This window comes from Ursus americanus, chromosome 29, assembly GCF_024610735.1.
Source record: "Ursus americanus isolate L20-20 chromosome 29, mUrsAme1.1.p, whole genome shotgun sequence".
Taxonomy (NCBI): domain Eukaryota; kingdom Metazoa; phylum Chordata; class Mammalia; order Carnivora; family Ursidae; genus Ursus; species Ursus americanus.
In genome coordinates, this window is record NC_142155.1 from 26,499,910 (window position 1) to 26,571,998 (window position 72,089).

Here is a 72,089-nt window from a genome sequence, read left to right on the forward strand (position 1 = left end):
AAAGGCAAATGATGTAATATTCTTTGATGTCATTTTAACCAATTGAATCATTGTGTTTTAAATTAATTGTTAGAGTTGATTAAAAATTGGACTCCATGTGCTTTTTATATGATTTCAAAAATATGTTTTAAAGTAAAAGGTAAGGGTTGATGCTTGGATTTGATGTATTTCCTGTGAAGTTTGGGATCTATAAACAGACAGTTGTACAGTTCTAAGTATTAATGACCAAATACCAAGTTTCTGATGATGTAGATATACAAGTAGATAAAAACTAGGATGTTTGAAACAGTCAATAAAGTCTGCAACAGTTTCTGATCTATTTTTGTTGCAATTTATGCAGAGATACTAATCCTCCTTTGGTATTGTGTGACATCTTCAGTTAGAATTCATCATGATTACAGTACACTAGATTTGTCACTGTTTCTTTCTGGGAATGTTGTATTTGTCAAAAACTCTTTCAATGTTCATTCTGAGAAACTTTGCCCAGTGTAATGTGTGTGTACATACCTATACACATATGTAATATACATAATATTATATTCAGCACCTACTTAATATCCTTCAGATGTCAGTTACTGCAGGATTTTTGAGAGTAGGGCTAGGCTTTTCTCAACATCTCACCTCTGCACCACATGCAGTCCTTTGTACGTAGTGGTTATACAATTGTTTTTTGTATTACGGTTTCTATTCCCTATTTACTCCCTCATCTCTATTATCTATTGATGACATTTTGTGTGCATATATCTGTTTGCTAAATTCTATACCAAGACTTTGGATAATGAATATTGCCACAATATAATTGTTATATTATTATTTTAATTTTGGGAGGAAAAAAGGCAGCTCAATGATGTCACCTTTCTTTGCATTCAGACAAATCCTAATGATGCAGTTGGCTCAAAGTCCAAGAAGTTTTCACATTGTGTTGGAAAGCAAATGATCTATAGCTCTTAGCAATCATTTCAGAATAGCCATATCCTACCTGTCTAGTGAAGGGCACTTTGGTTTCTGAATAGATGGAATTGTTCTAGCTATGTGATTATAGGGCCCTACTATCTCGGTATCTCAGATCCTATGTTCTTTTTGCAGCATTGTACCTGGGCATTTCAGGGCAGGGTCCATTTTTTCGTGAGAGGAGATGTGTTGGGGTGGGATGATCTGCCAGACTGAAAGGTCTAGAGCAGTGGTTCTCAGAGTGTGCTCCCCTGACCAGCAGTGTTGGCATCACCAGGGAGGTCATCAAAATAAAAACTCTTTGGCTTATGGAATGAGAAGGTTTGGGGGTGGAACCAGCAGTATGTGTTTTAATCAGCCCCCCTAGGTGATTCTGATACACAGAAAAGTTAGAGAGTTGCTGGTCTAGAGAGCAGTTGAGCACTTAAAGAGGCCATTCAACTTGGACAATGTATGACTTAGAGGATGTGGTTCCTACTTTCCTTCCTGCACCAGTTGAGTTTGTAACTTTGAGCCATTGGTTTCCCAGTTATAAAATGAGGGGTTATAGTTACAAAGTTATAGTTACTTTATCTTACTAACTCTAAACTCTGATAGTGGGGCCGCCTTCCCAAGGAGGAAGTTGGCTGTAGTTAGTCATGTGGCTACAACGTGGTAAATAATTTCTGCTTCCCCTTTCAGTCACCTGACTTGGTATTCAGAGTAAGATTAAGCTAAATGAAACAAAGTAACTTTGTAACTGAATGCTTGATTGATTCTTACATTTCAATGGCCTTTTATAGTGAGATTCCTACTGTGAGTCTTAGCCCCGCAGTCAGCATACTCGGTGAGGCTATGGGACCGACTCCTGGTTTCAACCTGCCAATCCAAGATGTTCCAGCAGATAAGATGGTGGGGTATAAGTGTTCCTCATAAAATTTATCTCTTATTTTCCTTTCTCCTATATATTATCAGAGAACAAAGGATGGGAGTGTCTAGAACAAGCTAGGCATTTGCTGTCTTATAAAATTAGCATATTAAGTATTAAAGTTTGTAGTCTAGATGTGATTGCCTAAAATGAGTTTTAATGGATAAATTCAAACTTTTATAACAGCTCTAAAACAAATACAGCTATTCTTCTTGTCATTCGGCTATACAAACTCAAATAATTCATCCCTTTTTTTATACCAATGGTCATTATATACTGTCCTTGCAAATCATTTTTCATTTATGATATTATGAATTCATAATGTCCTCTAGATTTTCGCTACTGCTGCCATTGACCTCAGAGCCTCTGCGTGAGGTTTTGTAATCATGCCTCCACTACAACAACGGCTTCTTAGTTGGGTTTGGCTACATGGTCCTCAAACCTTAACATGAGACATAAACTTGACATTTCCAATAAACTATTTTCGACAAGTGAGATTTAAGTTTTAAAATAAATGTCATACATTTTCTTGAACAAACAGAAGGAAATGGTTTATTCTTCCTCAGATGCTGTCTATACAGGATGAATCTAATTCCAGGGGTCACTCTAGTGGAGATTTTAATTGACTCTTTCCATTTTGTGCTAATAGCATATATGAATACTTGACTTCAGTGTCTCAGACTGTCTGTCTGTCAGTCTGGCACTTTCTCTAAACAAAATATTATTTTCAGGAAAAGAAAGTCTGAGACCCAAAATAGAATAGGACTGATAAAATTGTGTTCCAGTTTGTGTAAACGATATAACCTCCTTTTAGTCACCTGGGTCTGGAATGGCTGTTTTAGCAAATTTCTTACTCCATCACCTTGTTAAAAATACAGACGGTTGTATAACTTTGTCTAAGCTCATGCATTATTGAGCTGATAAATCATAGTGGCTTTGAAAGAGCCAATATGCCCCAGCTGCCTCTCATGCAAATTAACTGCATGTGCTAAAACTCCTTATGGAAATTTCAATGGCTAAAAATATTACGCACAATCAAAACCCAATGTTATTTTTGCTTTTCCTCTACAATATTTTCTCAGTTAGTAGACATTTTAAGAGGTTTTCAATTGTGATAACTTCTGGATTTGGTTTTATTTTAAAGAAAGACCCCCCCCACCACACACACAAATATACATATATATGCATATATATGTGTGTATATATATATACACAACCAAGTCTCATTATTAGCAGTAATTATGTTCTACGAAGTCACCATAAATGCTGAATTAGCAAATACTGAACCGTTGCTCCTAGGGGCAATAACAGGGTTAGGTTCCTGTGAGCCTCTGCTCACATTTTGGTTAACTAGTCAATACACAACCTTGTTTTATGTGTTTCTGTTTAAAGACATTTTATATAATATCTATCATTGATTTGGTAGCACTGAATATGGCCCAGAGTACTACAGCTTATGTCTGAATGAAGCTTGGCTAATACACAGTTTTCTCTGTTAGGAATATCACAGGCTCCTTGTGCATAGGAACACTAGATAACTAGTTGAGGGCCATTTTAAGCAGTGAAATCCCCTTGGGCTTCTAGGTGGCTCAGGCCATTAAGCGTCTGCCTTTGGCTCAGGTCATGATCAGGGTCCTGGGATTGAGTCCTGCCTTGGGCTCCCTGCTTAGCAGAGAGTCTGCTGCTTCCTCCCCCTGCTTCTGTGGGCACTCTGTCTCTCTCAAATAAAGAAATAAAATCTTAAATAAGCAGTGAAATCCCCAACAAAAAGCACAGAAATGCAAAAAATATGGCAGTAAATATACTACTAACAGGACACTTGTTTATAGTCTGAATGCTAAAACAAAAAGGCAGGTTGGGTGTGAGTCAGAAGATTCAAAATTTTTGTCACTGCGCATATGTTTGCAAATGACCATGAAAACAGCTGTGAGTATTGACTGATTGGGGGTTACAAATAAATTTTAGCAAGTAGGCAGATTTGTAAACACAGGATCTGTGAAAAATGAGGATCAATTGTATGATAATTAGATGCGAATGGAATGTGTTAAAAACTTAGAACTCTAAACTCAAAATAACACAATAAATCTACAAGTACGTTCTTAAAAGTTTCAAGGTACCCATTCTGAGAGCTCCTATTCAACGAAATTGAATTTATCTACAAGTATAGTTTCTTCTCTCATATTCTGACCATATTTTGTCTCTGCTACTTTTCTTTCTGTATACATGGCTTATTATTTTGATGACCAGGATTGGTTACTTTTCCTTGGTTCTTTGTTTCTTAGCTAGTGATGTGATTGATTAGTTATATCTGGTTAGACTGGTATTGATTAGTTAATACCTAGTTAGAATGCTAACACTCAAAAGACATTGCATGATCTCATTGAGCCATAGTTTATGAGTTGCCCGTGAGTTTTTACATGAATTGAATATTTATGTTATGTAAGTAGACTGACTTGTTTTCCTCTTCAACGCATTCACCAGTCCAATGTCCTATTAAAACAAAGTTTCTTCTTGTCTGCTTTGAGTTTCCCTTCTTTGTCTCTAAATGCAGCCTTTAAAAGAATATAAACTGGAAAAATAAAGTAACTTTCTAATTCCTTTTATTCATAAGCTGTTTCCCTTTAGATGCGTATTACTTATTATAATTACTATTTTTAATTAAAAGTGTTATCCCTTATTTTGAAGTTCTCCAGGTTTGCTTTGGAAGGATGAAATCTTTGTTTCCTATATATTACTCTAATTTATGGTGATGAAAGTATACAAACATGCTATTTTTAATGTTAATTTCATATCTTCAAATAGGAATACAAGAATAGGAATATAAATGAATTCAACCAAAGTGAATTATATACATACTGAATATCATATACCTTTTTTCCCCACTTGATAGCTTCCAAGTGGATAAAATGTTCAGATATACTAAGAAATTACTAGCATTTCTATATCAGAATATATTTCAAGTTTGGTTGAAACTAGTTTTGTTGTTATGGAAGACTAATTTTGTTGTTTTCTTCAGAAGAAGCTGGATTTTGGTATAGATATACATTTTTCATCAGCAAATGCGGTATCTAGAATGGAACCTATTTAAGAATGTTCCATGTGAATTCGAGAAGAGCATTTTCTGAGCTCCATAGACCAAGCTGGGTATTAACAATGCAGTACTTATGGTGTCATGTTTATTAATGACTCAATAGGAGGGGCAGACGTGAAGCAAGTATAGATGTAATTCACTCCTCATACCATCTTGGTACTGTAACAAACCAACAGGATGAAAATATTTGTATAAAGGATGTGCCCTCTCTGATGTGTACTTTTAAAATTGTCTTGGAAACCTCCAGATTTTTAAAAAATATTTACTATTGTTATATTTTAGGCAAGGCAAACACCTTTTCTATGTTTATGTGATATACTTCCCCTATATTTGCCTAGACCTAGATTCACATGTCAGTATGAAAGCAAAGTCATGGTGTTTATGAATTAAATGAGTTCCTCAGGGATGAAAGAACCACAAGGAATTCATAATAATTATGTTACAAATGGAAGGACGTTCGGGGACATTTCGCCTAACCCGTGTATTTCTCAAAAGAAGAAACAGAGGTACATTTTAATGAGAAATCAGAAAGAACATGTACACCAGCAAAATATTTGCCTCCTCCTTTTCCAGTTTGTGTTTGGGTTGAAACCAAATCGTTCATATTCACATAAGCTAACATCATAAGGAAATCAGGCGACTCTCGATGGTGGTACATCTGTCTCTTCTGAGTATTCACAGTACTCCGGGGGTGGGAAAGAAAGAATAGTATTTCTGATGAGACAAGCCAGGAAGTGATCCTCCTGGGGTTGCTGACTCCCAACAGGAACAGATTAACATTCCAGAGAAGAAAGTGGCTCTGTGGCTCACACAGCAAGAGTGTTAGACTTGGCTCCGAGGCTACAGTCAGAGAGAGAGAGGGAGAAGAACAATACATTTTAGGATTAATGATACAGTTTTTATAAATATGCTCATTTAGTTTCAGCAAAATGATGTGGGTTTTTTGTTTGTTTGTTTGTTTGGGTCTGTTTTTTAGTTTTGACTCCATATCAGTTAAGTTAATGGTAAAACTGGATAAATTAAATTTTTCCCATGATTGACGATATTCATTTTAAGGATCTGAATGCAGAAAGACACAAAGAAACTTGCCCCCAGTCCTGTGAAATAAGATCATTTATCAGCTCTGCTTTATTTGCAAAAGAAGGTTCAGTTGCCCTTTATATTATTGTTAGAGCTCAAGACAATGTTTCTTTACTTATGAGCAGATGTTTGAAATCCTCCAGGAGGTTTCTGTAAGACTATGGAAATGAACTTGGCATGGGTACTGGGCTCCCAGGTGGAGCGGTGCACATGAGCCTCCTTAGAAGTGTTAGATCAAGGCTAGTCCGGGAGAGCAACAGAGCCTAGCCACCAAAAGCCGAGTGCTTTGGTGAGTGACAGGTACAGGCTCCTTCTGAGGCATGAAAAGGAATGCTAAATGATCTCCCTGACAGAATAAATCTTCTGTTTGTTTGGTCTGGACCAGATGTGCTACAGGCTGATGTGGAAATGTCTGCTCATGCCAATTTCACTTTAAATCACAATTTGGCAGGCCGGGTAGTTTTGAAAGTTGCAGCCCATTTAGCACTTTAAACAGAAATGTTTTCTAATGGTCTTTCCAGTTAATTTGCAAATCCACACCAGGGCCTAAATAGGGCTGTAAGAAGCTGTTCTCTAGAGATGTGGGTCACTTGATCAAAGAAGTCTTTCTTGAGATTGAATGGGAAATATGGCTTTATTTCCTGTGCTCAACGGAGTGATCTCTGTGGATGGATAGAGGAGCTCTGTGTGTCCAGCACTGTGCTGAGTGCAATCCCACAGATTTATTTCTTATTGCTGTTTCAAATGCAAGTTGCTTTACTATTTTAAAAACAGGAGTAAAATGCTGATTACCATCTTCCAACTGTTCTGAACAGTTTTCAAAATCTTGAGTTAGGAAAGGCCCCCAAAGAGTCATTCTTCTCAACGTAAATTACATACTTTGAACCTATGGATACTCTAAGATCCATCACAGATATGGCCTGTCAAGAAATCTATGAGGAATTTAGAATTTTAGGAAAATAAAAGATGCTCCTTTGAGAAGAGCATTCTTTCTTGAATTACTTGAAAATAGAATTATCTTACCTTCATTTTTCTTCGTCGGAGGGATCTTCATAGCTCTAGTTAATGAGCAGAAATTTTCATTAGTACTTTATTCCTGATAACACGAGGATAGGAATCGTGGTCTTTTTATTAATTTCTGTATCCAAATTCCTAGATAGAAGCCTGGTACATAGTAGCTGCTCAATAAAACTCTGTTGAATGAGTTAATTCAGATATGTGAATGTACCTTTATCATTCCATTGGTAATTAGAGAGAGTTTGGTATTAGAACTCCAGAAAGAACATTCATTTCTGTGGATTCAGATGTAAAACTTGATCTCTTACCTATAGTTCTTGATTAAAACATCTCCAAAGACTTCCCATCAATAATGGGAAATGAACATGACATTTGTCATTGGGGCTTGGAACAATGAATCTCTCATTCCATTGTAAAATTTAATTTGGACCCAGCCTTATGAAGAATTATATTAAAAAGTTATCATATGGGGTGCCTGGGTGGCTCAGTCAGTTGAATGTCGGTCTCTTGATTTGGCTCAGGTCGTGATCTCAGGGTTGTGGTATGGAGCCCTGCAGCGGGTTCCATGCTCAGCCGACAGTCTGCTGCTTTCCTTCTCCTTCTGCCCCTCCTCCCCCCTCTCGCTCGCTCTCTAAAAAATAAACAAATCATAAAAATAAAAATTATCATTGTTTTTATCAATCTCCACCATCTCTATGAAGAGTACTCACAGAATACTAATGACTAAAATAAATTAAACATTTTGCTATAGAGACACTTTACGTAGATATAAAGCCATTCTCATCTTTCAGAGATACAGGAGAGGTTTTTTATTTTTGGTTTGGTTTTAATATTCACCTCAAATGAAAATACCTTTCGAGGCAAGACCAAAAACCCAGAGACTTTATAAGAAAAGAGCTTAAATTTAAATATAGAAACAATGACTTCTTCCTGTTAAAAAATAAATAAACCAAGTCAAAATATGAATTGCAAAGTCGGGGAAAATTGTAACATATTTGAAAGCTATGGGCCAGTTTCTTTACTATAGAAAAGCTCCCCAAATCAACTAAAAATATACATATAAAGCAAAAGGTGTTCAAGCTCACATTTAACGAGAGGTAGTAAAATCTGTAAGATACCATTTTTTCACTTGCTATACTGATAGACAACAAAATGTTTGATAATACGCTGACTATAAGGAGTGAAGGAATAGGAACTCTCATGCATTGTTGCTGGGGGTATAAATTGCTGCATTCTCTCTCAAGGGCAATTTTGGAATAGACCTGAAAATTAAAATCACTTTGACCTAACAGTTCCACATCTGAGAATTTATCTTATGGGTATACTTGTACCTATGTCTGAAAGTACACGTTCAAAGATAACCAGGAAAATTTCCTGTAATATTGTTTGTATTAACCACATACTAAAAATATCTAGTGGTCTATCAGTAAGGGTAAACTAGTTAAATACGCTGTGCTACACCCCTATTATGGGATGCTTTGAAGCCATTAAAAAAATGACACTTTTCCATATGTTCTAAAATGAACTAGTTTCATTTCAAAATTAAATGAATGGTGTTTAAAATAGAATGCTGGTTCCTATTCTTTATTAGCTCTGTGCATTTAAAAATATACTTTTTAACATATTTGTAGCATTCAGAGATATTTGAGGATCTGTGTATGTGTCTTTGTATCATGTTAATGTATATCATGGGGGAGTTAGTGATGGCTAATTAAACTTCACTTAACTGTCTCATAAAGCAATCTGTAATAGAGCCCTAACTTTTAGTCACATTTACAGACACGAGAACTGATCTAGAGATTTTCATTGATATGGCGTTTTATTTTCCAGACCATAAGGAGAATATGTAAAAGTTTTTCCCATGTGCGAAACTTTTGGGGCCATTAAAGTGCCATTTTGTAAAATGACTGTTCCAGTGCAATAAATGTTGCCCTGGGAACTTGAGAAAGTTTATTATCCTCCTAAAAAAATGCATATTTTATTTTTTAGTCACTGCAGGAATGAACCTCATAAACTGGATGAGTTTAATGGGCTCACACTGAGCTTCAATGGCGGTACCCGCTTTCTCAGTGCCTTTTCTCTGCCACATTGGAGGGGCAGCCCCCACGTGATTCTCCGCAGTGCTGAGCTCCACTAACTGCTCGGCTGATACAATTACTGTCTGAAGAGAAAGGCTCCCTGCAAAGCTGAGGTGCCATTGAGTACCTTAACAGTTGCGTTGCTGATGTTAAAAAGGTCAATTACTTCAATCGCGAAGACACGAATATTGAAAATGAAATTGCAGATGGAAGAAAATACAATCCTGGAAGCCCTTTTTCTTCAGTTTGTCTATGCAATGAATAACCTCGTGCTGCATACAGGTGCTGGGGAAGGGTCATGTTGTGGGCTGTAATTCTAAGAGTGGTCTCTGTGATTAGTTAACACTATGTGACTGAGTCTTCTGGCAGTTGTGGTGGACGCCTTAGTAAATTACTGTAAATGGGTTGGCAAACTGGTGAAAAAGGTGGGAAGGAAGGAAATCAAAAGGAAGGGATGGGGAGAGAGTCTGAAGTTTTAACTGTGGAAATTGGCCAAGTGTTTTGTTTTGAGCGAGTGGGGAAAGATGATGTGGAAGGAGAAATAAAGGTCGCAGAGACCTGTGTATATGTATTTAAAACACGTGTCTGTGTTTAGTGTACCCTTTGGCATAGATAGGGTGTTGGATTTTACTCACTCATTTGCATGGTTTCTCATCCGGGTTTCAAGGATCCCTAGATTTGTAGATAGACTTCAGGATGACAGTGACCTTCTGGAATTGAACAGGAGCTTTTTCTTGTGAGTTCAATTTGTCCCCCATCACAGAACCAGTAGTGTTCATTAGATTCTCAAGGAGACAAATGTAGCTGATGTTCATAGGTCTAGTTGGTTGACTGGCACATAAATATTCCGGCTAGTATATATGGCGACAAACTCTTCAGAGAAGTCTAACGAATCTGTAGAGAGTGTATAGCTAAGGGGAGTGTGAGAAGAAATAGGCCCCGAAGACTTTAGGAAGTCCCAAAGCTGTGCTTACATCACTTCCTGGTTCTAGAAAGCAAAGGCGATACTCATCCCTGTAACAGGACATAAGTGAATGCACCCACCTTTCTAAGCTACAAATGCTGCCCTCTAACAGAGTACCCTAAATATATGTAACATATTTACACTTACGGACAGTTCACTGAGTGCTTCCTGGTCTGGAAACATTCTCCATGGGATCTCTTCTTTGAAGCCGCCTCCAAATTTGTGATCATAGAAGTTTCAACATTGTTGTCGTTCTAGTGTTAAAGCTCCCATTTTTGTTGCCTTTCTTTTTCAATAAAAATGAGGGATTGAATATTTGGTACCTCAAATTCACATCTCAATCATTGCCTTGAAAATGCTCAGAAGAATATATGGGAATTCAAAGCATGCAAGATTCATTATTTGTTCCACAAACATTTGCTGAATTCTTTAGCGTGTATCAGCAACTGGATTTGTTGCTGGGAGTACAAAGATGAACATAATTTCTGTCTCTGTGAAGCTCACAGATGAATGGGACTGGGGGCTGGAAGAGACAGAGAAATAAGCTTTTAGATTGAAAGAACTCACAAGTGTCTACTGTTTTATATCAAACTTTCCTATCAATCCCATATTTGCGATTGGAATGTAAATACTTCTGACAGCTCTGTGTTAAGTTAGTGGGTATTTCAGTGATTTGCAACCGTTGGTGCCCAGTGGATCACCTTGCTGCATTTGAAATACAGCTGCCTGGGGCTGCACTCAGACCTTAGGAATCAATAATCCTGGGGATGGGGTTCTGGTATACACATTTGGAAGAGCTCTACAGTGCTTCTGATGTGCCATAGATTGAGACCCTCTGAAGTTTTATTACATTTTTATTATTTGATCAGAAATACGGGTTTATTGGGGCGTCTGGATGGCTCAGTCGGTTAAGCATCTGCCTTCAGCTCCAGTCATGATCTCAGGGTCCTGGGATTGAGGCTCCCGCTGAGGAGGGAGCCTGCTTCTACCTCTCCCTCTGCACTCCCCGCCCCCCCCAACTTGTGTGCCCTCTGTCTCTCAAATAAATAAATAAAATCTTAAAAAAAGAAATGTGGGTATATTACAAGAGTATTTAGAAAGAAAGTCAGCCCAGTTACTAGGAATCACATGCCAGTTAGACCTTTGTCCTTTCCCAGTGCCCACAAGTCCTGTTGACATGTTAACCTTCGATATGGAGTCGGCTTGCATTTACGGTTGTTGCGTAGCTAAACTTTGTTTTTCTGAGCTGATTCTATTGCACTTGGTTACCAGAATCCCGTTTATTCCAAAGGGAAGATAAACTATGTCAACTGTTAGAAAGTCATTAAAATATACCTTGAGGAATAGTGCAGTCCTTATGGAAAACCGTGACACCTGTTGTCTTTTACAGCAATCCCAAGTCTACCTCATACATTTTCTTTATTTTTTTCGTTCATTCTTGGGGAGATGATTTCCATGAAAATGAGATCTTTATTTCTTGAGAGTTCATCTGTTCCTGCTGCTCACAGGGAAAAAAGATGCTTAAAATTTAAGCTCGATGAGTTGAATTAGAATGCTTCTCAGCATTTTCCACAAGGATCAGTAGCTTTTTGGGGTCTATCAGGAATTCAAGGCCTGCTGCCTACCAGCTGCTGTTGGGATGAAGGTTTGCTGGTGCTGTTTTCTCCTGGACATGGCGTCTCAGGAACAGCCATGCCAGCGCCCGTGCCTGCAATTAGGGAGAAGGTTGCATCCTCTTTAGTCTGTGTTCTCAAACTTTACCCTCCCTGTAATCTGGTCATGCCTGAGTCTGACAGCAGCTTTTCCTCAGAGCATTAAGTTCCAGATGATGGACATAACACTTTATGAGCTAGACTTTCTTTTCATAATTCTTTTTTATGTGTCACTTTCCCTTTTATTTTATATCCCTCTCTAACTACAAAGTAACTACTAATGCAAGTAAATGTAACAGAACTTTTGTAATTAGGCACTGTCCTAGGTTGGCATTTGCAGATGTATTGACAAATGTTTTCTCAGTTAACTAGCTGTTTTCTTCTTGTTTTGAGTGTAGTAATGGCTAAGAAAAGCTTTGTACTGTTGCTTGAACTTAGAGTGCGATAAGAGGGGAGAAAAAAAATACTATGCTTATGGAGCATTGAGATTTATTGCTTCCGGATCTGTATGGAATTGGTGATTAATTTCTTTAACAAAGGCTCATGGAATTCTAAGAACTATGTATAGCAAATTGTCTTTTAATAAAATTTTGAGTACTAGAGGGGTTATTGTGCACAGCAAAACAAATAAACAAACAAACCCCAAATGATATAGTCCTATCTTCAACATCCCCTAAATAAGCATTTTCTTGACCTATATGGAAGTAAAAATAAAATATCAAAACTTGAAACCATGCATTCAGATTAATTTATTAATTTTCTCTAATTGGCTATAGAAAATAATACAGGGAAACTATATGTTCTGCTTTATAATTTTATTAGTGAGAAAAAATCCGTTTCTTCAGCACATACAGATAAGGTTCTGAGAGAAGTTGGAAGGAGGCTCATAGGAAGGCTCTTGTTCTTCGGAACACTCCTGAATTGCCTTCTTGCAACATTTATTTTGTTGCTATAGCTGACATTGATGGTTACATTCCCCAAAGCCGTTCTTCTCTGCCTTCTCCCATTGGCCAAACACAACTGGGAGAGAGACGGAAAATACCAGATACTTTCTAAATTTCCTTCCAGCTAAGAAAGATCATGTGAACTAGAACTGGTCTAAGACACATGAAGGAAATTATGCTGGGGGTTTCTGGCAGAATATTCTTCCTTGATAAAAGGAAACAGGTAAGGTATATGCATGGAAGCTCCTGTCTTCCCTTATTAATTTTGTACATGCTTTATATGAAGGGTAATACTTAGAACAGCTGCATCTATTCTGCAACCGCGAGGAGATATCATCAACTTTTTGAGTAGAGCAGAGCAGAAGGATAGGAACATGCTGGTTATTTGATGACATATGGAGTCACTGAATCCACCCTGGAACTGTCTACCTCAATATTTTTGTTATATGAGGAGGTAATAAACACCAGCTCATATATTGGTATGAGTATTTTTCATTTAGGTTTTCCAGGCTTTTCGATGGGAAGTATTTTAACTGATAACTTGGCAAATGCTACCAGACTTACGAAGGAGGTTAGATCTATCTATTTAAGAGAAGCCTTAGGATTTGGAAATTCTCTAGTTTTATTTCATCAACCGGTAATAAGACTAGGTAAACTACGAAGGAAAACTCAGTTGATAGCTGGCAGCTCTGCAACCAAGGACAGCAATTTATAAAAATAGGTTAGGAGTCAAATCAATCAAATTTGGATAAGAAGAATGTACATCAAGTCATACATCACCACTGGTGTGGTCAGGAAAGCCAGAATCTCCATACTAAAGATCAGGGGAAGTGACAAGTTGGACACTTAATGGAAAATCTGAATTGAGGCCTATTAGGAAACGAATTCAGCTTCCAGTAATTTTTTTTTTCTAGCTTATTGAAACGGAAAAAGAAAGAAAACCAGGTAAAAACAAGGGACACTTCATATACAGGTGGGCGATGCAATTCAGTTTGAAAAGTTTAAAACTTGGAAACTTTTTTCATCAGCATGAATTTAAAGTACATTCAATTTCAAATAAAAAAAAGTGATTTATCAAAGGCATGATTCTTTAAACATGAGTATGGCAATCAGGGGAAGTATTTGACCAAAACTGAATTGGAAACCTGTATAACAATACACGCATCCGGAATATAAGCAAGTCTGTGGATACTGATAGAATTATATGCGGCTCTGTCAATAGACAAGTAGAACTTGACAGTAGACAGAGTAATTCAGGGAAGGAAAACCTACACACTGAATGAAATACAAGGCCAGCAGTGAAGGCGAGAGGCACTCGGCAATGTACAGTCCAAGCTGCTATGGAGATAGAAAAATACAGAGGCTTGAACCCTTCAGAAGTGTATTTCTCTCTCACGTAACAGAATAGAGTTAGGTGGTCTGAGCCTGGACGACTCTTTGTCATCCTCAAAATATAGCTTCCATCCCTAGATCCAGTTCTTGCAAAGGGAAGATAAGACAAAGGAAGTTCATTTCTTTCAGGACCACAGCTTGGAGGTGACAAACGTTCACTCTGTTCATATCTCCCTAACAGAACAAAAATCACACAGCCACACCTAGTTGCAAGTGGTGCTGGGAAATATACTGTAGCGCAGGGCCTGTCCCTTTACAAAACTCAACAGCACTCTTCTTAAAGGACTGGAGAGGGAACAATGTGGGGCAGTCCTCATTTCTGATCCAGGAGGAGTCCGTGTTGGAAAGGACAGTGTGGCTGTCGAGTCTTAGCTTTTCATCCCTGTGTTCACCTTGTCTTTGGGAAAATTTTTTGGACTACATCTGTGATTTCAGTTAAGTATGCCTTCTTTTCAATGCTCTAGTGCCAATGTAGACCCCAACGTTTCCAGGTTGGAACATTTGTGTCTTTGTTTTAGCAATTAAAAAAGTAAAGTAGCATGAAAAGAATTCCTACACATGGGTACAAAAGATCATAGTGGGTGGACTTCTAAGGAAAAGTGTTAAGTTTCCTGCTCCCCAGTGGCCTTCAGAAAAGGGGACATCTTTCAGTTCCTTGACCCATGTCTTCCTGCAGGTATATCCATACCTCAAAACACTGTTATGTCTATGAGCTTTAGCTTATTAATTTTAGATATCATCTGTTGAATCTTAGCTCACTTACCAGTAATGGCATACCTCTCACTCAATATTATTATATTAACATTTTAATCCTTTCCTCATTGTCTCTGTAATTTTAAGTAATATGCTTACATATTCACTTCTTATTTGGTCAATTATAGACAGTATTTCTTGATTCTCTACTTTGAAGGTGAAGATATTAGCACTTCTAAACGTTTCTTTCAGCTTTAATCTTCCATTCTAACCCAAACTTCTGTCCTTTTTATTCTTATATGTCAAGGTTGATATTACATTGTATTCATTAACCAAAATTAAGTCTCTTACAATTTGTTATAGGTTGTTTCTGAAAGTTGAAAAATCAATGAATATTGTTTACATCATTATGACTAGTGCGGAGGAAATAGGTTAGCAATGGGTTTGTATGCTATCCTCCCTATCCCGGGGACAGTGGGATGGAGAAGGGAAAAGGTCGGGAGAGAGAAAGGAAGAAGTAACCTATTCTGAAGGAAAACTTAGAATTTATAGGTTTATGAAACATGGTCTATTTGAGATGTCAGTGTCAGCTGTGTCCTGATCAGAGTATGAGAAAGTGGCAGTTTATGGCTCAAAGGGCTCCCTTTGAGTAAATTTGCATTACTCTAAGATCTTACATGCTACATCTGGGCCGGGTATGTCCTAACATTGTAGGGAAGAAAGCAGGCAATTTTTTTTTTTTAAAGATTTTATTTATTTATTTATTTGAGAGAGAGAGAGACAGAGACAGAGACAGCGAGGAAGAGCAGAAAGGGGGAGGAGAGGGAGAAGCAGACTCCTTGCTGAGCAGGGAGCCTGTTGCGTGGCTCCATCCCAGGACCCTGGAATCAGGACCTGAGCTGAAGACAGACACTTACCCAACTGAGCCACCCAGGTGCCCCGAAACCAGGCAACTTTTTTTGGGGGTTCCAGACTTTTCCATTTCTCTTACCTCTGTATCTCATAGTTATCTATATTCTTTGAATTAATGCTAAAGTTTAATAGTAGGTAAGATCCCGCTGTTCCTTGAGAGTCTGATTCGACAATCCAACAATATTTATTCTCATCATCTGTTTCTCTATGATCCGCACAAAAGCAAAAAATGTGGGCTGAATGTTTTCTTTTCACTCAGCCCTTTTCTCCTTAGAGTTTCTAGCTGCCTACTTTTTCATTATATTATTATGTTTGAGTGTACATATTTGAATATGATAGTATATATTATTGTATTTCAAATAGTATAATAGTATATATTATTGTATTTCATTACATTTTTATCATAATGTCATTTCTGTGATGTATGTAAGAAATGTTGAATGAAAAGCACATTTTCTGAGTCCTTACATATCTAAAAGGATCTGTATTGATTTTTCACATTTGATTGATCGATTGGCTGCTATAGAAACCTAGTAAAAAATAACTTTCCCTTATTATTATTATGAAGGCATTATTGCAGTCTTTAAATTTGGTAGTGACGAGTCTGAGCACATGTATGCATGTAGCACATCCTTTTAATATATTTCACACATGATCTTATTTAAAAAAACTTTGGTTTCCATGGGTTCTTTCAAAAGTGGCCTGGAATTGCTTGGAGTCCTCTGAAATGAAGCAAATCCTTCGCCTTTAGCGTCTCAGTTTTTTCATCTAAAATTGGGGACTGGAACATTTTCTTCCAGTTTTGTAAATGATGATAATAATAAATACAGTTTTTTTCGGAGAACTTTGGCGTCTCTTTTTTATTGTCCTCACTCACCTTCATGGATATCTGTGTGGTAGGTACGATCATTTTTGTTATTCCCATTTTATTGCTGAAGAAACTGAAGCACAAAACTATTAAATAACGTGTAAAGGTAAAAACAGCTTTGCTTTATTTAAATTATTACTTTAAAAGATGTTCAAAACACAATTTGGCTTAAAACGAAGTGTCCTATGTTAGTACTTTGCCAAAAGTATTCAGTTAAGAACATTTTCCTCTAAGGACTTTTCGCTCATAGCATAAAACAAAAGTCATGCCCTGTATCTACTGAAGGTTTTAAAAATTGTAACCCGTTGCCGGATTTATAAGTATGAACTATGTGACCGACACACAAGCGCATACACGCACTCGTGCACATGCGCACACGCACGCACACGCCACCCGCAAAGATCATGGTTAATGTAGTAAAATAAATCAGAGGTCTTGACAGGATTTTACTGAGCGGTACAGAAAACGGGAAGATCAACATTTTATATCCTTGGTACATGACAGTGGGTTTAAAATTACACTTCAATTTCTGTTGTAGTAAGTTCATGTCATAGGACATTTGAAGAGATATTTGTTTGTGTTTACCTATGCCTAGCTATAGAAGACTAATTATTTGGTGCATAACAAAGAAAAGAGATGATGAAAGACCAGAGCTTTTGTTTTTGTTTTTTAAATGAGCTAACATTTAATTAGATTCCAACATGTACTAGGCACTAAAGAGAACAAAGATTTAATCCCTGCATGTGGGCTTAGAAAGAGAAGTAAACAAGCCTCTAAAGAGGAAAAATGAGAATCAGCTTCTATTTAATAATGAACTTTTTCTTGATTTTTGTGGTAATTCATGTGTATTATAGAAAATTTGAGAAAACAAAAAATATAAAGAAGACAAAACAATGTATCACCCAGCAATAAATATAGTTAATATATGGCATGCTTACTTTTATCTTTTGTCAAAATTCACTTTTATTAATAGAAAATAAGCATTTATTCCAGTTTCAAAGTTGTTATAAAGTTGTGAATAAAAAATGAACTTGAAATAACCACTTAATAATCCAGTTTTGGCAAAGACAGTGAAACTGTGGTTTAAAAAAATTATTTGGCTCTATTTGCTCATAGATATTTCAGAATTTATTCTTAAAGGTTTCTGGAACTTTCCTGTCTGTGAAGTATGGGAATCTTTGACCTACGAGAGAAAGCCTCTCTGCGACAGCCAATGAGAAGTGAAGCAGTCCTCATAAAAGGAATCAGTGTATGTTCAACATGGTCACTTGGACTGTACAACAGTCCCCTCCTATCATTTTTCCCCCTCCCACCACTTCAGCTCAGGAGGAGCATGCTTCCAAGCACTGAGAGAAATGAGGAGTCAGGCTGTCATTTGCTATTAGAATTGGTCTTTCCAGCTAGTAACAGTAAATCTGGCACTGATGCTATTGATCCTGTGGTTTTTAGGAAGTTTTGTAAATAGTTTGGATTTAGCTCAACTTACAGAAATTAAACATGTTCAAAAAGGTTCACTCCACTGCCAGGGTTAAGTGTCTCCTGGTTTCGTAGTCTTATAAAATATATATGACATGTGTAGGTAAGTCATAGTCTTAAAGCATACTTAGAATACTGCATTATTTACACACACTTATTTTAACAAAATGTCTATAATGAGAAGTAGCTGATGAAACTAAATCCAAAGTTATGACAAGGGAGATTCACTTTCACTTGAAGCTGTGTTACTTAGAAAACTTTAAAAAGCACATGCTATTAAAACTATTCAGGGAGAACACCATTTTCTCATTTTTTACTGTATGATTCCAGTTGGGCTTGGCCAGACATTTGCATTTCTAAATATTTCAGAAAAGTGCACAGAAGTGTTAAAAAGTCTTTTGTCCAAAAAAAAAAAAAAATCTGTCTTTTGGCATCAGTGAATAGTAGTGCTCTTCAGAATTTCCTGTAACACAGTGACAAAGGCGAGTCCCAATACTCGATCAGATGTCAAAGGAATGGGAAGTAAATGATTAGGTCAATGCTTAGCTTGAATTTCTGTTATCTTTTTACTATATACTGTTCACCAATGTAAGTAATGGGGGCTTTGTAAGAAATAGTGTTTGGTGGCTATGGGATCCTGTTGGAGGAGGTCATTGAGAGGCTGTGACTTTTATGATTCGGGGGGGGGGGGGCAGTTGCCAAGATCTGCTTGTTTTGTGGCCACCCAAGACAAGCCTTCTAAGTGTTTCCTTGCTTGTTACCGATCTGAAGTCATCTGCCTCTTTGTTCATTCTCTCTTGCTCTCTGTGTATGGCGGCCATTTGGGGAACCAGCAGGTCCTCTAGCTGTGGAGAGTGGCTAATAAGATCATTCATAGTTGACACTGTGGACTGCAGCTGCGTTTTCCTGTGCGGCTCCAAAAAGTTCTGGATAGGATTTATGAGATCCTTTTTCTATGTAATTACACTCTTTCACTTACCAAAATTGACTTCTTATTTTATATTTAGGGTTTTCTTTTAAATATAATGTTTTACAGTGAATATTTTTCAATGTCACTAAATGTTCGTTCAAAACATGATTTTATGGGGTGCCTGGGTGGCTCAGTCGGTTAAGCGTCTGCCTTCGGCTCAGGTCATGATCCCAGGGTCCTGGGATTGAGCCCCGTGTCTGATCATTTTCTTAGGTAAATTTATCTGAAAATTGAATTATTGGGTTAAAATAATCGACATTTAAGACATTTGATATTACCACGTAAATTTTCAGGAAAGGTATTAGCATTTCCACTTCTATGGGAGGTTCCAGCAATGTGTGGCCAGTTCCGTATTGTCATACTGCCACCAGGGTCAGGCAGTGTGACATCAACAAGAATTTGCCAACTTGACAAACATTAGATTGTATGTGTTTCTTTGGTTATTGAGCTTGCATTGTTTTTCACATATATTTTTACTGATTGGTTTATTTTTATCTATTAATTGTTCCTTTTCTCCCCCCACTTTTTCAGTTAAGGGTGATTTATAAGCACTATTACACATTGAGGAAATTACCACTTACTTATATTTGTGATAAGCAGTTTTCTGGGATATCATTTGCCTTTCATTTGTTTATGGTGTCTTTTGATATATAGAAGTTTTAAAACTTCAGGTAATTTCAACCACTGATATTTTCCATTGTGGTTTCTTTCATTGCCTTTACATTCAATGATTTTTATCCCTGGAGCCAGGATTACTGGGCTATGTAGACACAGCCTATGAAATAAGACACCCTTGGTGTATGGGGTGCATTTTTCTTTTTTTTAAGATTTTGTTTATTTATTCGACAGAGATAGAGACAGCCAGCGAGAGAGGGAACACAAGCAGGGGGAGTGGGAGAGGAAGAAGCAGGCTCATCGAGGAGGAGGCTGATGTGGGGCTCGATCCCATAACGCCGGGATCACGCCCTGAGCCGAAGGCAGACGCTTAACCGCTGTGCCACCTAGGCGCCCCTATGGGGTGCATTCTTGATCTTACAGATAGAAGGATTCTTAAAATGCAATAGTGAGCATGTTACTAGGTAAAATCATTGAAGGGCTTCCCATTGCTATAAATTTGAGTCATAAAATCCTTCCCCTCATTCTCCACAGTCCCATGGTAATGGATTCCAATTTCACCATGGATGACAAATTATCTGGTTGGTGTCTATTGAAGTATCACAGGTGAGAATTTGGGTTTGTAGGAGCTGTTATAAGAATTGCTTATCAGGGACCTCCGCAGCATCTTGTGTATCTGGTAAGTACTGGACAGAAGGTTGCTCTTTTGCTATTACTAAGTGTTTAGAGCCATATAATAGAATGAGGTCTATCCCCCTCTAAGACCCATCAAAACCCGTGTATCATGCCTCATACCTTATTTACTGGGTAGCTGCCAAAGGTTCAGGGTTCCTGTCTGTTTTCATGTACACTCAGTGTAGAGCTTCTATTGACCTGGTAAGTGCTTGTCTGTAAAATATTGAAATACTTCCTTACCTTGCCTCCAGATATCTGTTTTTTAGAGGTTCTTGAATGTCCCACACTGCCCTAGACACCCTGGCCCCTCATTTCTTTCTACCTATGCCCCACTAACATGCAATTCATAGACTGATGTTTCACAGATGGAACAGCATTATTCTCAAGTATTCTTAATGTCTTAAACTGCTCCTATTCACAAAATTAGAGTTTTTTCAACTCTAATTTTATTTTCCCCTTCATTGGTGCTCACCAATGAATTCCAACTTGAATTGAACCAAATGTTCACCTTCTCTGTTCCTCAAGAAAACTGAAAATTCCTAGAGAGACTCATACATTTGGGCTGATATTTGTTTTATATTAATTTATTTTCAAAAACCTCACATAAGCATTCAGCAATTTCCTGTAATCCTACTGTTTACCCACTGTTTACTTGCTGCATATTCTATTTTGGTCCTTCTTCATTCTCCTTGGTCACCACACATCTCTTCTGATCATTCTTATCACAAAGTGCATGCCATACTTAGGGGAAAAAAGACAGCCATTCAATGGGAACCCCTTTATTTTCTACCACAGAACCCACAAATTTCATGTGTCCTCATGCATTTCATCATTCCTCTCTCGTTACGTTAGGGAAGCTTTTCCTTTCAAAGCTAGGTCTCTCCTCTTCGTGCTGCAGTCCATCTGCTTTTAGCTCGTCAAGGATTCTGCAAGCTCAGCTTTTCCTGTCTACTGCATAACTAGTCTCCCGAGGGCTCTGGGATCATTCCCATCAAATGTAAAGCTACTCTGCTAACTTCCATTTTACAAAAACAGAAACGCTACCGTTTCATTTCTACTCCACTTTTCCGTTTCTTGAGATTTTATTTGATTCTTAAATATCAGTCCTTCCTCTTTTCTTTTTTTTTTTTTTTTTTTTAAAGATTTTATTTATTTATTCGACAGAGATAGAGACAGCCAGCGAGAGAGGGAACACAGCAGGGGGAGTGGGAGAGGAAGAAGCAGGCTCCCAGCAGAGGAGCCTGATGTGGGGCTCGATCCCATAACGCCGGGATCACGCCCTGAGCCGAAGGCAGACGCCCAACCACTGTGCCACCCAGGCGCCCCTCTTTCCTCTTTTCTTACTCACCTGTTTTTCTGGATTTTATTTCTTCCTTTGGCTGTTTGAAGAGTTTAAAGCCCCTTTTAGATTGCACTGGTTATACAGAATCATTTATGTGATTATTCAAGTTCCTTGTTCCTGCCCAAGGCCTATGACGTGACCCAATTCTGAATTGGTTTTATTTCTGTGTCTCAGCTCAGGGTTTCAAGTTCCACACTGTATGAGGACTGCGGGTAGATCCCATGTTCATTCGCAGGCAAACTCCAGATGCTCATCTCTCAAGTCTCTTTCTACTCATGATTTAGGAAAAGTAGTAAAATGCTCTAGGCCTATGCCAGGGAGTGGAGATTTTCTGGTGCCTGTTTTTAGATTGTGCATTCTCAGTAGAAGCACAAAAAAGCAGAGTGAAACAAAACAGACAACATTCTGAGTCCTCACAAATGGGCCCATATTCTTGGTAGGAATGAAGCAATTGTCAAGGATCCGACTTGGTTTTGTTTATCTACGGTCTGCCCATAATGGAAAAATAATCACTCTTCAAGGTCTTGGTTTTTAAGTGCTATCCCTGGAGCAGCATAAGAGGGCCCCACTCCAGACCAACTGGATAAGAATCTACATTTTAACAAGATCCCCTGGTAATTCATATGCATTTAGAGGCCTCTGAGGCTAAATTCCAAGTAATCCATAAAAAATAAAAACTTAAATTTTCTTGCTGTATTTATCTGATTATAAGTGAAACAGTCTGTAACAGTCACATCAGAATGAAGGCAAGAGATAACAGTATCCTCTCTTTCTGATCTACAATACACAAATTAAATGGGGAGGATGAACTATAACATAGTTCTGACCCAAGAATAAAATGACCTTTTGATATTGCTATGTTCTGTTGAATAACACTCCATTCACTATGTACTTTTTTGGGGTCCTTGAAATTTCCCTACTTTTGGAGGAGTGACTCATGGGAGCTAATCCTATGTAGGTCCTCACTGTTTTTGTGGCAGATCTTATTCTTCGTATCTTTAGAGGTGATTATCTCTACCATGGGATACATATATTTAAAAGGGGTAAAATACCATCAGAATGTGACCAGTCACCTAGGCAAACAGTGTGCCATTTTAGAAAGGGATGCAGTTCTTGAGGCAAATTATAACTAATGTTACAAACGCTAAACCAAAACAAAAATACAGTTGAGTCTTCTCAAGGAAGAAAGTTTGGTGACTGAATCCAGAGTGGTCCCCTCAATGTTTTCCTTTAAGTGAGAAAAAGAAGGCTAAACTGTTTTAAAATCTTAAATAGCAGAAAAAGAGTTTTCTTTAAATCCAAGTTTTTGGGGGGCATATACTATTAAAGCACGAAAAATCCATGCATTAAGAATTTTAACTTTTGGATCTCTTAGACCTGTAATGCAAGGTTATTAGTAATTAATGACAAACATTTATTGAGATTGTTGCACTATGTACTTAATATGAGTATTATGCTTGATTTTCACCTGTAAGGTAGGCACCATTCTTTTCATCATTATACAGAGTCAGAAGCGGAGGCCTAGAGACTAACTCCTGCATTGTCTCTGCTGGTAAGGAGTATAGCTGAAGTCTGAACTCGGCTGTATGGTTTCAGAACTCTGGATTAGAACCCCTGTGTCATACCAGAGATTTTTGTCCTTAAGAGATGTGATACACACTAGGGACATATTTCCCAGACTTGCCTATAGGCATCACCTAGGAATTTCTGGGTCCCTCCCATGAGGTGAATCCTAGTAATCTGTAAGACACTTCTGGGTAATTCTTATCAGGAATGATTGGGAAAAAATGCTTAAAAGATATTGAAAAAAATGCAAATATGTGGCCTTACTATGTAACTCAGAATCAACTAAAATCAGGTTCTTTCTCTGTTTCATAATATAAGGAGGGAAGGACGCTCAGAAGACCCACTAGGAAGTTTCCTGAGATTGTGGGGAGAAGGAAGCCATATTTAACTAAAAATAATCATCATGTAAATTAAAATACTAGAGATAGTTTGATAATAGAGGAGAGCCGGGTTGCTGGGATTTTAACTTCTCCTATCCCTCTTATTTATTATCTGCCAAGAGTTTGGGCACTGATCATAGTCAAATAAGGGGTAGATATTCACAGGGTTAAACACTTGTCCAAATAGTCAAGTAGAATATTCTTTTTCCCATGAAAAATTTTTAAGATAATCCATTATATATTCATCAGGGATTATGGATTTTAGAACACTCTGCACCTCATAAAAAGAGCAAATAATACTATGTCAGTAAAGTACAATATTCCTGTAATTCAAATGTACTTTCTACACAGAGAAAATCAATATTGCCCCAGGAAAGGTTTTAGATAGATGGCTCACTGAAATAGCTCAAGGTGAGAATTTTTTTGAAGAGTCAATATTTGAAAGAAATGGAATGCCACAATTAAGCAATCCAAAAATCCAAAAGGTGGAACATTCTACAGGAGAACTATCTTGTGCTCTTGAGTGAGTTAATAACATGAAAACAGACACACCAAAAAGTGTGAGGCTATTGTAGATTATAAGAGACTAAACAAATATAATAAGATGTAGTGTACAGACCCGGACTGGATCCTGGTTCTGGTCAAAAGAAAACAGTTATAAAAAAATTTGGAGTCTTGGAGAAATTAAAATATGGACTAAATATTAAATGTTATTATAGCACAGTTATTCATTTCTTAGGTCATAGTGATATTATGCTTTTGATTCTTATTTTTAGGAGATGTTTGCTAAAATATTTAAGGATAAAGTGCCATGATGTTGCAACTTTCAAATGGTACGGATACATGTATGCACACACACGCACACACACACATATACATGTGTATATACATACACACACACACACAGAGGTACATATAAGGAGAGGGAGAGACAATATCGTAGAGTATTCTGTCAGCTATCCTTTTTCCTACTGAAAAGAACAAGAACTCCTTGGAGGTATGGATGATTCTGGTCTGGGGAGAAGTGTGCAAGATGACGCTCAATATTTTATTGTGGCAGATACCAAGGGAACTGTCAAAGACTACTAGGTTTGTGTAAAAAGACTCAGGAGATAACTTGAAAGGCTTCCTCTGGCCAAACGTGAGTATCAATAAAGGTAATAACTTCTATAGATTTAAACGTCAATTATATTTCTATCTATGAGTTCTTAGTATGTATTAAAAAAGAAATGATTGTCAGTAGAGGATGGAGTAATTTGAAAGTTGATAAACAAAGGATAGAATAGAGCATTTATTTTGCCTTTTACACCACTGTACTACTGAACAAGAAAGTGGTAAATGAGGGGACATTTCTCCTTACAGAAGTATATTACCTAATAAATGAAGAAAAAAAATAAAACTAAAATATCAACATTTTCTACTCCTAATGAATTATTATATCTGTGTATTGCACATCAATGGTTGCTAACATCATAACAAGAGAGACAACTAGGTATTGCAAGCCCCCAGTGGAGCATATTACCACCTACTAGGAAATATCTTTCCAAAGATATCGTTTCTAAATCGAATCAAGTCTTTAGCTTCAACTAAAAATTCGCAAGAAATATAGAAATCAAGGTAACCTTTAAAAAACAAACGACAGGGATGCCTGGGTGGCTCAGTTGGTTAAGCATCTGCTTTTGGCTCAGGTCATGATCCCAGGGTGCTGGGATCGAGCCCCACATCAGGCTCCTGGCTAAGCAGGGAGTCTGCTTCTCCCTGTCCCCACTGCTCATGCTCTCTCTCTCTCTAATAAATAAAATCTTAAAAAAAAAGATTTAAAAAACAAACAAACAACAACAACAACAACAACAACAAAAACTTCATAGGGATACAATCAGAAAAATCCAGATAATAGAAAAATCTGCAGAGCAAGTACCTATTTTTGTCAATGAATGGAATACAAATAAGATGGAGAAAGAAAGCTATAGATTAAAGGAGGCTTAATAGAAATATTATTTAATTGCTGTATGTGGGCCTTATTTGGATCCTGATTCAAACTAACAAATGATTAAAAAAAACTTTTATAATATGATGGAACATCTGGGTGTTAACGGGATGTTTGAAGGTATTAAGATATTATCGTTTTTAGGTGTTATAACATTTTTGTGGATATGTGGTGTCTGTTTTTGAGCAAAGTTTTTATCTTTTATTTTATTATTTTTTTAAAGATTATTTATTTATTTATTTGACAGAGAGAGAGAGAGCCAGCGAGAGAGGGAACACAAGCAGGGGGAGTGGGAGAGGAAGAAGCAGGCTCCTAGTGGAGAAGCCTGACGCGGGGCTCAATCCCAGAACGCCGGGATCACGCCCTGAGCCGAAGGCAGACACTTAACGACTGAGCCACCCAGGCACCCAAAGTTTTTATCTTGTAAAGAGACAGATGGAAGTAGCTACAGAAGAAGTGATACAATGTCTAGGATACGTTATATAATTATATGGAGAGGAAGTAAAACGTAGATGCAACAAGATTGTCCGTGAGTTGATAATATTTAAATCTTTTAAAAGTACAATTTTATTGATATTCTGGTCTATTCTTATATTGAGCAGTTAGAATTTAGCTTGTAATGAGATAACAAAGTCTTCCCGGCCATTCATTTGGCTGAGATAACAGGCACACATAAGGCTAGCTGCAAAGTGGACAGGAAGCAGTTTTTCTCTTAAGGACATACTGTGGCTCCTCTTCTTCAAGAAAAAAAAAATAAAATTGTTGCTATTATGAGCTGCATTTCACGGATGAGGAAACTCAGACAGAGGGAGACAAAGTCAGTTGCCCAAGTTACACACTCTGATTTGCGGTGGAGACAGATGCCGTATGCGGGCACTCTGGGTTCAAGGCCCTGTGCTTAACCATGATGACGTATATACCTGGCCTGAGATTTTTCACTGAGATGCTGTGACCTTCCATGGTTGGCAATGTTTTCTTTATATGGAACTTTTCATGGCTTATTTGATGGGTACAGAGTCAAGATTCAGTGTAGGCCAAGGAAAAAGGCCACATGACAGCGAAGTCAATGGCTTAAGCCTCTAGATTCCTAAGTTAGGAGTTGAATCCTTTCTAATACATGGAAACATGGACCATATGGATATGAGTATGAATTCTGGAGATGGTAGGGATGAATAATCACATTATTGTTCCTTTTATCCATATGCAAAAGAAGGAAGGAAAAATATTTTCTTTGGTGGTTGAGAAATGCTGTTTCTAAGAAGTGAGACTTGAGAAAATATTTTTCCATTGCATTGGCTCTAGTAAAATTGCTATCTTCAAGCAAGATAGCATAAGAATGAATATAAAAAGAACCTCATAAGAATGAAAAGAAACTCATAAGAATGAATATAAAAAGAACCTCAGCATATTAAAAACTTCCCTATGCTAAAGTGTTCAGATATTAGAAACAAATTGATTACATCTGTAAAATAGAAAAGAAAGAAAGATGATATCCTCCAGGATGCAACAGGGAGAATTTAATAAGCTGCCTTAAATCACTCAACCTACAACACATCTAAAATGTTAATTAAGCAACTTTTTTTTTTTTTTTATCCTCACCTCTGCTCTGCTGGCTTTAGTAAAAGCCTGTCTGCCAGCATAACTCTCTACAGGTAACTCCAATTCTGTTTGAAGTTGGTGATCTGGGCTTGGCTCATAACATTCACAGTAGATTTACCTGAAAGATCAATAAAAGCGTGTTCAAAGCTAGATTGGCTTCATAGAGCCCAGGATTTTTATTAATTCATATAAACTTCCTAAAACTTTCAGTGTAAAGAAAAAAGAAGGAAACTTGAGAATATTCACATCGTAAGAAATTGAATTGGTATCATGGAGTTTTAGAATTGGTTTGGAGCCCATGAATCCCCTCACATGTCAGAATTTGTGGAAGCACCAAATGCTGAGTCTTTCTTAAATCTTCTAGGAGGTCTTAGAGTCGTCAATCACATCAAAAAGGGTCTGATAAGCACCAGCCTCTTTGTCGTGGATGCTGTGCAAGGTTAGTAATGTGGACTTTGCCTTTTGTGAACAGATGCCGCTGATCTCAGTAGACTATGCAGAGCTAGGTGTTAGTTTTACTAATTCTGTAAAGGAGATGGAGAGACTATAAACAGAGAAGAAGTTGAATCAGTTAAAGAAGGTATGCAGGTTCCATGTGGACAATGAGAGGAAGCTGGGAAAAGAGGGTCAGGTAACATTTTAGGAGGCATCTAGTACCGGAGTAAAATAAAGCATGTCTTTTTAGTACCAAATATTAAACTTGGCTGGAATGTTTGGGGCAATTTGCTAATCTCCTTGAACCTCAGCTTTTCTGTTAGTCAAGGATAAGAAAAAAAATAACTTATTTAAAGGAAGTAATTTGTTTTCTTGTTTAGAGAAATAGGATTTTAAAGGAGTATTTTGAAATAATCCCTCCTGAGTTGTTATTATATATTTCAAAATGTGGAGTGATAGAAGGGGAGATACTTATTACATACTCTGGGGTTTGGAGAGGCTTTCATGGAAATAGTGTCGTTTTGACAGCTTAGTGTTCAATACAAGGGTTCTGGCAAGTCAAGAAAAGCAGAGAGTTCCAGCCACAGGGCATGGGTGGGATAATTAATGTGTAATTTGACTAACATTTATCATTTACTGGAAGAGTGAGCTCACGTAGGGACAATTATTTTCTTCTTTATGTTGGGAGAGGTAATATTCCTGCCTTTTCAAATTTAGATTTTTTTTTTTTTTAAAGACTGTATGGTTTCACTAAGAGTGTAAAATTAGGACCTAGAAACTAATCAACCGGCAGAGAAGCTTTGATCTTTAAAATGCTGGAATTATCTTTAATCAGAGGAGATTTAAATTGGCTAAATAGTGGGATTAAGGCAAAATTATCATCATTTTGTGCACTAAAATGTTGCTTCTTTTTCTACTAATGGAAACATTTCTATGAATAAGAACTCAGTTCTCTTTTTAAATTAAATGATCCATTGCTTTCTTATGGTTCAGTTTTAAAAATTATTTTACCTTGTAGCACATCTACTAACAGTATCCACAATAGTGAAATGTAAATGCAGACGTAAGATTTTATTATACTTACCAATGTTTTGACTCTTCTATTAATAGAGTACTGCCTGTGAGGAACTTTTTATCACAACTGTTTTTCCCTCTAGAAAAACATCTTGGTGTCTGAGCATGGATTTCACTTTTTATTCTATGGGATCCCTGTAAAGGACTCCATGAAAGATTGATTTGAAATTTACATATATTATTTACATATAATTTTTTACATATATTTTAAAAGCCGTAACAAAAACTATATACTCCACATTGTCATATAACATATTTTACTACCAATATATTGACATGTGTTACCAGATAATTAAATTTTCATGGATCATAGAAATCAGTGTCCTGATGGATACATATATTTGGACATCTCATAAATGGGTCATTGAATTTTATGCATTCATAAACATCACTGATCGGGATTTAGCTAGGCGGACTTACAGGAGCTGGATAGGTGCATTGGTTTCCTTAATTTCAGGGTCGTGTTTGTTCACAAACCGGCCCCTGTACACAGAGCGCAAGCGGGAACAGAAGAGGTGACCCCCTTTAGATTAGTAGGTGGCAATTTTAAGAAGCAAGTGTTGGAGGAGGTCATCGAGAGGACGTGACCAGCGGTTGACCCCAGAGCTGGACCTGGGCAATCAGAGGGTCTTCCACCCCCACCGCCACTCCCATCCTTGTAATGTGCATTTCACTTGCTTTTCTTGCTCCCAGAAGCTGCCCCAAGGACACAGCCATGAGGTAGTGATGTGCTGCAGAGACATCTGGGCGGTATATGTGACTGAGCCCGGTTAAAGCCTCTGTGTAAACATGTAAGATTCTAGCAGGAAGGTGTGGAGATGTACTCCTCTTGCAGCGACCCAAGACAAGCCTCGTTTGTAAGTTCTCTTGTCTCTTTCTTTTGTCTCTCTCTGCCTTCTGCGCAACAGGGGCCAGTTTCCGGTTATACCTACGAAGCGGCCCGAGGGGATTTCAAACCAACAGCAAGGAAACTTAACTGGGCTCAGTCACCGGTACCACCCAGAAGCGCCCAACACACCACGATCTTCCCGGCTGTGTCGTTGCGGCGGCTTCTCTGGGGGGAAGGCAAACAACACACGTTCGGAGGATGAGGGACGTGTGTGAGGAGCCGCGGATCGCCCAGATCCAGCTCTTGAGTCAGCTGGCAGTTCTAGCCTCTCTGTGGTCTCCTCCAACAGGTAGGAAACCTTTGTCTATTTATTTGTTTAATTTATCCTTTTAAACGAATGTGCGATCCATCTCTCAGGTGATAAACAACTCATTAATTTTTTTTTAATGATTTTATTTATTTATGTCAGAGAGAGAGCACAAGCAGGGGGAGTAGCAGGCAGAGGGAGAAGCAGACTCCCTGCTGAGCAGGGACCGGATGCGGGACTAGGTCCTGGAAACCTGGGATCAGGACCTGAGCTGAAGGCAGACGCTTAACTGACTGAGCCACCCAGATGACCCACAACTCATTAATTTATTATTAATTCATTCATTTATTCATCAGACATTTACTGAGAAACTTCTTTGTGCCAGAGTTCTAGAATGGCAGTAGTGTGCAAAACAGTGCCTCTACTCTTAGAGAACTTACAGCTAGCAGGAGAGACTGCAGTGAGCACACCAGCAAATAATTACATGTTGAGGAACCCTTGCTCTAAAGGAAAATAGATTAGTGTTAGAGTATAATGGGCAACTAGAAAGGAGGGTCAGGGAAAATCCTCTTTATAAAGGAGAGTTTAGACTGCAACATGGAGGTCGATGAAGATCTAGGTGATAAAGAGCCTTTGTGCAGAGGCCCTGAGAGGTAATACTCCTGGACCACTGGAGAACCTAAAGAAGGCCAGCATGACTGGGTGAAGTAGGTGAGGGTGATTGGGGAACAAGACAAGGAAAAGAAGTAGTAGGGCCACATGATGAAAGGTCTCAAAGGTAAAGGCAAGGAGGTTAGATTCCATTCAAAATCAGTGAGAATCCATTTAGGAGTTTGAGTAGGAGAATGATAGTGTATTTAAGAGATTACTTTTGTAGTTTTGGAGAATGGATTGGAGGTTGACAGGAATGGTATGAGGGAGACCTGTTATGAGGCCAGTATGAGTCCAGACTGATGGTGAGTTAGACCAGGATGGTGAATCAGGTGGAAGTGGAGAGAACCAGAACGATTAAGATCTAAGTTGAGGATAAAATCGATATAACTTGAGGATGGGTATGAGTGTGCAAAGGGGAGGAAGGTGTCATGTAAGGTTCCTGGGTTTCCTGTGTGAGCACCTGGGTGGTTGAAGATCAGAGATAGAGAACCTTGGAGAAGCTCATTTTGTGGGGAAAGAGGAAAGAATTAAATTTTGAACATGTTAAATTTGAGATACTTGAGAGACATCTGAATGGAAATATCCACATCAGTCTAGATCTCAGAAAGAAGTTTTGATAGGTGCATATAAATTCTGGAGTTATTGGTGGGTGAGGGGTATGTGAAGATGAGGGATGGGTCAGAATTATCTATTGGGCACAGTATTTGTGGTTAAATACCTTATATCTATGTCTCTGCATCAACATGTTCAGGCAAATAGGCTGTGCTACACTGTGTTACTTAGGAAAATGGTTACAGTAATTACTGCTGTCAGAGTCATTTGCCTGAGTCAGATCTGAGTCAGGAAAGACAGATCACTCTGCTGGTTTTCCTATATGCTCCCTGCGGCTTTCGTGTGTATCCAAGATGTAAACATGTTACAGGTGGGGAAACTCCCTGATGCTCCAACGACCAGAAAGGGATTCCTTTAAAGAGTGATATCTATAAATCAGGGGAGAGTAAAAAATATTTTATGAGATTATGTTTTTCTCTTTATTTTTCAAAGCTCCAAGATAGCTTATCCTGGAAGGGCGAGGAAGAAATTAAGCTTTCCACCTCCCTTCTCACTTGTGGTATGGTGCTCGTAGTTTTAGCACTTGCCAGCTTCAGAGAGCATCAAACAAAGCGTTTGCTTTTTTTTTGATTCTCTTCCTAAAACTAATAAGATGCAGGGTTGTCACTTGAAATGCGTTACAAGGGGAGAAACCATGTATCACACATATTTGTAGCTGATCCTTGGCTCAGCAAAGTATCTCACAAAATGTTTTGGAAATAATGTTGGTTTGTTTAACTGGGTTTGTTGTTTTGCTCTGGAGCTCCATGTACGTTATGGGGGATGATGAGAAACTTTTTACAGATAAAAATAACTTTACCTTTTTTTTTTAACTTAAAGTGGTATCTCTCAGGTAAATATTTAATTTCATTTGGGTAACCTTTCAGTCAATCCAAAATGTTCACGCCTACTGAGGGGTTTTCTTTTCTTTTGAAGGGAAACTTCCTTTCCCATCTTCCTCCCGGAACAGTGCCTGGTGCAGGGGGAGGTTAAGTCACCATGGTTCCGTTGGCATGCTCCTATATACATCTTCACTCTCTTTGGTCCTGGTTTAAGGTGCTGCCAGTTTGGAATGGCTGCCTTGGTCTTGTCTCTGGACTTCTGGCAGTGGTATTCAGTGGTGGTGGCTGATGCCATTCATTTCTCTTGGACAAAGCTCCAACTTTTATTGCTTAAGCACCTAGCCACCGTCCTAATCTCTGGTTGCAAGGTTTCTGAGAGCTAGCTTGTGATCTATCTTGATCTCGGACTTGTTCTAGGACTCTGATTCTCCTAGAACCTCCATGCCCCTCTTCAGGCTATTACTTCTACATCACTGTGGAGTTTCAAGCTTCTGCAAGGCTCTAAGCAACTACCTAAGCAATGATGTCATTTATTTGTAAGTTACCACCTGATGCCATGTTGACTAGAGCATCATGCCTCCTGCCTGCCTTCTCAAAGACGTTTGTTGTTGTCCCTGTGCCATGTCGAAGGAGGAAGGGTACCATCATTTATGTCCTCAGATTTTCCTTAGGTCTACTGGGATGTGTTCGTACTCCTAACATCCATTCCCCTTGCAGATGCTCATGACTGATCTCTTACCTTAGCTTTCTTCTTTTTCTCATGTCTCCACGAGAAACAGAATGGCTCTTATCTCTGCTGTGCTACTCTTTCACATTTACTCTCCAGTCCTGTGGTAGTTACATGTTTAGTTTTTTAAGTAATTGCCAAACTGGTTTCCAAAGGGTCTATACCATGTTCCATGCCCATCAGTGAAGTATCCTACTCTCGTTCTACTCCTCCGGTGGTGGCAACCCTGGAGAGACAGTCTACAGAAGTGGGGTTCTTCTCCAAGTTTGTTTATTAACTAATTGTAAGGAATTTCTCAATGCCACCAGTTTTTCCAACTCCAGTTTTCCTCATTTACATAGTGGACATGGAGAGAAGTACTGTCATTTGATTTTTGATAACACAATGAGATGATGTATCTAAAAGAAACACCACTTGGGGACGACTCATGTTTGAATGGGCTTTTATGGTTCAAAAAGCTTTTGAGAGCTTATTATTTCACTTAATCCAAGTAAAAGAGTGATCCACAATTGAGAAGTGTGTATGTATTTTTATGAGTTCTACAACATGAACATCATTGAGAAATGGCATTAAAAATAAAATTGTCAAATTATTTCATTATTTGCTTCATATATCTTAAATCAGCTTCTCATCTTGAGATAATTATAGATTCACATGTACTTGGAAGAAATAATACAGAGATATCCATGTACTCTCGGCCCAGTTTGTCCCTATGGTAACATCCTGTAACAATGTATAGTGTGGTATCACAAATAGTGTATTGACATTGCTATAGTCAGGTAGCAGAACATTCCCATCACCATAAGGATTCCTCTTGTGGGTTTTTTTTTTTTTTTTTTTTTTTTTTATGGTCACACCTACTTTCCCCTCACCAATCCCCCTCCTCATCCTTAAGCCCTGGCAACCACTAATCTGTCTCCTTGTCTATAATTTTGTCATTTCAAGAGTATATACAGATGGACGCCTACAATATGCAATCTTTGGGACTGGCTTTTTCACTCAACGTAATTCTCTAGATATTCACCCAAGTTGTTGCATGTTTCAATAATTCATTCTTTTTTGTTCTAGAAAAATATTCCACGGTATGGATGTGCCACAGTTTGCTTAACTTCACCCACTGAAGGTCATCTTAGTTGTTTCTGGTTTTTTGGCTATTAGGAGAAAACCGACCATGGACATTTGTGTACAGCTTTTTGGAGTAAAGGCCCAGGAGTACGATTCCTGGGTTGTGTGGTAGCTGCACTCTGTGTGTCTGTGTATTTTGAAGAAACTGCCACACTATTTTCCAGAGTCGCTGCATCATTTTAATTTCCACCAGCAATTTATTTTTGATCTGGTTTATTTCTGTCCTCACCACCATTTGGTGTTGTCACTATTTTTTATTTTAGACATTCTGATGGGTGTGTAGTAATAGTCCATATGTTTTAAATTTGCATTTCCCTAGTGGCTAATGAAAACTAATGCCTCTATATCTTCTTCTGTGAAATGTCTGTTCATATCTTTTGCCCATTTCCTAATTATATTTTTATTTTAGATGTGTAAAGTTCTTTGTTGGCTATGTGATTTGCAAGTCTTTTCTGTCAGTTCTGCTCTGTCTTTCATGCTCTTAAAATGGTCTTACAGAACAAAATTTAAAGTTTTGATGAAATCCAGTTTATCAGTATTTTTCCTTATGGATCATGCTTTTGGCACCAAGTCTAAGAAATCCTTGCCTATCCATAGACGCCAGTGACTTTCTTCTATATTTTTCCCCCAACGTTAATAGTTTTAACTTTAAGTATGTGATCCGTTTTGAGCAGTTTTTTGTATAAGATGTGCAGTTTAGGTAGACATTCTCCTTTTCTTTTTCTTTTTTCCCCCTATGAATGTCCAATTGCTCCAGCATTATGAAAAAGATAATCTTCTTATTGTATTGCTCTTGCACCTTTGTCAGACTTTAGTTGGGCACATTTGTGTGGCCCTATTCTGCGTTCTCCATTCTGTTCCATTGATCTGTGTCTCTGTCCCTTCACTGATATCATATTTTTTTTAAAGATTTTATTTATTTATTTGAGAGAGAGAGAGAGCATGAGTGGGGGGAGGGTGGGATGTGTTAGGGGGTGAGGGGCAGAGGGAGAGGGAGAAGCAGACTCCCTGCTGAGCAGGGAGAGCCCGGCTCGGGACTCAATCCCAGGAGCCCCTGGGATCATGACCTGAGCCGAAGGCAGACGCTTAACCAACTGAGCCACCCAAGCGCCCCAATATCACAGTTTTGATTAGAGTAGCTATACAGTAAATCTTGAATTCAGGTAATTTGATTGCTCTTACATTATTATTCTTTTGCAAGGTTCTTTACCATTAAGTTTCCTTTGCCTTTCCATATCCTTTTCTTTAAGACTTAAATTTTTTAGAGCAGTTTAAAGTTCACAGACAGCAACGCTGAGAGGAAGGTACAAAGATTTCCCATGAATGCTCTGCTCCACAGATGCGTAGCCTCCTCCATCATCAACATCCCCCATCGGAATGGTCGGTTTGTGACAACGGGCGAGCCGGCATTGACACATCACAGTCACCCAGAGTCCATAGTTTACCTTATGGTTCACTCTTGGTTTGATCAAGAGTATAATAGAGTTGGACAAATGTATGGTGACATGTAACTATCATTATGGTGTCACAGAGGGTACCTCACACTGTCCTTCAATTCTTCTGTGCTTTGCCTGTTCATCTCTCCCCTCTGCCCAAACCCCTGTCAACCACTGATGTTTTCACTGTCTCCCTTATTTTGCCTTTTCTAGAATGTTATTTAGTTAGAATTATAGTATATAACTTTCTCAGCTTGGTTTCTTACATTTAGTAATATATACCACTCCTGTTTTGTTTTGAATAATGTTCACGTAATACATCTTTTCCTATTCTTTTACTTTCAACTTATTTATATCATTATATTTGAAGTGTGCTTTTTGTGTAAGCATAGAGTGGGGTGATGCTTTTAATCCATTCTGCCAAGCTTTGTCTTTTAGTGGGGCTATTCAGGCAATTGACATTTAATACAGTTGTTGATATGCTGGGGCTTAAGTATTGATTTCATCTTCATTCCTGACATTTTCTGTCAATATGAAATTCTGAGTTCACAGTTTTTTTTTCTTATTAGTACTTGAAAAATATGCATTCCTTTCTGGGCTCTGTGGTGTCAGATGAGAAACCTACTGATATTTGAAATGTTTTCCCCCTAAAATTAAGGTGTTATTTCTTTTTCACTGCTTTTAAGATGTTTTCTTTGCCCTGAGTTTTGAGAAGTTGATTATGATGTGTCTTGGTGTGGATTGCTTTGGGCTGATCTCATTTGGGGTTTGCTTAGTTGAATCTGTAAGTTTATGTCTTTTGTCAAATTTTGGAAATTTACAGTCATTATTTCTTTGAGTACTTCACCTACTCTCTTTTGTACTCCATTGACATGAATGTTAGATCTTTTATCATATTCCCCGAAGTGCATAAAGCTCTGTTACTTTTTTTTTTAAGTGTATTTCTCTTTGTTGTTCAATTGGGTTATTTTTATTGTTTTATCTTCAAGATCATTGATTCTTTTCTTTGTCCCTTCTATTCTGCTGTTAAGTCCATCCACTGTGTTGTTTTCTAAAATTTCAGGTATTGTAGGGGTGCCTGGGTGGCTCAGTTGGTTAGGTTCAGGTCATGATCTCAAGGGTCCTGGGATCGAGCCCTGCATCAGGCTCTGTGGGGAGTCTGCTTGAGGTTTCTGTCTCTCTCTCCCTCTGTCCCTCCTCCTGCTCTCCCTCTCTGTCTTTAAAATAAATAAATAAAATTTTTAAAAGAACTATTCAGCAGTTGTATTTTTCCACTCTAAAATTTCCATTTGGTTCTTCTTTATACCTTTTTCTTCTCTCTTGTAAGCTGAGACTTCATATTTTTTGTTTCATACATGTTCATAGTGGCTTGTCAAAGCCTTTTCATGATGGTTGCTTTAAATCTTTATCAAATAAGTCTCATACCTCTTTTATCTTGATTTTGGCATCTATTGATTATCTTTTTCATTCAGGTTGAGATCTCCTTGGTTCTTGATGAATAATTTTTGTTTGAAACATGGACAGTTTGGTTATGATAAGACTCTGGATCTTATTTAAACCTTTTGTTTTAGCTGGCTTCCAATGATACTGCTCTGGCAGGGGAAAGATGGGGGTGCTGCTGTGGTATTGACATTTAAGAATGGACATCCAGTTTCCCCACTAGACTTCCTTTGACACAGATGGGGAGGGGCAGGGCAGGGCTCCTCATTGTTCCTGGGTGGGCTGAGAGTTTCTGTCTGCCCCACTAGGCGTCTGCTCTTAACCATCCTGACTGAGAAAGATAGAAATGTCTCTCATCACATATATAGCCCCGCTGATATCACAGAGGGTAGTCTCATTACTGCTGGGTGGTGGTGAAAATCTTGACTCTTTACCAGGCCTCTGACACCACTCAGGAAAGGAGGATGGAGTGTCTGATTATTATTGGATGCGAGTGGAAGTCTGGGATCCCCTCTTGGTCTCCACTGAAACTCTGAGGTGGGTGCCTCCTTACTGGCTCAGTGCAGATGACGTTCTGGCTCCCTACTCAGTCTTCTCTGACATCACCCTGTTGGAGTGGTGTGTGTGTGTGCATGCATGATGGTGGGAGCTTTGGTATGCCTCATGTAGCCTTGTGAGGGCAAAAGTCTAGGTTCTCCACTTGTCCTTTGCTGGCATGGATATAAGTGGGGCCACAGTGTTCTTTGTAGCCTTTAGATGCAGTAATATGGTTGATGTCTAGAAGTTTTCTGTTCTGATAGGCTTCCCTTTTCCTGATCCTTTGGCTAGAGAGAGAACACTTTTTTGTTGTTGTTTTGTTTTGTTGTATTGTTTGTCTGTTTTTTTTGTTTGTTTTGTTTTTTGATGTGCCTCCTTGGATATTTTTCAGGTGTTAGCATCTTCAGCTCTAAGTCTGGTATATAAGAGGTAAAAAGAAAACCGATCTCATCACCTTGTCTTTTTTTGGGTTCTGAGGTTCCCAGCTAGTCTGTCTTCTCCTTCCCATCTTTTAGAGTCTTCTTTTTTATTTTAATATATGTAATATTCAGGGGTTTTAGTTGTACTTAGTAGGAGGAATGTATATATCTACTCTATTTTCTCCACTTTCACAGAAGGAGATGCTTGATTTTTTTTTTTTTTTAAGTAAGAAAACATTGTAATATGGAATCTTCCTGTGAATCTTTTCTGGTCCTATTCCTTTCTCTTTCTCTGGTTTTTAATTTTTCTTTATTTATGTATTTTTATACAGTAATTACACTACAGTGATTTTTGCAACTTGATTTGTTTATTTCCTCAAAAATACTTTTTGAACTCTACCTGTGCTAACATATAGCCTCCAGGTTCATACAGATTGGTGGCTCATTGGGGTTTGGGGTGATAAGAAACTGTTCATAGCTGGATTGACACATACATCTCAGACAAGTGGGTTTTGTGTGTGCCATCTTTTGTGGTCATTAGCTATGACGTTAATGAGCAGGTGTGGCTGGCAGAAAGAGAGGCCATGCCTGGTAGATGTAGGAGACATCTGGACAGTCTCCCAGGACTGACTCCACCACCTGGCACCACCAGGTGTGTAGAACAATTGCGTATCTTCCTTGGCCTTATGAAGTCTTCTAAATGCAGGTTGAAAGACCCTGGCCCGTGGGTGTGCTGAGTAGAGGAGGGCACAGGCTTTCCTCCCTAGGTGGTCTCATCCATTGACTATGGCAGAGTGGCTGGGCTTAGCCCTTCACTTAAATGTCCCGCATTGCAATGGCTCCTTTATAATACTATTAGCAAGTATTTCCTTAAGAATGGTTATATAATATGATTTAAAAATATACCAAATATGCCTAAATGCTGATTAATGTGTGTGACTAGGGTGTCTTGAATTCTTTGACTTTTTTGGGCTTTTTCTTGGTATCCCGGAGGCCAGTTTGGACTGACCTGGAAGATGGCAAGATACTCTTGGCCTTCTGGGACACTCAGTGACATTTAAAGACCACTGGGGCCTAGCTTGTGCATATCTCAACTTATTGAAATCAAACAATAATTGTAGGGCTTTGGTCTACAAGAGAATTCTAATTAGCCTTGAAGCTAATGGACCATTAAAAAATTTCCACATTGAAGCCCTCTTCTCAAGTGAGAATTGTATTTTTCCCATGTGAAGCTTATGCCCAGACCTCTTTGGCATCTTAAGAGGTCATGATTTTGCATGAGAAACTTTCATGGATTGAGGAGATATTACAATAATAATCTTGTTATTATAATCTTATTTGTATTTTTCTACTCCTTATTTCTGTAATATGATGGCTAGGGATTCTTGACTATTTTTCTTCTTCTCTTTCATTTTATATTTTCCTTTTACTAAGATTACATTTATGTACCTTTGAGCAAAAATATTTGAGCCACATGACTGAGCTAACGTTACATTTAGAAGTTATTTTATTAGACTGCATTTTAATTTTATTCCATTTGTCCTCATTAAACAACTGCTTGCCCCCTCAGGCATTTTAGAACTAACTTTCTGACTCTATATTGGTTCCCAGGCTGTAAAAGTTAAAGCTTATTTGAATTTTTTGCCTAGGACTCTTTTAAAAATACACATAAAAAATCAACTTGATAAATTCTAAATGTTTAGTATGTGTACCTACTTTGGTAGCATAATACTTGTTTTATACCCGAAGGATAATACCCATAAATGATAATAGTAGTATCTGAGTAAATAATTTTCTCTAAAGGGAATGGTTGTGTATATGTGTGTGTGTGTATCCCTAAAAAAGATATGTGTGTATATACATTTATATGCATAAACATATAGATATCTATCTATTTATAGTTTAGTTGACTGTGGAATAACATGGGTTTGAACTGCATGGGTGGGTCCACTGTTAGGCAGATTTTTTGGATAAATACACTGCTACAAATGTATTTTCTCTTCCTTATGATTTTCTTAATAATATTTTTTTCTCTAGCTTCATTGTAAGAATACAGTATATAAAAATCTACAGAGATTATATGTTAATCAACTATTTATGTTATTGCTAAGGCTTAGTAGTTAGGCTATTAGTAGTAAAGTTTTGGGTGAGTCAAAAATTATATGTAGATTTTTCTGCTGGGTGAGGGGAATTGGTGCCCCTAACCCTCACGTTGTTCAAAGGTCAACTGTATATATTTATGTATACAGTGTATAAATTTACAGTGAGTAGATTCTGCCTAGGACTACATGAAGCCAATGTGTCCCTGTGGTGTTCAAACTCCATCCTTAAACCGCTCCCCCTTCCTCTGTCACTTCCATTCCCTCTTCTCCTTCTGCAGTACTTCACTGGAGGAACTGGAAAGAACAGCAATAGGGATGAAAAACTGGAGAGGAGATGATGTGTGCCACTGTTAACAATCCTTTCTTGGGGGTCTGTAGTTTCCAACATGCTGGAGGTGTATTTCTCCACTGCTCTTTTCTGCTCTTCTCTGGGAGGCACGGAGAAGAAGATCCAGACACCTGGTCCTTGCCAACTCGAAATTATATTGTTACAAATTCTGATTGTATAGAAGTGATTCAATTCCTGTGGACTTTTTGTTAAGGGATTTAACAATCGCTTTAAATTAAGAGATTGACCTTGCTGTTTCAGGTCATTTTCTAGATTTAAATCTGTAATTTATCTATTCTTTTTTTCTCTTTTTATCATCTTCGAATCTTAACTGCTTTATAATTTCCTTCATCAGGTTTCTTCCTCTCCCCATCTTGTTCTTCCTCTGAAAGTATTGTGGCAAAGATCAAGTTCAGGACTACATACATGGCTGAAAAGAGTTTTTTCAATAGCAAAGGAAAATAATTCCCTTTTAGCTGTTCAAGCTACTCAGAATTCTTACTTTGTTTTCTTTATTAGTGCCATATTCGTGATACGTTAATTTGAATCATTAGTTTTGTACATTTTCTTTTTACTCGTTTTCACTGGAAAGGCAATTTCAGTCAGGGTGGACCACAATTTCATTAACTACATCCACAAATATCAAAACTCCCCCTTCCAATGAAATCAAATACTTGCCAGTCCAAAAAAAAACAAAAAACAACAACAACAAAAAACCCAAAAACATTATGTGATCATGAATTTTATACCTTGTTATAACTTGACTTCAATTTGATGTATTTGTTGGTTGCTATTGAATTTTTATCTTGGCAAATCCTACTCATTAAGAAAATTTTCATAGTATAATACAAAAAATTTCTCGGCTATGTGATCAAGAAAAGGAAAGAATGGAAAGTAACCCTATTGAATATCTGTGTGTCAGACATGCACTAGAAGTTACACAGGTGTGAACTCTTAAGCATAGGTCAGTACTGAAGAATATAAAAAGCTGAATAACTGCTTAATGGTTCTTAAACGGCTAAACTACAGTATTGGCTAGAAATGAAGAGTACCTCAGTCAATGTTTAGGATGTCTGTTGATCGAACATCTTAAACATTTTGGTTTTTAAAGATATGTTTATTTGAGAGGCGGGGGAAGAGTGAGTGCAGGTGGAGCGGGAGAGAGAGAGGGAGAGACACAACCCAAGCAGAGTCCCCACTAAACATGTAGCCCATCATGGGGTTCAATCCCAGGACCCTGAGGTCATGATAGCTGAAATCGAGTTTGCTGCTTAACTAACCGAGCCACCCAGCAGCCCCGAACACCTGAAACATTTTGATCCCCATCAAAGTCAATAATATAATGATAATGGGAAAATGGTAAAAATATTGTGAATTTCATGGACAAGCAGCCTGATTTAATGGAAAGAAGACTCCTCATAGCTTTTTTTCTATTATAATTATGTGGCCTTGGGATCATCTTGAATAAGTTGCAAACTTCTGTTGCTCCTCTGTAAAATGGGGAAGCAGAACACACCGTGAGGTGTGTTGTTGCTTTCTTACCTACATTACAAAGTTGCTTTCTTACCTACATTACAAAGTTGCTTTCTTACCTACATTACATAGTTGCTTTCTTACCTATGTTACAAAGATCATGATCTAAAGTAATTTGGGATATCCTTCAAATTTACTATTATTGCCACCAAATAATCTGGTTTATGTCTCTCTTTTAAGTAGAAGAGGGAGATTTGGCTACTTGATAATTTATTGGAAATGTCCTGATACAGTTCGTATATGGAACAAAAGCCATGACTACATAAAGAAAAAGGCAATAAGAAAGGACTGTGCCTCTATGTTCATGTGCGGGGGGCACCTCTTTATTAAGTTTTAGGAAAAGAGGCTAAGTATATTATTCAACCTGGGTTCAAGTCCTAACTGCCACACAGAGATGACATTTAACCTCACAATTTCTTTTCCTGAAAGCAGTGGTGTTAATACCTGGCCTGCCTAATTCATGGTAACAACAGTAAGATCAGTTCACATTCAGTATTTCTTCTTCTAACCCACACTGGACAAGATCAGTTGGTGGTATAAGAATCTATGGATTACTCTTCTATGGGAAACAGTGCTTCCGGTTGGTTGTAGTTTTTACAATTGTATTTATCAGTTACACATTTTTGAAAATTTACTGTATCCTTCACAACACCCTCCTTGTCTTGTTACTTCCAACTCTAGACTCAAGTTCCTTTTCTTAAACAAGTGCCGTGTGCATAAAAAACGTGAGAGTATTTATAGTTTGTTCCGGAATGGTATTTTGATGCATAGTACTAGAAAAATGAGACTGACTTGGTTGGGACTAACAAAATTTCATGCTTTTTCCCCCCTTATCCACGAATGTTAATGACACTTTCAAAAAATGTCAGTTTTCCAAGATAAAAACGGATAGTTTAATGTCATCTTATTCCAATCCTTGTTTTTGAACATTTCAGTATTTGTTACACTGAAGTGTCTGTCAGTAAATAATATTCACTCATGCTCCTTGCTTTTTCTTTTTAATGTTTTGAAAAATTTGACTCTGATGGAAAAATACTGATTAACTATTCCAAAACTATTTTGATCATATTCCAAGACCCAAGTGGTGCATGAATAAGTTCTTTAAGTTTTATATTTTAAAAATAATTGGATCTTTCTAATCCTAGGTGTCCATATCCCATGTGTTAGCTGGCACAGAACTAAGTAAATAACCCTTTTTTGTATTTGCATTTTAATTTCCCTTTAACGGTTTTGCAATCTATGTTTTCATACAGAGAATATGTCTGCATTATAAATAGATGTCACTTGAGCTGTCATTTCAAAGATCTATGGTAGGAATCTGAAAGTCTAGAGACAATGTTTAAAGTGGCAAATTTAGTTAGAGTTTTTGAAACATTTTTTAATGGTGCCCCTTAAGATGAAAAATTATATAACCTTCTAATTGATACCACAACTTGTGGTGTACTGCTTATTAATATGAATTACACACATGCATCAATTTGATTTAAAGTTCACAAGATAGTTTTTAAACAAAATTATACACACAGCATAAAACCGATTGTTAACACACTCCCCTTTGATTATGTGCATACATAATACATACATACATAATGTTTCATAAACACATTCTATCAGTACAGATAGAGTTCTCCCAAAAAGATGTCATTCTTCTAATAAAAGCTAAAGACATTTTATAAAATTCAAAAGATACACCATATAAATGAAATAAGCCTTTGGGATGTTTATTTATCGTAAATGCTTGAATTAACTGTGACTATGGTGAATTTTTCCTATTAATTATGTTTTCAGTGAATCATATCTTTTCATGAATTTTGTTTTTAAGCCGATATTACATTGTTCCTGTTCCTTGCTGAAGTATACTTTGCAGTGAGAAATATTTTAAACTAAATACTTCCCATCTGGCCCTGCCAGGGTGAATGTTTCCCTCACAGCCTTGACTTGCAGTCGAAGTTGATGTGAGAGTATGTCATGGTTGTTTTGACAGTCCGGTCATTCTAATCCAGGGATCCGATCCCCATGGTTTGTCAATTATCCTGCTCACCCTACAGCGAGAGCAACACTCAAGGCACTGAACTGTCAACCAATAACCAAGAAATAATGTCAGGAGCCAGAGAGGCAGGAATGAGAGAGGGATGCTGTTGACAACAGAAGCCTGTATCATTCAACATTTATTTTATTTGTGGGGGCTCGTAACAAATTAATTACGGGAATCACATGCTGAAATGTCATCCATTGCTTTGGACATTCTTTAGTGTCTAAATTTAAAAAGCAAGGATTTGACGGCTTGTATAAGTTTTCCTAACACAGGATTCTGGAACATAACTCCATGTTGAAAATGGCTAGATCACCTGAACTTAATTTGACTGTTAGCGATTTTTTTTCACCTGCCTCATGTTTACTGTAAGGTCTTTAGGAAAAAAACGAATAATGCACCTGGGACTATGTGTGTGCTCATGGAAATAATTTTGAAAGTTATTAGGAGTCCCATTAATCTGGAAATGAACATAAATATGGGGGGTGAAATTGTGCCTTATGTATGACCAAAAAAAATGCATTCAAAACCAAGAATTTCAAAGGGAAACTTATTTTTGAACAATTCATGATCATTAATAGTTTAAAAGAAGAAATAAAAGGGACTTAAATGACAATGGCATCTGTCTTAAAATGAGAACATGATAATGAGGCTTTAAATCTTCAACTGCTCTTGAATAGAGCTCACTGGTACTCTCAAGTGACATCAGCTAAAATCTACATGGGTTTTTATTCTGCTGTAGTCTTCAATCTGTGTTCTATGTATGTATCAGTTCAAATATCTGCTATATACATAAACTGAATGGTAGACCATGATTAATCAACACGAGCCTGGGATCGATTTTCAAATAAATGCTTGATTGCTGTATCCAAATGACACTTTTACCTGCATGTCTTTCCTTAGGAAAATATTGAATGAGTCAAAGTTACTGCTTTGTAAAGTGCAAAAAGTTTGAAATTTAGGCACATTTTGTGAAATTCCAATAAATAGTCACACTGGCTCTTGGGATTTAAGGAATATAGAACATATTTTTCTTGCTTTGAGAAATTATAAAGTAACTTACAAAATAATGCTTATTTACTTTGGGCATTATCCCCAAAATAAGAAGAAAGAGAAATATAAACATAATGCAGACATTAATATATATAATGTAAACTACTTTAAAAAGAAAGATTTTATTTATTTATTTATTTGTGAGAGAGAGAGCAAGAGAGCGAGCATGAGTGGAGGAGAGGGAGAAGCAGACTCCCTGCTGAGCAGGGAACCAGATGTGGGACTCGATCCCAGGCCCCTGGGATCATGACCTGAGCTGAAGGCAGACACTTAACCGACTGAGCCACCCAGGTGCCCCTGTAAATTACTTTTTAGAATATATATATCAGAAAAAATATATAACATTATATAGATATAGATATGTAATGTTTTGTACCCAACGTTTTTTCCCATTTAGTGAATATGTTCCCATGTTATAGCAAATTCTTTGAAAATAGAATTTTTTGATACTGTTTTATTTTAATATATGAATATAGCATAATTCACTCAAGTAGTATGCTAATGTTGGATTTCATATTAGTTAAATGTGAAAAGATGTAAAATGACTGTAAGAGATAACTTTTATTTCTGATTTAGTTTAAACTTATTTCTGATTTTCATTTTAGGATGGATTTTTTTCAGGTAAATTATAAGTCAAAGAATATCAGTAGTTTTGATCATCTGGGAGGACTTTGAGTCTTATTTAAAGGCAATTATTAACTCTTAAAAAAAGAAAAAGTCATCTGGCTAGCTTAGTCGGTTGAGTATACAACTTTTAATCTCGGGGTTGTGAGTTCGAGCCCCACATTGGGTGTTGAGATTATGTAAAAATAAAATCTTAAAGAAAAATAAAGTCAGTGATTAGCACTAGAAATTTCCTTATCTCCTTAATATATTGTCAGTTGCTTCTTTTTAGGTGGTTACAGGTGTAGCCAACTTGTAATTATTATCTGTTACATGTTCTAAGAGATAGAAACATGTCATGGCTGAAGTATAACATTGGGGTCATTAGAAGAAATACTTATGTTTGTAATCTAGCTGTTATTTCTCAGTGCTAGTGACTTTATAAGAAACTAACAAGGTGGATGGCAGATTCCACTTTTGTGGGCCCAGGTTCCACTTTTTTACTGCATGCTAGCTGTATTCTCAGCCAGATTACTTAACCTCTGTGCTTTAATTTCTCCTTCCATAAAATGAACGTGATATTATTGTCCACATCTTTGAGTTGTGGAGAGGATTAAATTAGGTAATATGCATCATCTACTTCACACAGTGCCTGGCACATAGAGAGCCTCCAGTGAACGTAAGCTGCTGGCGATTACTGGAATATAGCCATTAGCAAATAAAAATGTATTCGGATTTAACAAGCATTGCATTTCTTGTGCGGAAATCAGGAATAGCAAATATTTTCATTACGTACATAATACCTGGTTAAAAAAAGCTTATATTTGTAGCAATAGAAACTTTTTTGAAAAGTACAGTGCAATATAGTAGCAATTATTCCTGCCTGCTGGGACAGCAGAGAGGAAAGATCCTAGTAAGTATCGTTGGGTTATGTGTTATGTGTTATTAGCTCTACTAGTAAGGATGCTATGTTGGTATTATGTGATGTAGCTCAGAACTGCTTAAAATTTAATGAGTCATTTGGGGATCTTACTAAAAGGCAGATTCTGTAAGTCTGGGGTGGGTCCTGAGATTCTCTATTTCTGGCAGATCTCAGGTGTTACTGATGGTCCAGTGGCTATGTTAAGTAGCAAAGATTTAGAATAAAAAATCAAATTAGTGAAGTTTAATAGTGAGTTTTCAAATTTTTTAAAAAGATTTTATTTATTTATTTTAGAGAGAATGAGAGAGAGAGAGCACTAGAGCGAAGGGCAGAGCAGAGGGTGAGGGGGAGAGAATCCTGTGGGGCTCAATTCCAGGACCCTGGGATCATGACCTGAGCTGAAGGCAGATGCTTAACCAACTGAGCCACCCAGGTGCCCCAATCCTCACCTGATTATTACAGAGTAGGTATGCAGCCAGGAGGCTATAAAATATTGGACAGCTTTTCCTAATCTTCTTAGAGTATCCATTTTACTCAAAGACATGGAAAATTCTGTTAACACAAATACAGATCATTTATACCATAGAATTTGTATGCATTAAAAAACAGTATGAGAGATTATGGTAGACCACATCTATCTATGTTCCTATACCCCAGGGATATTGTTCCACATTATTTTGCCATTAAGTCTAATTTCAAGGAGAAAATATGAATGCTATTGGAAGTGAAAAGAACAAGAGAAGAAACCCAGGGAGGCATCATGATAAGAAAATTGATATAAGTCAAAATACTTAGTTTCTAATCCTTGCTCTGCCATTCACATCCTTGGCAAAGCTTTATCTCTGTGGGCCTTGTCAGTTTTCTCATTTGCAAAATGAAACAGACTGATTTTGCAGTCCCTCCAAACTCTGGCTTTCTATGATTTTATGATTGAATTATTCTTTTCTACTGAGAATTTTACCTGAACTCATAGGCGGCCAGTTGACTCTTTTGTATGGTAGAGCCTTTCCCAGCCCTGGCTCCTATGGTAGTCTCCATCTGTGACCAGGACTGTCAGTCATTCTGTGATTATTTTCACTGTTGTGCAGAGTCAAAGGCCTACCCTAGAGATGGAGTTTCATTTGAAATACATTTGAGTACACATGATGCTAAAAAAATGTGTTACCCCACCTGCAATGGGGCAAGTCTGTAAGAGAATTTATCCCCTAAATGTAGGGTATCAATGAGGCAATGTAAACCACCAGGACAGCTACTTGACAATTTGTCACTCAACTTCTGCAAAACTATAGAGGAACAGCACAATGAATTAATGAATAGCAACAAATCCCCATGACAACATGTTAGTTCATTAAAATTTTATCAGCATTCTTCCTAAGGAAAGTGTGCCTTCTGTTCTATGTTGAGTTTCTTCAACATTGTTTTACAGCCAATTCACAGCATTCTGGTGCTTCAAAATTAGTTCCTGTGGAGAGTGAGATACACATAGACTCTATATTGTGTCACACATGGGTCTCCTGGGTGTCACGATGAAATATTGCCTGCATTTTTTTGTGTATCTTATGGCTTAAACATTAACAAGCATTGCCCTACCGCCTTTTTTGAGAGTAGGTTAATTAGCTGAAAATCCATCTCTGGGTTAATTTTTAGCAAATGCATTAAATTGCATTTTGTAAGTATCTTTCTAATATTCACCCAAAAAAGGCATCAAATGGGGGGGGGGGTCGTGGCAGAATATTTTGCTTGCTGCCGCAGTGGCTTTTTCCCTCTGGCTTTGGAACACACAAAGTAACACACAAGCCTCGATAATTTCCTTGGATTCTTTCTCCTTGAAATTTTTGGTATGTGTAATGCAGATGCCAGGGATCCGGGTGTTCCCAAATCTTCCACCGTAATAGGGATATACTTCCCTTTTATAATTAAAAAAAGTCTCATAATCCCATCCTATAAACAATAGGAAATGCAACACAGTTCCCAATATTTTCTAGGGTTTTGGAAAGGATGACATTCTTTCTATTTAATTTTTACTATGAGTTCTATGGAATTCTTGATTTCACTCATGTGTCTCCTGTTATAAAAGTATCTAAATAGACATATATATGGAAGTCAGCCGTTTTTACTATATTGACAACAGATTGAGGATCACAGTAATTTAGCACCCTCTTTATATTTACCTCCCCAAATTGAAGATTGTGTATTGTTGAAGAACATGGGTTTAGACCATTCACCCATATATACATATGGCCATCATGAGATCTTTTTTTTTTGGCACAGAAATTGAAGGAATGATTTTTTCACATCACCAAATGTGTTTACAATGGACTTTGGAATTTGTAGATCTGTGTAACCTTTGTATTATGAAGTTTAGCAAAGTGTATCAAATAAAATCACACATTTCCCTTGACTTAAACACTTTTTTCTAAGGAGTGCCTGGGTGGCTCAGTCAGTTAAGCATCTGACTTTGGCTCAGGTCATGATCCCAGGATCTTGGGATCGAGCCCCCCATTCGGATCCCCGGTCAGTGGGGAGTTTGCTTCTCCCTCTGCCCCTCCCCCTTTAAAAATTGTTTTTTCTTTTTAAAAAATTATTTATTTATTTGTCGGAGAGAGAGAGAGAGAGAGAGAGCACAAGCAAGGGGAGCGGCAGAGGGAGAGGGAGAAGCAGGCTCCCCCATAAACAAGGAGCCCGATGCTGGACTCCATCACAGGACCCTGGGATCATGACCTGAGCCGAAGGCAGACACTTAACTGACTGAATCACCCAGCTGTCCTTAAATATGTTTTTCTAAGATACACTAAAAATAAACACATTTATGCCAAAATTTATCTATAAGAATATTTATGACAATATTGCTTATAACAAGAAAAATGGAGTTAATCTAAATATCTGATAAGGTTGGTTAATATGATTTGTTACATCCCTAAATTGAATACTAGTCAGTCATTAAAAATAATGAAGTAAATCACGATTTCCTGACACAGTGGATTATTCACAATATATCAGTAAATTATAGGGAATTATAACATGATTGTATATTTGTCCAGAGTGTCTGTAAATATGTATTTGTGAGAGATGAAGTCTACAAGAAGACACCAGAAAGTATTTGTCACTAGGTTGTGGGATTTAAGGTGACTTGATTTTTTTTCATTTTCTGATTTTTCTATCATGGCCATGTTATATTTAGTAATGTCTTAAAAAAGAAAAATAGTTTTTAATCATAAACTTTAGAAAAACCAATTGCAAGAATTACTTTTATAGGATAATTAAATGCATCAGAATCGAATTGTTTGCATTATGTATGGAAGGATTTCTCAACAGCCTCCCTACAGACATTTTAGGTCAAATCATTCATTGTTGTGGGAGATGTCCTGTGTATTGTGGGATATTTAATAGCATTCCTGGCCTCTACCTACCTGATGCAGGTAGCAGCCCCCAGTTGTGACAACCACAAATGTCTCCGGACATTGTCAAATGTCCCCTGAGTGTGAAGAGGGATGAAACAACCTCCAGTTGAGAATCACTGATTTACAAGTATTGACTGATTGATTTATACCTTGTATCATGATTCTTAATTCGAATGTGAAACAATTATCTTCTCTCACATGTTCACTCCTCTAGTAATATTTCCTTATTTCATGCCTTCATCTTGAAGGAGAAGTTGTATTTTCCTTTTTTCAGAGAAAGCCTGAATTCAGAGACACAAGTAGAATAATTGACAAGGTGGGGCTGGCTTAGATCATTGATCTGAAAGGATTATCTGTGAAGGTCACCATGGCTAATTGCACAAATCACAGTTATCAAGGGGGCTTGTGCTCCAAACTCATGGACTCCACACTTACATTTAGCTTTACAACAAAAGAATGTCCAGCCAGCTTATTCCATAAGTCACATATTTAAAAAATATTTGCTGTAAATATAGATACATTCTTATTTCCAATAATTAGGCTGACTCTGGAAAATGTATGATTCTTATGATCATTAGATATGGCTTTGAGTTCTGAGTCCGCTACGTTCCTGTTAACATGACCCTGGACAAGTCTTTTAACCTCTTCAAGCTGAAGTTTTGTTATTTGGAAATAAGGATAATATTAACAGCCCCACTTAACTACATGATTGTAATAAATAATGAGTGCATTTATAGCTTGAAAGTGCTGTGTAAACTGCCAAGGACTCCATACCCATTGGGAATTCATTTCTCATGGAGGTTGGTGGTGGTTGAGGTTGCTATGGCAACTTTCTGGCTTGTAGTGTTCCAAAAGCAATGCCTGATATATACATGCCATCTATTTACACCTAGAAAGCAAATAGGGATAATTAAGGAATTTAACTTGAATTGTTTAACTTTAGTTGTTTAATGTTTCAGTACTCACAGTAGAAATTAAACAAATCTCAGATGCTGGTGGATATGGAATATAAAACTAGAGCAGATAAGAAAGGAAGAGAAAGTAAAATAAAGGTGAATTCTTAAAAAAAAATAACATCACAGAAATTAGGAAACATATGTTTGAGCTCATTTCAAGAATTACCAGTGTGAGATTTCCTCTGATAGTTGTTTTCCCTGCTTTATTCAACCCTGTTAAAATGAATCAACCAATGGGGCTTCTTCCATATCCCCCAGGAGCCTCTGCTACACTGTAATATAACTAAACATCAGAATATCTTTTTCTGATTAGCTGTCTCACAGCTTCTCTCCAAAACATCCCCTGTGGATTTTGGAAAATTATTGCAAGCTAGCATCTGAACAAGAATGGAAGATACACCAACTCCTTTGCCTGATAACTACTATGCCTGCTAAGTTCAAGATTGTACATCGACAACTTTAAGAAAGCAATAATAAAATGGATTTAAAAACATACACCAACCAAATACTTGCTTTGGCTTTCATTTATTCTTACTTTTCAGTCCTTCAAAGTTAAAATATAAGGTCAGCCTTATATATGATACCCCAACAGAAGATAATATAAATATGTGAGTGAAATGTGGGGTATGTCCATGTGCGTGTGTGCGTGTGTGCATGTGTGTGTGTGTGTGTGTGTGTGTATTTAAATGACCACTGGAAAAGGACAAAGTAATGTTAGAGCCCTAGCATGACAAACACATGCACACTAATATTAGTTTGCTGTCCACTGTGTGCAAAGATGATACAACAAGTCCTCTGATTAGCAAGAAAAATATTTTCAGATTAGATTCCGAGGAGGGGGAGTGGATTTGGGATTAACTTCCTTCAGTTTCGTTCAGTCTTCACGGGGAGTAGCACATGTTTGAGAAATGATTGCCTAACAGTACTCAGATCAAGGAACAGCTTAAAGAAAGTTAATAGCCACAAACTTATATATATATATACAGACCTGGAAGGGAGTTGATATAATTAACTGAGATGAGAGAAATGGCATGCCAGTACTCAATTTGTCTGGAGAAATGGCTGGATCTGTTTTTGATAGCTGTGATATTCGCAGAATATGTACATACCTATCAAGTCATTCAGCAAGCATTTGGAATTGACAATGTCATGACCCGGAAAGAAATACATGGGAAAAATAGATGTGAACTTGACTGCTTATGCTAATTGGAAGTTTCAAGAGTGGGTGAGATGACCAAGGCCAAAAAAGCAAGCATATGAAATTGTCAAACTTGTCACTACTGTCATTTGTTATTACTTTTTACATTTATTTTCTGTCTTTCAGACTAGACATTAAGCTCTATTGTGGAGCCTCCAGTAGTCTTGTGTTCTAGAGCCTAGCATCGTGCCTGGGACAAAATGGCAGAGATTATTCCTAAATTAGTACAGAAATTAACTTGTGTTTTGTCACTGTTGGTACCGATTTTAAGTGGCGCAATCTCATCAACGAAAGGATGTAAAGGTTATTTTGCCTCTCCCATCAGATAGGCTTTTATATTCTTTATTTGCAGATTTGTGAGTGGCATGGGGTCAGGAGGAAGGAATTATGTTTGTTTCAGGCTAGGTGGAGATTGACTGTCCTGAAAACACCCTTCTTATTTTGGGTGAAGGGTCTGCGCACCACAGGCGATCGTACAGATAGGATTGATTTAGAAGAAAAGGGCTTGGCGCTTTGGGGCGTCTGTGCAGGGTTCATCTAGATTCAGCAGGAGTCTCTCTAGACCAGGAGGAACTGTGAAGGCTGACTGCTCCTTGGCCTGTTGCAGGGAGGTCTTGGAGACCATGGGTGGATTCATCAGGGCAAGATAACCGTTGTTAGTGTTACTGCTTTTTCAGTTAAATGATCACTTTGACAAAGTATAAGAATGGAAACTGTGGCAGAGATGAGCTGTCCTCTTTCTGATTAACTGCTGGCCTAATTCGCAGCCCCTCAGATCTAAGCGGGGCCATATGACTGTGTTCCAGTGATTGGAATGTGGGAGGAACTGCTGTGTGCCTCTGCCAGACCAGGCTAGACTGCTGCACCTTCTGGCAGCATCCTTCATACTTGTTCTTCCCCGACTGCTGGCCAGATGCAAAGAATCTGTGAGGAAGCTGGGATCCCACAAATGTCAAAGACACAGAGTGATGACAGACTGGAAAAGAGTTCCGTTCCTACAAAACCACATGGAGCCGTGACATGAGTAGGACATACATCCTTACTCTATTGAAAGCACTAGTAAGTGGGGCACCTGGGTGGCTCAGTCAGTAAAGCAACGACTCGATTTCAGCTCAGGTCATGATCTCAGAGTCATTTGGTGGAGCCCTGACTTGGGCTCTGCACTGGGTGTGGAGCCTGTCTAATATTCTCTCTCTCTCTGTCCCTCTGCCCCTCCCCGCAAACCCCACCCCCTCTTGCCCTACTGCACTCATGCTCTCTCTCAAAAAATAATTAAAAAAAAAAAAGGTACTAGTAAGTTAAATGGTTAACATGGAAGTGGGATTAGTGCCTAGTGCGTCTCAAGTTTTAGAACATGAATTTTTTTTATATTGAAGTGATTCCTCCTCCCATCATCTTTTGTCTCAAAATGATCCCTGAATACATAGTACAATGAAAGTGAAAAGTATGGAAGAACTCTTTTCTGTGTGTTCAACTAGTATATGTTTATGCATTACATGTTCTGTGGACAAGGAATAAAACTCTAGATATGCTGTTTTATCTCTCAGGTTGCCTCTGAGTCCTAGAGGGAGGTAAAGGCAACTATTTTCCCCAGCAGTCTTCATATATTAGACATTAAGTAGCTGTAAATTAATAAATGAAATCTGTATCCACCAATTAATTTGGAACTTATCTCCTTGTATGGTCTTCAGTTATTTGGTGAGGAATTTTCTGCTAGCTAAGGACTTCTCCCTAATTTTAACACTTGTTTGACTTATTCAGGAACATTTTTCTCCTTGAAGAAGAGAGGAGAGAAAGGTGTAGTTTGTGGAAAGAGCAAATTTGACTTCATTAAGGCTCATTTTTATTAATGTTGCACTTGGTTATGACTGTAGCTTTAGAATGACACCCAAAGTGCATCTTGAGTTCTTAAAATAGGACCCTTATTGACTTAAATACAATTAACTTATTTTTTGTTTATTTTTTTCTCCTTATGGTATGCTGAAACTCTTCTTTCCCCTTCTATCTTTCCTTTTACCCATTTTCTCAAGTTTCTGATGGAAATCTTATTTTATTCAGTGACATTTATCCTTCTCTGTTTTCTTCCGTGATCATATAGTTTTTAAATAGATTGTACCTTGCCGTTATTCATGTCTTATGTGTTCTTTTCTTCTTCTTTTCCTTGTCCTTACTATATTTTCTTCAGTCCCTAATCTTGACACCTCCTGATTAATCCATTTAAACCTACATTTGGTATTAGTCAGGAATCTTTTGGTTGAAATATATGGAAAGTTAATCCAAACCGACCTAAATAAGAAAGAGAATGTTATAGACTAAATAATGGTCCTTCAAAGATTTCTGTATCTCAATCCCCAGAACATGTGAATTATATTACCATATGTGGTAAAAGGGATTTTGCAAATGTGATGAAGTTAAAGACCTTGAGATGGGGGATTACCCTAGGTTATTAAGGTGGGCCTGGTGTAATCACAACAGTCCTTATATGAGGGAAGAAGACAGACCAGAGCCAGACATAGGAAATGTGATGATGAAAACAAGTAGTTGAGTGATGTGGGGAAAGGGCCACAAGCCAAGGAGTGTAGATGACTTCTAGAAACTGAGAAAGACAAGGAAACTGATTCTTCCCTCAAGGTGCTAAAGAAATATAATCCTACCAGCTGAGGACCCCAACCTGATTTAGACTTCTGACCTCCAAGAAAGAATAAATTTGTATTGTTTTAAGCCACCAAGTTGTGATAATTATTCACAACAACAATAAGAAACTAATACATGGCATCTATTTGCTTATATCTGGTTTAGGTGGGACTGAATGCACTTTTTTTTGCACTTTTTTTTTTTCAGTTCCTGATTAGAGCTCCATGTTTTCATTCTTTCATAAATCTTATAATGAAACAGCTATGATTTCAGTGTAAGTGTATTTAAAGTGAAGCATAAACTTGTGATGGAGCTGGGTCACAGAAACTTTATGGATTTATATAATTTCCCCCATGACTTGTTGATGGTGTCACAACCATCTGTAATTCTATAGGATTTTCTTTGATTTAGTCTTTCTTTCCAAAGCATTCAACTTCTCATAAAAATAACACCTACCTTTCTTTTTCCTTGTATTTCATTAGAGTATTCAATATTTAATAGCATTTTATGATTACAATAAATTTGAGAAGAAATATTGATGACTTCATAATAATATTGGTAAACTAGACAGACCACATTCAGTGTGCATGGTTGCCAGTTCACTATGTTTTATTGAAGGCATGAAGGGTATTAGTTCAAACAGAGAATGGGTTAAATACAGATCAGTTAAGGGAACTCATATCATAGTTCCATTGGCCTGGCTTGGCTTACACAACCATCCTTGACATTATCACCCCAGCCAAAGGAAGATATTGCAGATAACATCACATGGTTCCCCAAAAGTGTTTCCCTTGAGCTCTTCACCTTCCTTCCACTATAAAAGCTGAATAAACCAGATACTTGAATTTCTATTCTTTATTGTAACTAAAGATGGCTACATGACCCAGTTGTAACTACTGCGAACTGTCTTCTGGAGGATTTCTGGGAAAGGGCTCTCTCCCTGATAAAAGGTGAGATGAGTGTGAAAAGAGTGTGTTTCTCATTCCACCCCGGCATGTCCCCTTCCCTACTTCTTGTAGGGAAGCTATGGTTGTGGGACTACGAGGGAAAAGCTAAGAGTCTTAAGGACATCTCCACAGGTTATAATTATAAAGCTGCTGTAATAACCTGGAATTGGTTATTTAGTTATGATTTGTCACTTTCTGTTGGTTTCCTCTTACAGGCAGATAAATGCTTCCCTGCTGAGCGAGAACAGGATAAACTGATAGACTATATGAGGATTATGTTCTCATTCCCAGACACAGGGTGTGTATTGGTTAACAGTCATGGGCTGAGGATGGAGGAGAGTCATTTACCCAAATGAAAACAAACGTGCTGCTATTAAAAGAAAACAGGAAATGGATCTTAGACAAAAATAACAACAGTCAACCTCACAGGGGCATAAAAAACTCCACTTCTATGTGGATCCAAGGTGGAAATGCAAGCCTTAGGTGTTGTTTCCAGAGAAAACTGATGCACTGAACTCAAAGACTCTGCTTTCTTCAGCCCTGCTTATGTTTCTTTTCCTCTCCCTTCTTTTCCTAAGACGCGAGGCACTTGTAAATTAGAAACCTGTGTGGAGTAGGAAGATAAGTTGACTTGAGCTAGAGTCAAATGCAACTGTCAAAAGAGGAATGCCAGTCACTTTAAGCTGCTGTCTGAAGTGTGCCTGCCTGTCTCCTTCCTGTAGTCTCTGTAAGACAGCTCTTGTTAAAGGCATATGTCATGTCAGTCAAACACCATAGGTGGTGTTTGGAGTTTGAGGTATTGACAATAGGTATTTGCTTTTGTCTCACATCATTCCATCTCAAAGGTATGTGGTAGGTACAGATGCCTCTTGAAAGAAAGGGGACACAAATGATGGATGAAAAATTGTCAATGGTAGCCAGGACTACTTATTATTTCCTGACTTACCAAATGGAATACTAGATGTCACAAAAATGTTCCCCTTTATTTGAGCACAAGATCATTTTCATGACTGATTTTATAAAAAATATGTAGTTCTGCAGGTTGGTTGAAAATTGTAGAGTTTGCATAAGTTTCAGTTCAATGAAGGTTACTGAGAATCTACTGATTTAAGTGCATAATTTAAGACCTGGTGAAGGGTAATATAAAAATCAGAAGACACAAGTTCCTGCCTTGAAGTGATTTACAATAGGGGTGCAGTGTGGGGAAGAGGAAGGCAAGATAATTCCATAATTATAGTTCAAGGAAATTAATTAAGCAACAGAGCAGAGGTAAACTAAAATATGATGAGTTCTGAATTAATATCTGGTCATAGAGTCAGGGAATGTTCAAGATGAAGATGTTACTTAATATTATATTTTGGGGGGAATGTGAAAATGAACTCTCTGTTAAGATGGGAAGGTCCAACCTTTAATAAACTAGAAAAAATTATCTCTATTAATTTTGGGAAAATTAATACCTGAAAAATTTACCTTTACTAACTCAGATTCATCTGTAAGATGGGCAGTGTTTTATTAGTGATGATATTAGCCTGAAGTGTTTTTGTTTCCTTTTTATCTAGGGAAGTGATTAAATTATTACGTGATGTGTATTTAAGTATAAGATTTTGAGTTGAAAAACGGGGTTGCTGGGGGACGTAGACAGGGAGATGGGTTAAATGGGGGATGGGCATTAAGGAGGGCACTTCTGATGAACACTGGGTGTATACGTAAGTGATGAATCACTAGATTCTACTCCTGAAACTAATGTTACACTGTATGTTAGTTAACAGGAATTTAAACAAAAACTTGAAAAAAAAAAAAAAACCTTTAAGTGGAATACAAAAGGGGAAAGGAGTGGTAAAGACTTTTATAATTGATTATGTATAGTAGTATGTATTTTTTACATAAGAGTGCTCTTATAAGATTATATTCCTTTTTGCCCCTGCTTTATTTAAAAAATGAGCTAGACACTTAACAAAAAGAAAGCATAGCAATGTTTTTAAGAGTAAATTTAGGGATGCCTGGGTGGCTCATTTGGCTAAGTGTCTGCCTTTGGCTCAAGTCATGATCTCAGGGTCCTGGGATCAAGCCCCACATTGGGCTCCCTGCTCAGGGGGAGCCTGCTTCTACCTCTCCCTCTCCCTCTGCCCCTCTCACCATTCATGTGAGTTTTTCTTCTCTCTGTCTCTCAAATAAATAAATAAAATCTTAAAAAAAAGTAAATTTAACTTCTTGATATGTATGAAATTTAAAAAATTAAAACATTCTAAAAATGCAAGTTACTATGTCACGAAATATGCAAAAAGCAAGTAAAAAGAAAGAGGTAGTTTTTATTGAACTTTTTCACATCGTTGTCCACAGGTTAAGTCAAGATATTTTGGGGTATTCATTCAGCAGACCCCCATTTTGTGTTTCATGACAGCAGGAAGTGTGAGACTGAGAAAATAAGGGGGAAGTGTTGGTCTGTTGAGGACCAATCAACTGACATATAAACAATATATATACTGACTGAAAGAATTAATTTGGCACTGAATGCATTTTCAGTGTTATACTCGGGAATAATAAATGGGATATATTTAAGTGAACTCATAACTGCTTTGAGAATTGGGCAAGACTGTCGGTATCTTTTTTTTCTTTTGAAGGGATAGTAGTCCAAACACGGATGTACAGATCTCTTTTGAGAGAACTAATCTTTCTCAAAAGGCAACAACGTTTCAGGTTTTTTTTTTTTTTTTTCAATACTCTGATGAAAGCAAGCAAAACAAAACAAAACCAACAACCTGAAGCTGCTTAGCAGACCAGGGAGAAAAGATAAAGCATATACCAATTTTGGAATATTTTTTGAAACCTGTTTTTCAAAAAATAGAAAAAAGAGAAGTCGTTTACAAAGCCTGCTTTGAAAACTTATTCACTCATGATCTCTTCCTTAGCCTATTTTCTTTCCTTTCCCTTGGGTACACTGAATTGTTGACCTCACTCAGACACAGATGAGGAGAGAAGGGCTGAACTTAGTTCCGACAGTAATTAAAAAATACGACAAGGAGGGGCGCCTGGTCATGATCAGCTCAGGTCATGATCTCAGGGTCATGAGATTCAGCTAGCATTGGACTCCGTCAGCAGGGAGTCTGCTTAAGTGGCTCTGTGCCTCCCTTCCACTCTCTCTCAAATAAATAAATAAATCTTTAAAAAAAATGTAACAAGCGCAATGACATATAACTATATTCCCAGGACCACATACACAATCAATGAGTGCTTACTTTGTGCTAGGCATTATGTTTGATGCGAACACACACACACACACACACACACACACACACACACACACTTAATCCCTATGCTGATCTTACAGGGCAGATACTATCATTCCCATCTGACAAAGGAGAAAGCTGATGTAGATAGAGGCTTAGTAATGAGATGCTGCCGTGGCAGCTTCAGTTTAGATGCTGAAGTGATATGTACCATATCAAAGGGAGTTTTGAGACATCCTCCATGCAGGTGGTCTTAAGTCCCCTGTGAATCTTAAATCTGTTCTAAATAGAGGGTGTACAAAGGGTTGGGTCATTGGAGATGGAGTGGGGAGGGCTTTTGAAGATTTTCTCAGAGCTGTGAGTCCATCCCCTGCTCATAGGGTTAGAGTTGGACGTGTTTCTTCCTTGGAACGGAAAGAGAATCGATGATTGAGGTGGAGAGGAGGCTGGAGAGATGGCTAGGGGCCAGATCTTGCAAACATTCTATTTGTCTTCTAAGGACAGTGGAAAATTGTGAAGTATATGCAGCAGGATGGCATACTTACAAGTTCACTTCTGCTACTCTGTGCAGAATGTTATTCTCCGCAGCCAAGAATGGGAGGAAGGGGGTCAGTTGGTGGTGGTAGCTGTGGACCTGCTGAGAGCTGATGGCCTGGACCAGGAGAGGGGCAGCTGTAGTGATGGACTCAATGCATATTTTGTGAAAGAATCAACAGAATGAGTTAATGGAGTAGATGTGGAAGTGAGACTAGAAGCTGATTTTTATGGAGCAAATTTACTTTAGAAGAGTAGACAGTCACTCTGGGTTCTCGGAAGCAACAGCATCCTTAGGTTCAGTCAATCACTGAAATCGACTCAAAGATATTTAATGGCCACTTTTTAGGAAGTTAAAAGAGGAATTTTAAAGGAAAGCAGTTGCCTTATAATTCCGAAAATGCATATATAATTCAGTTCCTGCTATTCACCACTAGCGGCACATGATTTTCTTTAGGGAAATTTGTTGATTGTTGGAATTGCCCACCAAACATGACATCCTTACCTTTGGAAAGATTAGAAATGGAATTTAAAGAGAATATTTTCATGTGTATCTTTTATAAATAAGAAAAACTGAGACAAGACCAATCACACATACATAGTTCACCGGTTGTCAAAGAGCTCAGGGATCCAGATCCCATTAGATCTTTTTCTATCATCATCAAAGCACAAGATGACATTGACAAAACTTGTCAGATGTCAACGTCAAGATGCCTGACGTGGTGTTAAGCCAAGATCAAGAGTGCTGCAGGTCAAAATTATGAGAGAAAGAAAGAGAACGTTCAGGTTCATAGATTAGAATAAAGTACAGTCAGAAACATAAGAATACCTATTTGTACCATTGCACAATAAATTTTGGCTGCTGGAGTTAACCAGTTGGGTCCAGCTCGTTTGCTCTTTGAATATAACTCTTAAGCATTTGTTCTGCTGCTAATTTGTCTCCAATCACCTTTCTCCTTTTTTACTTTCTTGTTCATATAACTTGCACTGATTTGCTTTTGGTAGTAACTAACTCAGTGCTCTGAGCCCTTGCTGAAATAATTATTTCTTCACAATGAGACATTGCCAGAGTGCCTTTTTGAGGGGAGAGCTGGAGGGTCCCTTTACTCTGCATAATCAGACTTCTACTCATAGGTCCCCTTACGTATATATAGTAGGGTACATTCTCATTGTTACCTTCACATAAAGTAATGTATATATTACTTTATACTATTGTATGTAGTAGTATGTAATTATATATAATGTATATATTATAATTATGTCTTAATTCAATTATATTAATCATATGATTGCTTATATGATTAATTAATCATAACCCCCACAGCTTCTCATTCTCAGACTTGATTTTAATTAAGATTTGGTTATTACAAATTACTGGTGTGCCTCAGTTCAAGAAAACCCTTTCTTCTTTCCTACCTCCCTCTCTGCCTATCTTCCTGTCTTCTTGTCCCCCCTGCCTTGTTGCCTAACTTCTGTATTCCATCCCTGCATTCAACAAATGTTGAGTGCACTCTGTGTGCTAGGCATTGGGCTGGGTGCTTGTGATTTAATAGTGAAAAAGACAGCGTTCTTTTCTTATAGTTCTTAAAAGTAGTAGAAAAAGATCTATTAAGCAAAGTAATTTCAGATATTGATAAAGTTTAGGAGGAAAGTTACCATTAAGCTGTGTGAGAGAATGATGGAACATGATTCTGCATAGAGTTCCCAGGGACAGCCTCTCGGAGGAAATGATGTACTCATCGAAAGCTGAAGGATAAAAAGGAAATAATCAAATGTACTTCAGGGGAAGTGTTTCCATCAGAAAGAACAACAAGTGTGAAGGCAGCTGTAGCCCAAATGGTCTTTTGTGTAATCTAGAAAATGATGTCCCTTCCTCAAGACAGTGCTGGATAAATAGACAAATATGTGAAGAAACCAAATGTGAGTTAAGCCTTTTATAATATCAATATATACCTTGTACAATTTTATATTGCTGCCTAACAATAGCCCTGACCAAAGGTAGGAAAGGAATTCATATATTCATGGAAGTAAAAGATGCCTCATGATTCTGGATTCAATTTAACATGATTGAGAGAGAGACAGGAGTCATGGTCAGGAAGGTTTGTTGTTGTTGTTGTTTATTTGTTTTGTTTTTCCAAGCAACCCAATGTCAGAGCATTGAAAGTATATTTCTGCCATTCTGCTCACTTTACCTTCATGGTTGCAGGGGGGCTGCCATGTCTTCCTGTGTAACATTTGTACACATTTGATTTCAGAAGCAAGAAATAGCAGTCAGGGAAAAGAATTTTCTGTTTGACTGCTTTTCTCTCCTCCCCCTCCTCCCATTACATTCTTCTTCTCCTGCTCCTCTTCCTTCTTCAATTCAGGGAGGAGAAGATTTCCCAGAAACCCTCTAGCAGACCTCATCTTATGCTTATTGGCCAGAATTGGTCACTCGAATATACCTCTGATAGGGATCACCTCTCTAACGTCAAGGGATACCCACCTCAACCTCCTACCTCCAAGGCTTACCATTACATTTAAAAGGGAGATGTGCAGAAGAGTGCCTGCTAAATTCTTAAGGCCTTAGAAAGGAGTCTGGAGCAATCAGAAGGTTCCAGGAGAAGTTCCTAAGGCAAGTTACACCATATAATGTGTGTTTTAAGGAGATACTGCTGAGTACTGGATGGTGAACGTATCAAAAGGCACAAAAGTAGTCGCAGAAAGACAGATTGGGAGGCATTTTCAGAAGTTCGGTGAGAATTCAAGGTCACCTACCTTGAGATGGCAATAGGAGAAATGAGGAAAAGAGGTAATGTAACCCTAGGAAGACAGCAAGGCTATACCTCTGTTTATCTTGCCTCTCTGTCTAAATTAGAGATGGAGGGGCTTCTGGGTGGCTCAGTCTGTTGAGCCTCCAGCTCTCAATTTTGGCTCAGGTCATGATCTCAGGGATCTGGGATCAAGCCCCACATTGGGCTCCCCACTGAGCAGGGAGTCTGCTTGTCTCCTTCTCTGCCCTTCACCTGACTTGCGCACACTCTCTCTCAAATAAATAAGTAAATCTTTTTTTTTTCTTTTAAGATTTTATTTATTTGACAGAGAGAGAGACAGCCAGTGAGAGAGGGAACACAGGCAGGGGGAGTGGGAGAGGAAGAAGCAGGCTCATAGTGGAGGAGCCTGATGTGGGGCTTGATCCCAGGACCCTGGGATCATGCCCTGAGCTGAAGGCAGATGCCTAAGGACTGAGCCACCCAGGTGCCCCTAAATAAGTAAATCTTAAAAAGAGAGAGAGAGAGAGAGAGAGATGGACACAGATTGCTGAACTCTATTATTATTAGAAGAGAGGGTTGGGCTATTATTTATACCTTATTTTCCTTTTATTTTATGTAAAGAGATGCTGTAAAATCAAATCAAACCATTTTTCCTTTGCATCAGAGATAGTTTTCAAGTTTTTAAGAAAATTTTTCTAAATCTTTGACTTAACCGAAGCTCATGAGTTACCACCAAATCTTATGACTTGTCTGCTCTCTTATCTTTTCTTCGTCCTTTTTCTTCCCATCCCTCTCTCTTGCATGTGGCACCTCAGAAAGCCTCTCAAAGTCTCCCCACTCAGTTTCTGGAGGTGACGCAGTTGAAACTCTGGCTGTAACTGCTATGACAGTGTGCAAAAGTCCAGGTCCTCAGGGAGCGTGCTCCTATCACTCTCCCGTCGCCCTTGGAGGGGTAAGAGAAACTCCGTGTAAAAATGGCAGCATGCTGTAAATCTCCACTCCCTGTGTGTCCTAAACATCCATGTCAAGCGTGCTGAATTTATTGACAAAACCCACACTGTTCTTCCTGACGGCAGTACAGAAACTTGAGAGCTACAGATGGACAAGCTGTGCTTGGTTCTGTCTTATACATTGGCGACAGAATTGCCTTTTGGTTCATCTTCATAATCTTTATAGTTGATGGTAAAAAAAAAGCTTGGTTTCAGCTCCTAAGTTGAAGCCCCAAGCATCAGCAATGTAAGCATTTTATTTAATGGCATTTACTTAGAAGATGAGATAGCCACATGGTTATGTAATTCTTTAAGGGTTACTTCTTTAACTATTTGTGAAAATAGTTGGAAAGTTTTATGCTATCTTTTAGAAGGTGCAAGAAGCAGTGCAGAACTTCAAAGCTAGATAAAGCTTCCAGAGAGCACTCAGACTGGTCCTTTGGCTGGAGTGGGACCAGAAAAATTATTTCAGAGTAATAGATATTTATTTATTCTTGCTGATAAGATTTTAAAATATCTGCCCTTAATATTTTATTACTCACAGTTCTAATGCTTTGTTCTGGTGTTTTGTTTTACTTTGGTTAGAATTCACAAACAGTATTTTAAGCCAACAATGTGGTGTGTTTTGTCCGATGTGTATTCTAATGTAACCCCAACTTTCCAGTTAGGTGTAGAACAATTTCCTTACCCAGTAAGTCCTCTAGCGCTCCTTGACAGTTCCTACCCCACCCCACATGCAGAGGCAACCATTGTTGTGTTTTCTATCACTATAAATTAGTTTTGCCAGTTTTTGAACTTCATATGTGAATTCATATTTACTCTTTGATGTCTATTTTCTTTCAACATAATATTTTCAGTCATGCCTGTTATTGTATCTGCAGTTTACTCATTTTTATGAGCTGAATGGTATTCCAGTGTATACATATAACCCAATTTGTTTATCCATTTGCCTGCTGTCGAACATTTGCGTTGTTTGCACATATTTACTATTAGAAATAAAGCTCTAAGGAACATTTTTGTATTGATCTTTTGGTGGATATGTTTTCCTGTCTCTTGAGTAAATGGGATTACTCAGTCATAAGGTAGATACACAGTTAATATATAAGAAAATACTAAGCCGTTTCCAAAGTGGTTATAACATTCACACTTCCAGCCAAAGTTTTGGAGAGTTTCTATTAATTCTTCCTTTTTTTTTTTTTTTTTAAAGATTTTATTTATTTGACAGAGATAGAGACAGCCAGCGAGAGAGGGAACACAAGCAGGGGGAGTGGGAGAGGAAGAAGCAGGCTCATAGCAGAGGAGCCTGATGTGGGGCTCGATCCCAGAACGCTGGGATCACGCCCTGAGCCGAAGGCAGGCGCTTAACCGCTGTGCCACCCAGGCGCCCCCCTTAATTCTTCCTTCTTAACAACATTTGGTGGTGGTCTCGGTGTTTGAGTTTTAACCAATCTAGTAGGAATGAAGTGATATCTAGTTGTGGATTTAATTTTCATTTCTCTGAGGAATAATGATGTTGAGCCCTTTTTGTGTGCCTAATAACCATTCATGTATTTTCTTTTGTGAAGTATGTATTCCTGCCTTTCCCCCATTTTTATTCTAATTTTTAAAAGTATTTTGTAAGAAATTTTTATATATTCTGAATATAAGCTCTTTGTCAGATATATGCAGTGAGTATATCTTCTCTCAGCATGTGGTTTGCTTTTCATTTTCTTAATATCGTCTTTGGATAGGGTGCATGGGTGCCAGTGAAGCACCTGAGTCTTGATTTCAGCTCAGGTCTTGATCTCAGGGTTGTGGGTTCAAGCCCCACTTTGGGCTTCATGACCAGTGTGAAGCCTACTTTTAAAAAAATTGGGGTGCCTGGGTGGTACAGTTGGTTAAGTCCTTGACTCTTGGTTTTGGCTCAGGTCATGATCTCAGGGTTGTGAAATCGAGCCTGGGGTCAGGCTCCTTGGTTAGCGTGGAGTTTACTTGAGATTCTCTCTACCTCTCCCTGTGCCTCTCCAGCTTGTGCTTTCTCTCTCTAAAATTAGCGATAAATCTTTATAAGTCTTTAAAAAATTGTCTTTAGATGGACAGAAGGTTCACATTTTGATTAAGTCCAATTTATTATTTTTTTCTGTTGTGGTTAGTTAACACATAAAATTCAATATATCAACTTACTGGATCCATGTTTACCTCTAATTGTTAATCAGAATAAAATTCCAAATTATGTGTAATTCACCTAACCAAAAACCTTTATTAGCCAAAACTTTTATTATACTTCACTAATTAGAAAAAGAAGACAAAGTTTTTTTTTTTTTAGTATCATATAGCCTCTGTTCATATAGAGCTACTTCCAACTACAAACACATAGCAATGATGTATAAAACATAACCAAAACATTAATTTCCCTGAAAATTTAAAAGAAAAGAAGGAAAATTCCTACTACCATGGAGAAAAGATAACAACCAAAACCTCAAAGCCCAAACAGTAAGAATGCAAGTTGATGCTTAGCAGGTTTTGTTCAAAAGGTTAGGGATGAGTGCGGTGGACAGGGATACTGGCTTTAATAGCTAGAGGCTGGGCCACGGAAGCTCTGTTTGGGAGTCTGATCGGGAAAAAATCTACCACAAGGAGAAAGAAAACAGCATAGAACCTAAAGCATGAACAATGCAAAAAACAAAAAACAAAACCCAATGCATATTGAAATCCAAGCTGAGAAATTAACATAAAAACTGGCCTTTTACTTGAGATGCTCCTGAACATTTGCTGAAGGTAAAGCCAGAATGTCTCTGTAGGGGGCACTTTCCTGGATCAGAGCAAGCAGTACTTCCCACCCTCAGCAAAAACAACAATAGCAAAAATGAAAGAAAAGTAAAAAAGAAACTTTATTGCAGATTATCTCATGCCAAAAAATTATCAAATACTTTAGGAAATATTCCACAGGAGAAAGAGTAAATGGACATACTAAACAGGAGTTACATTTTTCTCAAGATTAAGAAGGTGAAACAATAGAAAACTATAAGTATACACTGTGTATTTAAAATGATAAGAAGTATAAAGAACATATAAGCGACACACATATGCCACAATGAAATAATAGAACACTATAAATAAGGAAGTAGCAGATTAAAAACAAATCTAGAGATGAGATACGTAGGATAGATAGATAATCAGATTAATCTGAAGTGTCTACTAATGAACTGAAAACAGATTTGAGTAAGTCCTTGGGATCATAGCAAAAAAAAAAAAAAAGATTAAGAAATGGGGAATAGGAGAAAAAGATGAAGTAACAGTGGGCAAAATAACAAATTCCTACACATACCTAATAGGTTTTCCAGAACATGAACATAGAAAATGGGGGAGGGCCAATGTTAAGAGATACTATCTGAAAATTTCCATGAATTACTGCAAATTCAGATCTCAGGACAAAGAAGCACATCAAATCTAAAGCAATGTATTTACAGACCACTGCATGTGTCACTGGAAATTTGAAAAACACCAAAACACCAAAGACAGCAGAAAGTTACAAGGGCCAATAGAAAAGATGACTTACTGACCAAAAAATAAAAAATAAAAAAATAAAAAAATCTTAAGCTAAATGTAATTTTCTCTCTTACAAAACTAATGACCAGAACATGAGAGAAATAACTGATAGTATGGAAATTTTTACTCCACAAAGCTGTCATTTAGCACAGAAGTGAGGTAACAATATTCCAAACAAGAACTAAGACAATTTACTGTGTATTGAATCTCAGTAAAAGAAGTAGGAAAAAAATGCACTCCTGTAGGAAGGATGGTAATGATGCTGGGTAACTTCAAGTCAGTTATACCTATTAAGAATAGAAATTCTAAATATATTTTCTAAATTGTTAGGAAAAAGCGGCAATAAAGAAAATTTAATTAATCTCATATAAGGCAGGAAGAAGGAAAAATAGGCAAAGAAAAATCATAGAAAAGAGAAAGCATAAAATAAAATGGTGAGTAAAAATCCAAGTGCATCCCAAATCATAAGAAATAAACAGATGAAACACATATTTAAAAGCAGATTGCCAGTTAAATAAAAAGCCCCAAATACCATTTTTGTAACTTTAGAATATACAAAAAATTATATGATTTATGATTACCAAAAATGTGGTAGAAATAAAGACATGATTTGCAGGGAAACACATGATCTTCCAACTATTAATTATATCTGAGGAGAGATAAGCTGCTTCAACGAACCCTGCGATGTTTTATTTCCTAAAAAAAAAAAAGTCCAAATCAAATATAGCAAAGTATTCACATTTTTAACCCAGAGTATGCAAAACCCTAGGCATTTCAGAAATAATCTGTTCTGTCTATTCTCTTCTTACCTCAATGGAAAATTGAACTGTTTTAGGAAAACTTTTGTCAGGTGCTCAAACAAAATAAATTTTCTTGTTAATCTGGAATTAAATAGAAGTTAAATTAACCATAACTTTGCATTTCTTGAAGATTCAGGCTTTTGGAAATTTTTCTGTAAATATAAGTGGGTTAGACACATCTGGGTCTCTCTCATCCAATGTATTTAGTTCTGCCAATAAAAATTCCTGTGAAACGCAATATTAAGATAAAATATACAGGAGAGAATATATTTTTTCTGTAAGTGTAAATGTCCAATTCACATTTGCCATTTTTAAAATTTCTTTTAAGTCTTCAGAATTTTCAGTATGACAGTGATTTCATATTTTTAATGGTAATATGACTTTGCACAGAGACCCTTGAAAAGAAAGTTCCACTGCATTTCTTCTTTTGACAAATTATCCCCATGGCCAATACAGCTGTGAGATATATTCTTGGATTTCGAGGGGCTGTTTGAGTAATCATTCTGTTGATTGAAGCTTTGATGATTTCCCATGTACTGCACAGCAGGTCATATAAGAGTGATATAAGGTGTTAAAATTTTACCTCGTGCTACACATTTGTTTTTTCTGTACTATCGACTTTGGTTTTCAGTACTACTGACTGGTTTTTAGTGAGATTTCTCCAAGAAAGTCAGGCACTGGGAAAACTGATTCACCACCACGAAACCCACTAAAGACCACGTATCGGTAACAACAGAACAGAACCCTACCTTATAGGTGAACAGTAGGAAAGTAGGAAACCCTGGAAACCTACTCTCTTCCCCCCCCCAAAAAAAAAGAAAGAAAGAAAGAAAGAAAGAAAGAAAGAAAGAAAGAAAGAAAGAAAGAAAGAAAGAAAGAAATTCACTTGAGAGAGGAGGCTGCTTAATGAGTATGTGAGATTAGATCTGGAAAGGAGGGAGGGAGGGAAGGAGGAAGAGAGGGTGTGTGTGTGAGAGAGAGGGCCATCATGTATCAAGTACATCAAGTACTTACCTGATTTGGGTGCTTATGCAACCTGTGCTGGAAATAGGACTATCCTCCTTTCACTTGTTTTATTATCTTATCTGTGCCAAAATTTATCATTGCTGATGTATTACAAGGAGTTTGGATTTGGAATATGGAAAAAAGTCTGGGCTCAGGATAAGGGTGTCTGAGGAGTGTATATAGGGGTATAAAGGAAAGTTGTGGAAATGAGAAGACAATGAAAGAAAAATTGAAAAGCAGACTTAGAAGAGTTGATATAGGAAGGAGTCTGGATAGAGTCTGAATTATTTCTGATCAAGAAATGGGTGCCTCTTTCTTCTTGTATGATGCATGCTTCATAGCCTGTAGCCATGCTGAAGGTGAAGACCTCCTGTTGAGTCCCATTGGAAGGTTATTGTTAGTACTTCCTAAAACGATAAATTAGCTATTATTAAAAATAATTCTAGTTGCTACAACAGACAACCCCCTAGATAGTTGGGGCTTAAACAATAAAAGTTCCTTTCTCTCATATGAAGTCCAACACTGACTTTATGGTCAATGGTGGGTTTTTTCTGAACAGTGATTGAGGAGTCTGGGCTCAACTTCTGGCTTTCGAGACCACTCTGCTGATCTGCTTCATGTCAGAGGGTGGAGGAGGGGACCATGCATGAGAAGACTCTTCCTATGGTTGCATAAAAAATGCACAGTAATAACGTCACTAGTTTATTACACTTTTCATACAAGGTAGTAGTTCAGGTGGACTTGGGCAATAAAATGAATCTATCCTATTTCACTGTTTTGCTTGGGGTTGTACAGGGTGAGCAAAAGGATAGTAAGTTCAGTATAATCTGAATTTTCTTTTTCCTGTAAATAACAGTAACAGGGTAGGATATTTGTGAGACAGCCCCAGAAATGATCACGTCTCTACCCAGGCTAAGGATGAGTCGGTGGCAGAATTACAAACTTAATTCTCAATCTGTTTGCCTTCTGTCAGTTTTAGACAGATAACTTTTTTTTTTAATCGTTGTTTCAAGAAGTATCAATATCCATGCATAGTATTAGTCCTGTCATCTAAAGTTCTTTATGTAAGCAGGTGGTTTTGGACCTTGCCTGCGGCAATAGCCTTTGATCATTTAGGGGCTACTGATGTACCCTAGGCAGCTCCAGTTAAACAGTTATTTGTAGTTATTTAGATATACACCTTTATACTGTATCTTTAATCTTGTTGCACTTATAATAGGCTCACAGTATGAGAATATTTGAAAAGATTTTTCCCCCACAGTTATACTTCACCTTTTTCTTTCTGGGGACATACGTAGTGGGTTTTTTTTTTTTTTTTTTTTTCCTGTGTGAGTGTAATTGAGATTATACATAAGCATGAATATTTGATAAATACAGTTATAGACAAACCTAGTAAAATCATTTGAGATGGTTTCTAGCTTAATGAAGCTGTTTCTATTTGGATTTAACTTTTGAACCTAAAATCTGGAGTTCTTCAGGCATCCCAGAATGATAAAGATCTCTGTTTTCTTCCATACATGGTTTATGAAAGATGGAGTATAGTGTAGGAAGTGGTTAAGAAGGAGGAGAACACAAAACCAAGGCCTGGTTGGTTTGGTCCCCACTCTGTTTTCTCATTAAGGCTCATATAGTCCCAATTTGTGGAGATGAACAGTTGCAGACCCAGTGATGTCACAACAAATTCCCATGTATTATCTGAGTGTGTGGCAGGTCTCAGGCACACCACGGATTCTGGTGCGGGATGCAGGATGAGTTCCCCGAGAAACTTCTAGTCTGGTGGCTGCATGATTTAGGAGAAAAAAGTATCAGTTTTGGACACAAAGAAAACCATTATTGAATCCTGGCTCTGCCATTTATTTTAGCTACAACTGTAGGATAATTATTTAGCTTTTCTACAAATTAATTTTCTTCCTTGTAAAACCAGAATGATAATACTTTATCAGTCAGGAATGTTTTATTGTCACTGACAGGTAAAAATACATATTAATCAATGGTCTGTAACACACATGTTTCCTGCTGGCACTGTATAACGTAGACTCCTTGACTTGAGAGTAAATTCTCAATCAACCAGTCTGGTTCTTCTATAGCCCCTGGGAGGTATCTCCCTGATGCATTGTCACCATGATCACGTCTTGGGTGGGATTTGGGTGGTATTTACCTTTAGGACTTCACACAGCACACTTTCTCTGGGTGTAGGCCTGAGAATTGCCTTGAGGATAGAGCCATCAAAATCCTTGATTTCTCCCTAATTGGTTGAAGGTTTTGTCCTCAAACTATTTCCTTAATACTTTAATTGAATTTTAAGCAGACTTTAAACTCCTTTTATTGAACTTCAAAGGATAGTAAACAAAACCAAGGAAGTTCCTGGAGAATGGTCTTTGAGTGTATAACTGGATCTGAGAAATTTATTTCCCAGCAATAGGTGTTGGTTAATGGCCTCTGCCTTGTTCTCTTTTGGGGAGCAATTCAGAGCAATAGGCTGATGTTTAGGGGATTGGGGAGTCACTCATTTGCATCTTTAGAATGAGAAGGGCTGGTCCCCTTTGCATGTAGTAATGAACAAGAGTTTTCTTGGGAGATGCATAGGCAGTAAGATTTGCCTCAGTTCCCAGTCTTATCTCTTGGTAATATCTCTTCCCCATAATTTTTATTGCCACTGACTTTAGCAATGGGCTGATAATTCAGTTTTTTTTTCCCCCTACCTGTGCAAGATCAACTTCCAGTTAATTTTGATTGCTTGGAGCAGACCAAAAGGATCACTTCAGAGAACATGATCTCTTTATTTGGACCAGATTATTCTCTTTTCTGTGGGTCCTTATAGAAGAGTACTTTGGTCTCCTCATCAATGCAATAGGGATAAAAATTGTAGCTGTGTTGTTAGGTAGGATGTAATGGGAAGTTTCTTGTATCAGAGGGCTGAAAGCTATCAGCGGAAGGGAGGAGGGGGAAGGGACAAGAGCAGGGAAGGAGTAGGTTTTGTTTTGCAGAACCAGCAGTTTCGGCCACAAAGGCCTCTAGGTGTTTGATTTGATAGCCTCTTGTGTGAGCCAGTTTTAGCTGGTTTGGAGCTGAGGACCTGCACAGAAGCCCCTTGAGTGGTCCTGAAGTTACCTTTAGCTCAGAATCATACGAAGGTCAGGGCTTTCCACCAGTTTTGAACATACAATATATGCACTAGCATGTTGACATCCTAGGCATGCACAATTGAACAAAGTACCTAAGTAACAGAGTATGTGTAAGTTCCTTAATATGTATACGAGTTCTTGGGGTGCCTGGGTAGCTCAGTCATTGAGCATCCGACTCTTTATTTCCGTTCAGTTTGTGATCTTGGGGTCCTGAGATGGAGCCCCCATCAGGCTCCGTGCTCAGTGGGGAGTCTGCTTAAGATCCTCTTCCTCTCCCTCTGCCCCTCCCCTTGCTCGTTCTCTCTCTGCTCTCTCTCAAATGAATAAATAAATCTTAAAAAAAAAAATGTATGCAAACTCCCTGTCCTCAATCCCAATACGCTGGATAAAAGCCTCCTGTACCAACCCCAGGGGGAGATGGTGTTTTGAGAGCTAGCTCCCTGTCGCTTTACTTGTAACAAGTAATAAAAAGTTCTTTGCTTTTAACACTCCTTGGGTTGTGTTCAATTTAATGCACTCCAAGAAGTGAACCCCTTGAATTTGGTTACAGTGTCATCAGTTATTATGAGTGTTAAATGAGCGAATACAAGTAAAATGTTAGAAGAATGCCTGGTGCATGATAAATAGGTGCTATATGAGGTCAAACCCCCCCCCAAAAACAAACATTGTAAGGTGGGAAGAAGAAGCCAGTCTCCTCTTTTGGCTTCAGCTAGTTCTGTAGACAAGCGTAATTGTGGAGATTTGGTTTTGTTTTTGTTTCTTCCCAGTGTCCCGTTTTTGCCTCACGAGTGTCAAGAGGCATGGAAATGGGGCTTGAATTGTAGCTGAGGCGATGTGATCTTGG